At 35.6% G+C, this 65,442-nt stretch overlaps 3 protein-coding genes, 1 non-coding gene and 1 pseudogene across 4 annotated transcripts; 4 read left to right on the forward strand and 1 right to left on the reverse strand.

Annotated features, from left to right (window-relative positions):
• Positions 1-10,796: 10,796 nt before the first annotated feature.
• Positions 10,797-10,915, forward strand: LOC120636701. The gene has a single exon (XR_005659393.1). It is a non-coding gene; the product is annotated as a 5S ribosomal RNA (ribosomal RNA).
• A 1,041-nt stretch (positions 10,916-11,956) lies between these two features.
• Positions 11,957-12,608, forward strand: LOC120636499. Its single transcript, XM_039908005.1, has one exon. It carries the CDS (start codon positions 12,027-12,029, stop codon positions 12,606-12,608), a length of 582 nt encoding a protein of 193 aa, XP_039763939.1. The 5' UTR covers positions 11,957-12,026.
• Positions 12,609-23,550: 10,942 nt separating this feature from the next.
• On the forward strand, positions 23,551-44,870 carry LOC120636513 (esterase FE4-like). The gene is made up of 10 exons (XM_039908023.1): positions 23,551-23,897; positions 32,445-32,597; positions 34,587-34,734; positions 36,112-36,306; positions 36,448-36,644; positions 38,969-39,125; positions 39,949-40,118; positions 43,185-43,335; positions 43,408-43,534; positions 44,314-44,870. The coding sequence occupies exons 1-10, from the start codon at positions 23,700-23,702 to the stop codon at positions 44,498-44,500; spliced, it is 1,683 nt and encodes a 560-aa protein (XP_039763957.1). The 5' UTR covers positions 23,551-23,699; the 3' UTR covers positions 44,501-44,870.
• An 870-nt stretch (positions 44,871-45,740) lies between these two features.
• On the reverse strand, positions 45,741-58,010 carry LOC120636350 (guanine nucleotide-binding protein subunit beta-2). Its single transcript, XM_039907792.1, has 9 exons — positions 57,872-58,010; positions 54,917-55,062; positions 53,205-53,338; positions 51,893-52,058; positions 51,276-51,361; positions 50,489-50,604; positions 49,204-49,330; positions 48,488-48,574; positions 45,741-47,551 (listed from the first exon to the last, which is right to left on the reverse strand). Exons 1-9 carry the CDS (start codon positions 57,938-57,940, stop codon positions 47,445-47,447), a joined length of 1,038 nt encoding a protein of 345 aa, XP_039763726.1. The 5' UTR covers positions 57,941-58,010; the 3' UTR covers positions 45,741-47,444.
• Positions 58,011-58,191: 181 nt separating this feature from the next.
• Positions 58,192-60,739, forward strand: LOC120636500 (annotated as a pseudogene).
• The last annotated feature ends 4,703 nt before the right edge of the window (positions 60,740-65,442 follow it).

A 65,442-nucleotide genomic window follows, 5' to 3' on the forward strand; every position in this document is an offset into this window, starting at 1 on the left:
GGGTAATTACCTTGGTTCCTTGGTCCCAATTGTAAAATAAAAAACTAAATCTAATTATACCGTGAAAAGTAATAGGCTTCTATTCCTCAAAATACTGAAGCCTATAAACAAAACCAACTCGATAAGTGAAGTATTTCGCTCGTTATCGTGACCACAAGATACGGAATCCGCACATACAGACACTCGGACGTCCAAGACAGACTTTTTAAACTATTTTTTAATTAGTTTAAATAATAAAAAGAGATTTTCAAAAATATCATGTGTGTTAAAAATAAGTAATAAAAGTGTTTTTTCTCAACATTTGTCTGTTTATATTCACTTATAAAAGCAATAAAGTATAAAAAAAGTGACATTTTAATATTGGAGAATCACTCGGTATGCGTAAACTGACAGTAATACCCACCACAACGCTTCGCTTATGAGGCGTGCAAAAAATTTATTATACTATACTGCTTATATATATGTATATATTAAACGTTGAAGGAGCACCTGGGCTAACCTTGTATTGTCGACGTATGTTTTAACTGAACACATCAAGCTATCCCTGACCATTGTTATTTATTTTCGTATAGCCTAATCTGAACATCGTGCCGTATTTACTTATTGATAAAAATGCGACGTAGTCTATTCGAGATTTGAAAGTTTTTTTCGTTCAAGTTTACACGCGCTTTAGATTAGCATGCAACTAAGTAAACAACTTCATCTGAACGGAATACAGTAAGTAGTGACGGTTTGTGTTTTTTCTATTAATATAACTCAATGGTACCTGATGAAATCCTGTCCTTACAAAACAAAAAATATCAACATAAAAAAATAGTAAAGTATGGAATGACAGGCAGTTCCGACTTTTATTTATGTGCTTTACCACACGCAGTAAAGTAATTAGGTGTTTTCATCATCATCATCGACCCATTACCGGCCCACTAGGGGACACGGGTATCCTCTCAGAATGGGGGCTTAAGGCTGCACGTCCACCGGAGCGGAGCGAGGCGGCGCAGCCCAGAAACGGACTAATGCGGAGCGCAGTTGCGTACTGTGTCTGGTTCACTTAAGCCAACCTTAAGACTGGAACACTTCAATACTGCTTGGCGGCAGAAATAAGCATTGCAGGCTCCACTTCTACTTTTAATTCTATTACTTTCGTTAACTATTACTTTAAATTCAGTTGTTCGTTTAGGTACTCAACTTGTCTGTAAGCAAGACGTTACAAGGCAAGTAGCATTGCACAGTCAGCCAAAGGCCTCAATTTTTGAATAAGGAACTTCTCTAGGCGCGTTGTGCACTTTTTGAGTGAACAGAAATCAAAGAACTCGCGTTATCATCACAAAACGCTTTCCATGAGCTGATCAATAAGTATACTACGATGATACCACATATCGCACCGAATTAAATGGAGTGCAGATTGTGTTATGGATATTAAGTTGAATATTTAAAAACAATAATAAACATAAATACTTATAATTTACAGAAAAACACCGAGACACTGAAAAACATAAATGTTCATCACTCAAACATTTTCCAGTTGTGGGATCGAACCCACAGCCTTGGACCCAGAAAGCAGAGTCACTGCCCACGGCGCCAATCGGCCGTCAAAGCTATGACGAGAGTATGAGCTATATCGAATTGTAATATTTCTTTATTAATTCATCATTTAACATTTTGTTGATATATAAAAATTAAATAGCTACTGCATGATTAAAAAGTATTCATTACCACGTTAAAAAATCTGTGAGGAAATATCTAACTATATTCATTGTTAAGCCACATTAGCACTTTTAAGAGTTGGTCAATATAACTCTATGGAACAACAGCGATATATTTAGATAGATATTTTTCATCAGCGTGAACGAAGGTTCACCCTGATGAAAAACAAAACACCACCAAAATGGTAGACCTTATTATCCTGGCAAGCACTGGACTAAGATACTAGAACTACCCAAAAAAAACTTTGCACTGTATATTTTTTTACCATACTCGGTCTCACATAGTAACATATTATATCAATGTACAAAAAGATTTAGCTATCTAGTTAGAGTAGTTCATATCCAAGCTGTTTATCGATGATGCAATATTTTATCACTTCTAATATCATAGATCTGAAAGTGTGTTAGTCGCTTTGCCCTTGTTATGCACAAATTAATAATAAATCTAATCCGAAATCATCTGATGGTAGATTTTTTATTGCTATCCTTTTACGACACTTTATCTATTAAAAGTATATGTAGGTATATACTTTCATGCCATATCTACAAAATTAATAAAAAGTGTAAAATTTTTAAACATAATATACGATGCATGGTTTTACTAATAACAGAACATTTTTATCTTTATTGCTTATTCGACCAGAATTAAACATAAATTTGTTTTCTTACTAATTTTGCTATATTTATAAACTTAGTGAGAAATATATTATATATAGGATATAGGTCACAAAGTCGTACTCGTATGTGCACCTCTTTTTTATGGAGTTTACCATTGAAGGAGTATCTCGTGTATAAAAGTTGCCTATACTCTAATTTTTCGAATTTGTCGTATTATGTGAAAAATATTTTCATATCTTTTTACTGTAAAGAATTTTTTTTTATAGAGGAAAAACAAATGTGTTGTAATAAATAAAAATAATTAAATAAAAAAGGGATATTCTTTATGAAAGTATTTGTTATTTTTTAATATCAACAAAACAATCTAAACAAAAACTAATATGTATTGCAGATTGTTTAGTTAATTAAAACGGGGTGTAGAGAGTTTTATACTCACGCTGGCGATTATTGATTTGACACATGTTGGCAATCGTCTTACCTAAGGAACTGGTTTATAGGTATGTAATTTAACATTGAAAAGCATGTGCAGTTACCCTGATCTACATTGGAACCGCCCGCTGTTTTAATGAATCGCGGACTTTACTAGAAATATCTTACTACTGTTGTCCGCGACTTTTGTTTGAGTTATGTAAACATCCTGCAGGAAACGTTTTTTTTCATTAATATCAGATCTTTATGCCAAACATCGACTAGATCTGATTGCTGCGAAGACGAGCATATAACATCAAGATCGCTACAGAAGGTAAGGTAACAAGTACGCACTTTCGTAATTATTGAAGTAAAACTTCTTTAGGCGCGACTAGGGAGTAACTCAGATTTTTTTATGACGGAATTAACGCTTACGTCAGACGTCTGTGTAGTTTCCGCTGTTTAAAAATTTCAAATTATTAATTTGGATTGGTCGTAAGTACACGTCATATACTCCACGCTTCTTGACTTATACGCCAGCTAGTGCAAATATCATAATCGATTAGAATTATTTATTTCGAATGCTTTCAAACGGATCAATTGTGAATAGCAAATTAAATAAAAATACAACAGTTTAAAAAAAAATTTTTTTGCAAAGTTTTTTGAAAATCTCTGTCTATGTATTACTTTCGTAATAAATAAATTATTAATAAATTTTCTGACGATCGCGACATTCTATTATTTTCAATGACAAGGTTATATTGACATTTGCTGATCTACCCTTCAATTTTCTACTCAAAATAGAATACTATTAATCAAATGAAAATATTTATAAAATGTGAAAGTGATATTAATGAATTTTAAATAGAATATAAAGTGAAATAGTGAATATTATATTTAATGGCGGAGTCCCAGGAGTATTTTACTCTTTCATCAATAAATAATAATAATAGTTTTACTTCAATCGCGCGTAAAGGTTACACGCACACACTTTTTTATATTTCAGTAGCGTTAATAAGTACTCTCCTAATAAGAAGCGATTTATATTAATCTAGAATGACGATTTATATCTAATCGCCGTAAATAAATGGGCTTTGGTAAGTATCTATTATCCGTTGATCATGTATTCTATCATTATTTTCCATTATTATAGTTATCATTTTATCACGAAGGATCATTTTTAATTTTCTTACACCATTTTGAATATGAGTTCAGTGGATACCGGTGCAGTACCCGTTGCTATGGACTTTCTGCCATGTTAGTGTCGCAGTTAGTAGAATACTAGTTAATCTAAGGTTAGAAGTTACAGTAGGTCTATAAGCCTACAGTGGCGGGTTGTGTTAGGGCAGTAAATTCCTCACTTCTTTGAACCTTTGCCAAGCTCTGTGCGATCGGCGATCCCGTATGGAATTTCAATCGGGATGTCTTGGTGTCGGGAAAGTATAAAGGATTATGTTAACGATGAAACAGCTTGGGTGTGAATTAGGATTATTGTAACTTAGTATTAAATGAATATGTGAGATGGTGATAGCAAAAGACTCGGCTTAGTTTGTTGAGGACATCTACTTAGACCTAGGCCGCGTTTAGAACCCCCACAGCTTTGGTTTTAGGTGTTTATACAGTAATCGTCATCATCTCACTACAATATACATATGTTTTATGTAATATACACAGTGAATGTACACATCAAATGTGCCATTTATGTGCTTATCTGAATAAGGAGAACTTTGACTTTGAATCTGGCGAGTTAGTTTGACGCTAAAAGAAGTAAAAAGGGGTTCCTGAATCGGTTATAGCTTACTGTGAGAATTCTCAGACTTCCTCACGATGTTTTCGTTTACCGTTAACGTAAGTGATATGTAATTCATAAAACGCACATAACTTAGAAAGTTAGAGGTACGTGCCGGGATTCAAACTCGGCCCCCGAAAGAGAAGCCGATGTCATAACAACTTATAAACGCTTGTTATGCTGAGGGCCTTGGTAAATTTTTATTCAGTAATTGTATTTACCGATAAGATTTCAGAAAAAAGTCACATGTGTCGAATAAACACGTCGTGTCCGTTTTATATTTGGCTTTGACGCACGAGGCTGGTGAAAAAAATTAAGGACATTCATTTCTTTGGCTTCCCCCTTTGTTTCAATAACTTGGGTAACTTTTGCGTTCTTTTGATAAACGTTCTACTTTATACTTTTTTGTATGGGCGTACGAAGGGTTGGGGGCCTCCCCTGGAAATGTATGAATCACTGTGGAATCACTTATCAAAGTGTAAACATGCAGGGGGACTTTAAAGATTTCGAGGTGACTGACGGATTTAATTAAACAAGCAGAATCTTTTCCAAATTGAAATTCCAATAAAATTTAATTTATTAGTCATACGAAAAGTCTTTTCGTATATTTGAAAATGTAATAAAATCTCTTTGGCTGTAGTTTTTGCATCTCGCTGGTTATGATGACATTAAAAAGTTAACATTTGAAAAAATTTAAAAAATGTTGTTTCCAGCTAGTTTTTATATGAGTTTTTGATTCATTTGGTGAAGAAAACTGATACATTTTGAAATGTTATTACAAACTAGCTGTGCCCTGCGATTCCACTCTACGGATCGTAGCTTAGTGCTACATAGTCTACAATTTCCTCAATATAGCTACCAAGCGCAGGATTGACAGTTTCAGACACACAAACAAACTGATAAGTTTTACTGCAAATAGTAAAGATAGTGATGCAACTTTTTAATCGACTATGGTATGCGCACATGAAATACCCACTTTTCGGATCTTCGATCACATAAACATTGACAATGGTAGTAGAAGCATCAAATATTAGTCAAGCGCCCTAGGCAAGTAAAGTTGTTTTAAGTCATTAAATGGTTGGGTGAGCAACTTTTTTTTAACAGGTTCTTAGCGGGCACGCCTTTTTCACCTGGCATGTTTGCATGCACGTATCTCGGCTTAAGTGAGGGGTTTACTTTCCGATAGCTAAGAGGTTTAGAGGTTTGTGAAGATTTGGTCAATATTGTTTTGGATACAGGCTAAAACAATATTGACCAAATCTTCACAAAATGTGGGCATAGTGAAACTAATAATAAAACCTTCTCAATGAAAGAAATGTTATTAAAATCGGTTACGGAGTTTCAGAGTTATAGAGTGAAATCGACAAAACTTTTGTCGAACCCAGTTGTTTTTCGAGATGAAAAGTATCTTTTATTTTAATCCAGAGTATAAGCTATAAATTTACAATATTGAACTCAAATACATTCTGTAGTTTTTGTGTCAAGCGCTTTCAAACCAACAGACGTACAGACAAACATAAAATCTTAAAATTGCATTTTTGTGATCTATTACTTTATTTCTAACGTCTCCCATTTTTTTTTTCACAGCTAGTCACGATTTTTTTTATTGTATAGAAAAAAAAAGGAAATGCCACACAAGCTGCGAAAACAATTTGTGACCTTTATCGAAGAAGAAGTACACAAAGTACGTTTAATCGGAAATTTTGATGATAAAGATGCACCACTCTCTAGTAGCCATATTAAGGATAAAATGGACGACATTTTTGAAAAAGTGGAGCAAGATCGACATGTCAATAGTTATGATATGGCTGAATAAATAACAATTGACAAAATACTGGATTTAAAGGGTCACTATGAGTTTTTAACGCTGGGTAGAACCATCGATTCGGACCTCTACTGCCAATAACTGATGAGATTAAAGCAATAAGTTGAGAGAAAGCGGTTGAAATTGATCAATATAAAGCCGGTGGTCTTTCTTTGACAACGGTAGACTACATACATACCTATATAGAGTGATTTACACATGTTTCGGTCTGTTCAGATTTCTTTAGTCAGGTTAAAACGAAGAGAGGACTGCCAAAACTATTTGTGTCGATTTTCTGATCAGAAGCCTCAAAATTTCCTCAGGAACGGGATCATGTCACTATCTAACAAATGGCAAGCAGTAATAAAAATAACAAAATGACATAAGAATTTACACAGTCAACATATCAAACCATTACTGATCTACTACAGGGTCTTCTCCCACAATGAGAAGAGGTCAAGGCCGTAGCCCACCACGTTGGTGGACTCCCCAAAGTGAAGTCGAAGTCCTACCGCCTTCATATAAAATGCGGTGAAACTTTTCCCCAACGTATTATTTAACTACCTATAAAGCAGGATCATTTGCGGCTGTTTGCTCTACACAGTACACTACACATACCTACCTAATGTTTCATACAGGCGTCTTTGTGTATGACCAAATAGTCTCGGATGATATGACCTAAAGAAATTTTGAGTTGGAAACCCTAGGCTAAAAGCTGGGTACGTCAATGCTTTTTTAGGTTCTTTTTAGCTTAACAATAGCAAACTGTTTCATTTACTTAGTTCACCCTGTTTGCTTTGTTTTAATTTATAAGAAAATACACAATTTTGGACTTATTTCTATGGTTCCACACCTTTGTTCCAATAACGTGGGTGGCGTTCTTTTGATAAATTTTCTACTTTGAACTTTTTTTTGTTCATTATACCTCAACAATAGCAAACATTGCTGTACGTCATTGAAACTTCGTAAGAAATATTTTTACGGTTTCATTTAGCATGCCCAGTTTGTTTTTGTTTTTGTGTTTATTTTATAAGAAAACTAGCTGTTGCCCGCGATTTCGCCTGCGTTTGATTTTGTTTTTTGATGTGGCATTCAATTTAGTTGTAGTTCTAAAAAAAATTAAAGTATTCAGTATCGCTAAGCCTTAAATGAGGGGTTTGCTGCTGTCCGCTGAGTAGTTCTGTCCTCTATTTCCAACCACATTCATCGGATCTACACAAAGTTTGGGCAAAATTAAACACATATTATAACCTCTATAGTACAAAATTAGTTATTTAAATCGGTTATAACTTGTCGGAGTTATGGTGTAAATCGTCAAACACTTTCATCCCCTTTCTCAAAGGAACCGAGCTTAATGTCGGGATAAAAAGTATCCTATAATACTTCTAACACTTCCAAGAATATGTGTACAAAGTTTCATGTGGATTGGTTAAGTAGTTTTTGCGTGAAAGTGTAAAAAACAAACTTACATTGACATTTATAATATTAGTAGGGATAGGGATAGGGATACACAATATATGAGTAAATTAAAAGGTGGGATGGGTCCCTAACCTAACCGGTGCAATTATTGTACTCTCTAAAAATTGTCATATTTATTTCTATATACCTAAACGAATTTCCGTCGACTCTCCACACAAAACTGGCAATTTTGAGTCTAGTTTCGGTACGTTATTTATACAGTTACATACTCAATATATTCCATTAAAATTACCATTAAATACCAGATATGTTCATCTCAAAAACTGCCTCGAAAAGTTATTAAATTGAACACGTAGTATATAATACAAAATAAAATATTAACTGGATTTTTTTTTACATAATTTGCTTCAAGACTTAATTCTTAATGAAGTTCAATAAGGGTTATTTTATTACATACTTACTTCTGGGGATACACGACGACTTAAAAGATGGGTTGCTCTGGAGTTTCTTGCGCAACTTCTTCTCTAAAGACCCCTAACTGGCAACTTCATCCGTCGTTTGTATTAGTTTAGAAAAAAATCAGAATGCGTAGGGCAGTTATTATGACACTAGCTTTTTGCCAGTAAAAGACCTGTACCTTTTCAGATTAGCCGGAACAAACAGACGGACAGACACATTTTAAAATAGCTTTTGTTTTTATAAGTATTGGTTATTATACTTTCATAAGCATATAGACATTACGAACAGTCTCTTTTATTTATATAGATTAAACCAAATATTCGAATTTCCCCCAGGTAATTCCAAAAGACAACTCATAAAATAGATATTTATACAGCTTCGAGTTCCAGCACAAATTATCCGCAATGCTATTGTGATATATGACTCAAATGAAGAAGAAGAAGAAGAAACACTTTATTGCACGTATAACATACAGGAAAAGAAACAGTAAGGAGTATACAGTACACAATGTAGACATGCAAAGGCGGCCTTATTGCTGCAAGCAATCTCTTACAGGCAACCTTTGTAGATAGGACTTACAGCAAGAGAACGGGATAGTGCCAAGAGTGTTGATAGATATACATAAATACCAAAATGTAAAGATACAAATACATATATAATTTAAATAAATATACGTAATATATAAATTATACCTACATGATATATAAATAGAAAATATACATAATATATATAAATATATAACAAACACAATGAAAATGTTTTAAATTATTTAAATTTCTATACAGAGACCCGACATCCATTTCTTACTACGTCAGTGGTTTTGGTAGTAATAAATTCATTCCTAAATGAAAATAGATACTTTATCGCTTCTGGTAATTTTATAATGAAGGGTATTTATATAGCGGCAAAACCTCTTTAATTCATTATAATCAGACAGTTAAGTAAGAATAGAAGAAAAAAAAAACACCCGGCTAAGTTTGTTGTAGGCTTCTTCTTACACCGGGACGCGTTTGGAACCCTCGTAGCTTTAGTTTTAAGTTTACGAATATGGTTATAGCCATCATCTCACAACCGTGTAATATTCATGTAATGTACGCATCAAAAGTGCCACTTATGGGCCTACTTGAATAAAGATATTTTTGACTTTTTTTGACTTTGACTATATCGTGAGTTTAAAAAAATGCTGTCTCTATAATGGTTACCATTCGTTGTAGGTGATAAAAGCTGAAACCGAAATAGGTAAATTAATTTCTCATTCAAGTTCTAATCTTCAAAGTGGGTCATACCTAGTATTTACCGACCCCAGTTATCATAGTTTACCCAGAACAATCTACATTTTTTGTACACAGATGCCAGACATCTTTCAAATGAACTGTTCTTACGGCATGCTTTAAAAACAAAAACAAACGCGGATGAAGTCGCGGGCAACAGCTAGTAGTATATGTATAGTGGCATAATTGACAGCCCGTTTCTGTGTGGCCAACACCCTCTAGTCTCAAGACCTTGAACTAGGAATGTAGCGGTTCGTAGAATAGGTATAGCGCTCATGATAACACCGTGCCACAACGCACTTTACGCTTACATAGTACAGAGTTGTTAAACTAGATGGCAGTAATTTAAAACTTATACCACTCATTTTTTTGGCAAATATATAATAATAATAACATGTTATTTATATAATATATCTTAGTAATCCCTATCCCTACTTCCCTACTAATATTATAAATGTCAGTGTAAGTTTGTTACGCTTTCACGCACAAACTACTTAACCGATCCTCATGAAACTTTGTACACATATTCTTGGAATTGTTAGAAGTAATAAATATTATTCTTTTCATCCCGACATTAAGCTCGGTTTCTTTGGGAAAGGGGATGAGTGTTAAGCGATTTTACGCCATAACTCTGACAAATTATAACCGGTTAAGAGTATAGAGGTTATAATGTGTTTAATTTTGCCTAAACTGTGGTTGGAGATAGAGGACAGAACTCCTCAGCGGACAGCAGCAAACCCCTCATTTAAGGCTTAGCGATAATGAATACTTTAATTGTTTTTAGATCTACAACTAAATTTAATGCCACATCAAAAAACAAAATCAAACGCCGACGAAGTCGCGGGCAACAGCTTGTATATAATAATAACATGTTGTTTATATAATATAACTTAGTAATATTTATAAAACAGAGTGAGTGCCCTGTCGTAATGGGAAATAAGAATATAGTTTTCACCACCCCTACTCTTCCCGCGGTGGTCGTGTACTAAAGGAATATAACAGAAATCAGGCACCAGCGTTCCTAGTGCTACTATTAGCTCACTAGGAGCTTAAAAATATAGTAAAATATTAAATAAATGACTACTACCACCGGTGTATGCGGTGGTTATGGTCAAACTTTTTCTGTTACGCGAAGCCTTTAGGCCAACAATTGACCGCTATAGGTTTTAAATGATGATGATTATATCTGAGTAATATATAGTAATGATTTTGAAGTGAAATATGCGACTTCCAACAAGGTTGCGTTAAACGTTTAACGCTACCAATAGTATTTATATTATCTTAGAGATTGTCATATTTTGATTGAGTAATTCAATACGTCGGTTGCCAACGTCCATACCATGTTGAATACACCGGTTCTCGTCCGATCACCGAAGTTAAGCAACATCGGGCGCGGTCAGTACTTGGATGGGTGACCGCCTGGGAACACCGCGTGATGTTGGCTTTTTTGGTTTGTTTTGAACAGAATCCAAAATAAATAAGGAAGTCAATTTTATGGCATTTTTACCTTTTTTTTTTAAATAAAATTAATAACGATAAAGAAAGTCAAATTGCCTGCAAATTCTTGGTAAAAGCTTTAGAGCAGACAGAGTGTGATAGTCTACTTATCACGTGAAAGTTAACTAGCTTACTCCCACAAGATACTAAAAGTAAGAAAAGTAAAATGTAACACTATAATATATAAGCACTCTGGTGGATTTTGCATTATTACTTTTTGTATCCACCGTACCTATGTTGATTTTGGTCTTCTATTTTAATGTAATCTTGATTCTGATTGCCACTTATATTTCACCAAATTCCCATGAGGGATATGAAATAATTTATAGCAAAATCTTTATTGCCACTATCCACTGCGGGTTCACAAACTCTGGCAGACGTTACTGGTGAAGATTTGGTTATTGTCAGCGGCCTGTGATCCTTGTAGGATTTTAAAGTTTATTTCTCGTCACCTGAAGCTGAAACATTATAAACCTTCCTTGAAGACAATTTGGATTGTAAATGATAAATGAAAGGAATGATCCAACAAACAAACGGGGAACTACCATTGATGCAGTTTTTGCAAAAAATACTGATTATTACAAGTCCAAGGCATGTTTGCAAGGTGCAACAATGTGTGGTCAAACGAATGGTCAGTTATGACGTATACTTCACTATTCCATAAAAATATGCTTTAAATCTTCTCATGAGCATACAAAGAGAATGCAAACTCCAATTTACAAAAATGTAAACAAATTTAGTGTTTGTTTACGAAAAGCATAGAGAATAAAACAATGTTGACAGTTTGCCAACTCATTACCTATAACTACATATTGTGATCTTTCATCATAGTTTTTCTTTATCTTTTTTATTTATAACAGTTTCATCAGTATTATTAATTATACAGTTCATGATGATTATGTTAAATTGATTGAAATGCTACTTTTTATGCTATCTGTATTTAATAAAATCCAAGTTTTTCTAAAGTGAAAAATTCATAGCGCATAGCGCATAGCATAGTCTTAGATATCATAGTTTATAAACAGCTTTTAAAATTAAAAGGGCTTGTTCCAGTCATAATGATATGTCAGCGCTGCCAGAAATCACTTCGTAGCTGCGAGGGTATCAAATGCGGGAAGTGCGACTCGGGTTTCCATCTACAATGCGTCAGCGCCCGTACTAATATGGAACTGGATTCTGGTGATAAGGCATTTCACTGGGTTTGTGCCACATGCCGGAACCCTGTGAGCGGTACCAAACTCGAACTCGATGACCCACGCGCTCTTTTGAAAGCCATTAACGCCATCACGGAGAAATTCGAACTGGTCAATAAAATACAGCTACCAAAACTAAACAACGATTTGTTACAGATAAAAACTGTAACGGAACGAATTGTTAAACAAAATGAAGACATACTGTTGAAAATTGAGGAGTTGAAAGGTAAAAAACGTGGGGATCAGTCGCAGTGTAGTCCACGAAGTAACTATCGGCGGAGGAATGTGAATTTTTCTCCTAGAGTAACCTGTGAGGAACAGGCACCTATATTGGGCACTGAGAAATTTGTAAGGTATAGGACGCGCAGACGAGCATACCCTCTGCTGAAGATGCTGCTTCAATTAAACAGAAAGTTACGTAGAGGAAGAACACCGAGAAGACAGTAAAATTATAATTCGATTTTTAATTAACAGGAATTTTATTTTAAATCCGTTGGGACTGTCACAAATTTTACTGACTTGGGTGAAGGTGATTTTTTCCGTTTTTTTTCCTTTCTCTTTCCCGTCTTACCGACACGACACTACCAACAAGACCCTACCGACAAAGACATGCCAAGCGACGAAGAGTTTTGATACGATGTGGCGTAGGTACAAACCGATTAGGGGTAGAGGAAAGTGACCGAATATGGAGTACTTAGAAAATCCTTGAAAAAACAGTACAAATGTTTTGTCAGATTCATGCCGCATCAGTCTTGGGTTACAATTATATGCAGTTATATACACTCTTAAAAAACTATAAAATAATGAACAGTTTCTGTGTTCTAACTAAAATTAAACTACCATAAATATGACTTTCTAAATGTTAGGTCCTAAAACTGTTTTTAGTCTTTGGTTCGTTGGTAAAAAAAAAGAGTTTTACATTAAAGACCTTAGCAGCTTTCTTTAAACAAATTTTTAGGGTTATTACCACGTAAATTTTTCATGATTTCGTTTTTATACTGGTGGGGCCATGTTAATCACAAATATATCTGTAAAAGAAAAAATACTTATTAGTCGCCACGTTTAAACTAGTTTACTAATATGGAACACTATTCCATATTAGGACCTCAACGATATTCCATTTTACGAAAAATAGGATGGTTGAAGGAAAGTTAATGTAACTTTTTATTGTAATTAAATTTTCGTATCAATATCAACTAAAAACTACATACCATGATTTATACTTATTATTTTGAGATTTACATTCAAGAATAACAAGTAAAATATATTCGTAAAACTTACGCAAATATCCGTTTGATGTTGCATAAACAGTGTCTTGCACCCTCACTTGCTTTTGGTATCGCTGACCGCTGAATTTGAGTGGCGCTTAATTTTAGAAATATTGGGGTTTTTTTTATTAAAGACGTATTCTACAATCCTTTCCTGGGCTTAATATATCTAAATGCTATTACTCCTAAAAGCTTAGCCCTATACCAGAGACTGCTGCATCAATCACCACCAGTTCAGATTGCAGTCAATGGCTACCATGTATTGGAATAAGAAAATAATTTTAGCTCGGTGCAAACAGAGAATCTATAGCATTTCATTCCAGAACTATTAATCCTGTTACTCGGTACAGGTCTCCTCTTTTATGTGCTTATTTTCACAACGCTATTCTAATAAAGGTTGGCGGGCTAGAATTGTTGAGAATAAATTGAATGGTTTGGAATAGACAATACTGACATTTACGTGACGGGTATTATTATTCCAATCACTTCTCATTTATATAAGACCAGCTGTTGCCCGCGGCTTCGTATGCGGTTTTTAGGGTTTTCATGAATTCTGCGGAAAATAAGTAGCCTATGTTTTATGCAGGGTACAATCTATCTCCATTCCAAAATTCAGTCTTATTGGTTCAGTAGTTTTTGCGTGAAAGAGTAACAGACATCCATCCATCCTTACACATTTTCGCATTTGTATATACTTATTAGTAGGATAGGAATTGATATATAATAGAATGCTAGTCTAATCTAATAATAAATGGATAAATGGAAAAATTGCTTTCATTTGGCACTTTTAGTTATTTGTAGCACGTGTATTTAAGATTTTTTAAGGATCTGCATCAATAAGCGAGAACCTTATATGACTTTATTGTCTGTTTGCCCCGTCCTTAACGTCCATCGGCTTGTGTTAAGACCTTTTTTCACTTGTATCCTTGAACTTATCATGTTGACTATAAAATAAAAAGAAATTAATCCAACTATCGCAATAGAAAAATACTTACATATACGGTTCCAAACAAAAGTTATAAAATCTTAGACTTATTATTTATTAATTCTTATCGAAAGGTTTTAATTCTTATCGACAGGTTCTCTAAACATCTAAACAAATAAAATGACACCGCTTCATTGGTGCCCCAAGTTAAAAGGGCACCATGCAGCCTTGTACTGCCAACTTGAGAGCAGGATTTAAGTGAATTTAACGAGATTTTTGTTCGCAGTATTTTCGAAAAAAGCCGTTAAAATCGTGGTCCGAGCTTTTTCATTAGTACCTATAGGATAACAGATGGTGCTGATTTATTTGTGATGTAAACTGTTAAAATATGATTGTTGCAAAGACCATAATATCCATTTATTTGCATCGATGTATATAAAATAGAACATAGAACAACCAAATAACTATATTCCTTCCGTATTACGGAACCCTCAATGCGTGAGTTTGACTCGCACGTGGCCGGTAGTTACAATAACTACATTCTACATATATTTATTTTCGATAGAATAAAGATTTCTTAACGGAACACCATGGAGCAGTATCTAAGAGATAATAATGTCTCGGTGAAAGGAAAATAAAATGATTTCTCTTTTGATGATTATTTCCGCAGAGCACTGCTAGTTTATGGATTTCAATTACACAAGTTCACGTTACTTTTCCTCGTAGTTTCTATTTAAACTAGTTGTTGCCCGCGTTCTTCGTCCGCGTTTACTACGTTTTTTTTAACTAATACCGTGGGAATAGTTTTTTTTTTCTTGTATAAAAAGTGGCCTATGTTACTATCCGTCCTTTCAACTAACCTTTTTGGTGTTGAAAGATCCAAGTCAAGGTTGCTTACTTTTTTTTAGTTTTGCCGCAGTATTTTTAATAGCTTAAAATGTTTAGGGCGTAAAGCTCCTACCTTCGTACCTTCACAAATTCACAATACCAAATTCACAGGTTGTAGGTCCATATAATCTGCCATTAAATTTAAACACGAAAAATCCCTATTGATTCTTTTACATTGTGTTTACCGAGTACCTTGAAATTTCGACAAAAATAGCAATACAAAGAAGAACTACTCGTTGGTACTTAATACCTACTTAGAAAAAGGTACGCCCGAACAGTCAACAGAGTGATAAACAGAGTTCTATTTTTTATGGCTTAAAAGCTTGTTTAAGTAAAAATTTAAATGAGACCCTAATCCTCCAATCCCAATGTCCCTTAAATATTATTTTTAATTACCCAATTTTATTATAATTATTGTTTAAATATACAAATATTACGTAATTATTTGTAAATTTCGGGGTAAATGCTATTTCACACAAATTAAGGAAACTACACTTGGTAACAAAAAAATTCAATCCTTCTTGCCTATGATCGGCGCTGTGGCTTGCACGTGATGATTCAAAATACAAACACGATGATTATAGAATAAAATATGCTATGGACATTTGTCACAGAATAAATAAGTTTTTTTTAGTACTTAGCAGTCAAGGTCGACGACAAAGTGGGCTTGAGGCGTTTAAGGTTTTCCTACGTTAGCTTTTGTCACTGCCTACTATAGATTTCGTAAATAAATTTTATTTTAAAAGATCAAGTCTTCAAGTTTCAAAACGCCTTAAATACTCAACTGCGGTAGAAAATAGAATCTACAAAAGAAAATCATTAAGTAATTGAAACGAAATGGGTATCACTATTTTGACTCTTTCATACCTACCGTGGTAATGTTTTTTGATTTATTATAACGTCAGTACGATGTCTGATGAGAACTAAAATGTTGTTAGTAACCATTTGAGGGGTTATTTTTATTATCATAAGCAACACTATAGATCTGCCACTATGTGTGATATACACATTGGTTATGTGTATATCACACATATGTGTAATACTTAGATACATATATTCTTAAACAACTATAGTTTATAAAACAAAATTAATTTACTTTATCTAGTTAAACAATAACATAATTTTCCACGCGTGGGTGCGCACGGCAGGTAGGTGTAAATGGACACCTACTTCGTATTTTTTAGACAATCACTAAAAGTGAAACATAATATATTACTACATTGGTTTGATTATTGTCTCGTGTATCAATCTTCATCGGCTCATTGCAGACATCGTATCCTCTACATTCATAAATTTCTTTATTTTTATTCTGGCTATCCACATTAGATTTACCTGTCGTATCGCGACGCTCTAATCCTAGCGCCAATCGGTACAAAAACATTTAGCTCACATATTAGGTAACTTATCTGAAAGGCTGCCAGTCGTTCTCTTACAAAACGTAATACATATTTGTCTGTTGTATGCTCGACGCAAATGTAGTAATATCTCCGCACCTTGAGTAACCGTAGTAAATATATTAGTATTAGTGTTCAAGTAATAAACATTCCACGGCTTCGGCGTTTTCTGTTTTATCATCATCAACTCAACTGTTGGACGTCTATGGTAGATTGTCTACTGCCAGACTATTTTTTTAAATTCCTTGGTCTTTTGCCGCTTCGTCCATGCGGTTACTGCGAGTCGATCGATGTTGTATTTCCATCTAGGGTATACAATCACCGCGATTTGTGCCTGGTTGCCATTCCAGCATACTGGGAACCCAAAGTACATCGGTTATTATTGAGCAATCTCATGCAATCTGGCAATTTTTTTTTTCTTAGATCCTTTGCTCAGATATCAGTGGAAGTTCAGCTTTAGTACTTATGGTAAGTGTTCAAAAGAGATTTATCTTGGGATGTCATTTTGTTTAGTAAGTTCATTTAATATCAACCAGTGAGATACTAGCACACCTAATCTAAACGCCGTAACCAAGTCGGTTCTTGGCATAACACTACTACTACCAACTGAAACTGTTATACAAGGCTTTTACCGCCTTGCAATTCGGAGAGACAGAGTTTGATCACGTATTTCTAACTTTTCAGAGTAATGTACATTTTTAATGCAACTATCGCTGGCCGTTAAAGGTAAAAGATTATGAAAATGAAGCTTAATTTGCTATTAGCGAACAGCTCTGTTCGCGGAGTATAGCAAATTTAGCTTTATTTTTATAAAAGGTATATTTTGAATTTTCGCAAAGTAACGCCTGCTTCTATCCAATATCCAAAGGAAAAAGAAACCATCGTGAGAAATATGACTGAGAATTCTGCATAATTTCGTGCCGTGTAGTCGGCAAAGCTGGAAAGGGGGTTTTATGCTGTTGAGGTATCCCAGTATACATACTAATATTCGAAAATATAGCATTTGTGCACGACATGACCGCATGTCTGGGTGAAATTTTGGATCAATATTGTTTGCACCCCGAAGATGGCCTCAGGTTACATGTATTGTGGGAAAGCAAAGTGTGCCAGACCGAGCCGCGTAGCTTATCTGGCTATAAAATTGGGTCTCTAGATGTTATAACGTGAAACACCTCAGTAAACCTTTTTAAAGTAAACTTGTTTAAGCACTTAAAGGTCAAAATAATCAATTATCATAATAATATGTTGTGAAATAACTATTTTATTTGAATAAACTATACATTAATGTCATCTATACATATCGATAACAAATACGTTTTGCGGACTGTTGTACTGGTATTCCAACTATTTCACAGTGGAGCTATAAAAGTAACGAGACTTGTAGGTACTCCATTGGGCTTAATAACTGGTATAAGAATCTTACCGGTTTCGTTTATAAAAAAAAAACTTAAATTTCCTAATACATGAGAACGGTTTTTTTTACCAGTAATTAATGACGGACGAAACAGATGGTCCACCTGATTGTAAGTGGAAAACCACCGCCTATCATGTCATGCTAGGAACACGTCCCACAGCGTACCACCCTGTGTTTATCAACATAAGGCGTGTTACGCCAAAATAACACCGGCAACCACGCCTGTAAGACTTCTTCGGAAGAGCTTCGTTGCATTGAGTTGTTTGAGCATTGACTGAGTTGATTGACCGCTCGTGCAGTCATGCAAACAGTGCGGCAGGGAACGAGCAGAGCGTACCTTGCCATCAACTTGTTTTTTCTTACGTTTAGGTTTGCACCTTGACACTATGTAGTGCCTTTGTTCGTGTACTGTTTGTAGTATTTTTTCCTGTGATTTTTAGTAATACATAGTTATTCTAATTTCGATTATTACGATCATAACATTGCTGCTTTTACGCTTGGTTTGATTTATTCCACCGTTGCTTAAAATGCGCAGTTTAAAATATTCAAATTAAGCCACTAACAATGGCAATATAGCTACGTGATTACATTCTTATACAATTTTTTCAATCGATCCACTGTATTGATTGAAGCGAGTAACGGAATATCTTCGCGGGTAACAATTGAGTTCTCTAGTAAACTCGGCAGCAAAACTGTTTGCTGAAGTTATAACAACAGTTACATACAGTTATTGTAGGCAAGTGTACCTAAACATAATTGGATACCCACGGATAGATAATTATTGATATCTCGTAATAAAAATACTTAGTAATCTAAAATTAAACAATACCCCTTACATTTAAACTGCCCAAATATATTTTCAGTAAAGTATTCCCTTAGAATTAATAACATAAAGGAAACCCCCCTCCCCCCCATTCAGCCATCATTGCATGAAGTGCATTATGTCCAAAAACAGTGAAAACGTCTCTCGCAAGTCTGACTTCACACCCGCGGATGTGACATGTTGCTAACTCACAAACTTCTTTCGTTTAGAACATTAGAGGTAAAATAATATTGTCAACTGCTAAATGGAATGAAGTGACCAACCGCCTGTTCGAGAAACGGGGTTCTAAAGTGGAGTGGTTTTTGATGCTTCAATATTAGTCGTATACATGGTTTCTGTATTTCTTAATTCTGTGGTAAGAACCTAAAAGGTTATAAATTTACCATTCGACAAAAACGTTGCGATATACACCTCTTTTCCTAAGTACCTATCTACGGTAAGACCGCTTCACACGAGGATCGAAGTGGAATTAAAGGTATCTTTGTGTGAATAACAATTTATTGTCTTTTACTAACATGTTTTTCTCATCATAATACGCTTCCGGTTAAAGCAACAAAAAACGATTTTTATTTAGTTACTTAAAACGTTTTATGTGGGAAAATAATTTTTGTTTTTGCTACATCCTCAGAATTTTATTTGCATACCTTAAGGTAGAATATTTGAATATTCCTTTCGAACATATAGATTCCATTTATCACCTTTATCATACTAAAAAAGTTTTTATAAGTGACTGTCTCCGCGTGGATATGTTTTCCCGTCATATGAAAATAATAACAGGATCCAAGCTAGGCTTGTGGAAAATCTCACCTAAATTTGTTTAGCGCGTAACGAATATTCAATTGAAAATTATTATCTTTTCATAGTGTATATCTTTTAAGCTACGCAACGGATTTTAATGCAGTTTTCAGCTATAGGTTATATAGAGTTATTCCAGGGGAAGGTTTATGTGTAGTATACATGCATATTATAATAGCGAAGAGCCAAAATTTCGTGATGTCGTAACAAACTTATTATTTATTGTGCGCTTACATTGCTAACACTGGCTAAACCTTACGGTTTATGAAGGTTTATGAAATTGATGTACTACGGAATCGTAAATCTACTAATCATTATTACAATATCATTAATCATTCCAAACAACCCTATATTAGCGTCAACATTGCACCCGTGCAAAGCCGGGGAGGTTCACTTGTCTTAAAATAAATGGGCCAACTTCGGTCGGAGGGTTTGTTGTGTTGACTCCACAAGAGAGTTCTTAGGAAAGACGCTCTGCGCTATATAATATCGGTGCATTATAAATAGTACTCGGCTTTCTCAAGATATATCATCATCAGTGATTGCCTGATTATATGGGTCATTAAGAACGTGTTCAATACAGTTCATTACCCTTGAAATAAGAGTTGCATGTTCGCAACGGAGCAGTCATTTCCTAGTATCGACACAATGCAATGTCGGTCTAAATTGAACCTAATTCCCCGGTGTTATAGCTTAAGTCTAAGCGGTCCGAGCAGAATCTGAGTTTGTTTAATAAAATCAGTCATTGATAGGTACCTAAATACAGATTGTACCTACGATATTGTAACTAAGATATCTTCATTGTTTTGAAGGATGTCGATATATATTAAATTGATAAGTAATACGTTTAAAATGTCGGTCAATTCGAAGTTTGCATTGCAGACGGAACATTTAAAGCGAGGAAAACGGTAAAGGAAAAAATCGTGGGTAACAAATTGCAGTCTGACTCGTCCGACCGACCACGCTATGCGCAATTTGTCTTATATACTTACGTACCATTTTTCTTAGGTGAATTGGATCTGAAAGTAAACTGATACGTTCTTACATTTTTCCTTTCTGTCACGACAGAAGTGAAATATTTTCAGGGTTCATATATCGTATGTATGTGTGTATGCATGTGAGTGCCTTCGTTCCATCATAACGTCTGTAGGTATGTCTGAACAGATTTGGATTGGCGTTTGTTGAAGGTATAGTTGAAATAATAACATCTTCCCGAGAGCCACCGTCAATTTTTTTTTTTTAAATAAATGAATATGGCGGCTAAGTATATGGTAACTATTCGAGTTGGAAGGTTCTGTTTTTTATTATACCAGTCCCTGCTTAGTATTAAAATGCCACGAGCCGTTATTTGTTTCTTCAGTGTTATATATTTATAAGTATTAGAGTTAAATATTACAACATCAGTCATTAGGCTAAGCACTGTAGTCATCATCATTAGCCTATAAATGTCCCACTCCTGGCCTCTCCTATGAAAGGAGAGGCCAGGAGTGGGTCATTTATAGGAAATAGTGGGAATTTTCTTTTTATTACATTTAGGAAAGGTCATGAGTATATTTGGGTTTAGAGCATAGACCCACCAAGCTGCTCAAATTATGACGGCGGGCTTTAGCGAACTCCAAGGCGGTGGTGGTGGACACTACCAATTTTCCTAACAAACGCAGGACTGGTACTGATAATTGTTTACAGATAACCCCAGTTCGTACAATATTTTGACCGCAACAGCCACTAGAACAACAAGGCAGTTGCGTGACGCTATGTTTAGCCGTAATATCTAATTTAGAGTCGTACCTCACCAAACGATTTTTGAATATAGCATGTCCTTGCATGTCCTGTGAACGCGATAGTTTTCCAATCAGGTGGGCCATCAGATAGGTCCATAAAATTATTACTATAATAAAAAAAAATCATGAAGTGGGAGCAATAGGGGATTATGCCTGTCTGTCTGTTTTGAAGTAAGGCTCGGCCTCGGCTTGCTTAGCCCCTACTAAAAAAGCATACCGATTTCGCGTTCTGGTACGACGCCGAGTATTAGGGATACATAGAGGTTTTATGTAATTGCCAGGTTGGGTTAGTCTTGTACCATCTTAGACTGCATCATCAGATAGGATCCTAGGATCCTCAGATAGATAGGTCAAGGGTAAACTTGTAGTGGTGTACAAAACCCTGTTAGTTATATAGTTTTAACGTTGGGAGGTGAAAATAAAATTTCAATATACATACCTACTTACGCCCAAAGTTTATTAATAAATCTAATCCAAAATCTTCAGATAACAGATTGAATTTAGTAGTGTTTTTCTTACCTAAAGGGAAAAGGAGGAAAAAATTGCTAGCTCTATCGCTGCCTTTTGAAGATTGGATAGTAGCAGGCGTTACTTTGCGGAAATCCATAATCTATATATATAAAAGAGGATGTTTGTATATATGTCATCGATAAACTCAGAAACTATTTGACCGATCATTATGAAAATTGGTATGCTTATGTATTTTTTCACGGAGAAGGTTTATATGCTATGCCCATTGATGTAACTCCCCACCAGGCGGCGCTGTCAAGTATCGACTTCCGCCCCGTTCAACCGATTGTCATAAAAATTGGTATGACCATGTATTTTTCCACGGAGAAAACGAACATGCTATGTCCATTGATGTAACTCCCCACCAGGCGGCGCTGTCAAGTATCGACTTCCGCCCCGTTCAACCGATTGTCATAAAAATTGGTATGACCATGTATTTTTCCACGGAGAAAACGAACATGCTATGTCCATTGATGTAACTCCCCACCAGGCGGCGCTGTCAAGTATCGACTTCCGCCCCGTTCAACCGATTGTCATAAAAATTGGTATGACCATGTATTTTTCCTCGGAGAAAACGAACATGCTATGTCCATTGATGTAACTCCCCACCAGGCGGCGCTGTCAAGTATCGACTTCCGCCCCGTTCAACCGATTGTCATAAAAATTGGTATGACCATGTATTTTTCCACGGAGAATGTAAATATGATATATATAGATTCTTGGAAGTGTTAGAAGTAATATAGGATACTTTTTATCCCGTCATTAAGCTCGGTTCCTTTGGGAGAGGGGATGAGTGTTTGACGATTTAACATCATAACTGCGACAAATTAGAACCGATTTAAATAATTATTTTTGTACTATACAGGTATATGTGTTTAATTGTGTGCCCAAACTGTGGTTGGAGATAGACGACAGAACTCCTCAGCGGACAGCAGCAATTTAATGCCACATCAAAAAACAAACGCAGACGAAGTCGCGGGCAACAGCTAGTATATTATGAAAATTAAGCTTAATTTGCTATACTCCGCGAACAGCAGGAAAATCTGTATGGTGTAATTTATAATTTCTTCAATCCGTATAATCCACACCAAACAGATCCTCGGCCATGTACCCTCTACGCACGTTTCGCTCCGAAACCGGAGCATCCTCAAGAGATGTTGACTGCAATGAGCAATGAATAATTGTTAAGATTTTAAATTAGATTGTATATTTATTAATTTCGGGCGTTAGTTAATAATTTGCGAGAAACAGACATTGCTACGATACAGACTTTTTTTATTCAGTGCCAGGTTCACGCCTTATTAACATCTTATGGTAGGTAAGTGACGATCTTATCTAAGACTATTTCCTTTAATGATACCTTCTCTGACTTTCGTGCCGTTCTATTTTGATGAATACAAAGAAAAATAGTAGAACGCAAGCGATAACTTTAGGCGTTGCAACATCGGAAGTTTTTATCTGACGATTATCTGTAATTATTTCTTTCCACATAGATAATTTCTGTACGCGTACTAAACGCTGAAGTTGGTAATAACTTAACAAGCAGCGCAACAAATAGCGCTGTTTCCGATGCGTGTTTCCTTGTGTTTAAACTAAGCGTCAATTTTCTTCGACACAGTGTGCCCCGAGGCTTAGTATATTTATTTGTACGTTTGCTATGCTTCATCTATTCTTATTTAACTGCGCGGTGGCAACTTGAGATTTCATTATTTTTTTGGTTTTCGTCACTAACGGTTCGCGATGAACAGTTGGGTGGTGTTGTGGTTGCTGTATGGGATTTTTGTCGTTGTTTGTGCCGGTGCTGAAAATGCGCCACTCCGGAAGACTCCGTTAGGAGATTTAAAAGGATTTAATATGAAAACGCGTGGCGGCAGGAAAATTTCGGCTTTTACAGCTGTACCTTATGCAGTCCCTCCTGTGGGAGAATTAAGGTTTAAGGTAAGTACAACAAAATACTTACTGCAAGTATTTTCAAACATTTAGCAGCGATTTTAAAATATATCGGAAATGAAAACATACAAGACAAGCCTATTGACAAGTTTGCTTTGGAAAACAAGTTTAATAAAATGATGTTTCGCTATAGGGATTCGAATGTTCAAACTGCAGCCGTGAACCCAGGTTTACCAAACAGTTACCTTGCTTGATCGCGTTTAGTGTCAACGATGAAATCGGATCTAGGTTTCCAGGTTTTTATATCCAAAATTTCAGATTTATGATTAGAAATTCGATATATGTATATTTATTTCCATTGATTTAAACGTATTAAATCAATGGAAATAAATATACTTACTACTATACTAGTACTTGTAAGCTCACTGCTTGTTTATATAACTAAAATTAGATTTACATTTTATTTCATTTATTGAAAGTATGTAAAGCAAACACACTATTTTTTTTTAAATTTTTCATCTGTTTTAAAACCTGTCCTGGCTAATCTGATTTCGACGGGATTATCACAAGGGATTTTGCAAGGCTACGTAGCCTTAGTTCCAGATGGGTAAGAATGGTAAGAAGATCTTTGCAGTTTCAAATTCTAGGTTATATGCATCCATTTGCAAAGTTTCTATTCTATAAACAAGTAATACAATTAAAATGTCTATCTGTGTTAGTATAATTATGATTATTAAAACCATAAAAAAACGTTTTTAGAATGTGTTTCTGTGGGTACGTCTGTTTGTTTGCCCAGAATAATCTTTTAAGAATTCCTGGACAGATTTTGACTTTCATAGGCAATTTTTCATTAACATTTTTTGGAAAGTTTATGCATCTGTATCACGTACGCTCCCCAAGTCCCCTATAATCCTCCTTTTGCATGTTTTTTGGTGAATTTTCCGGAAACTTTTCGAAATGAGATATATATGTTAATTAGCCGATTAATTAGAATACAGCGTTTGCATATAAATAATTAATAACCAATTAGCGGTTGATAAGGTAATTGGTACATGGTACGTAGAAAAAAAATGTAACGTCATTGAACGACAGTGAATGGATGATAATAACGTTAGGGGCCCAACTTTAAAGCGGAAAATGTAAACTAAAGCTACTTATATAACACTTATGTGTACCAAGAAGAGATGGCAATACCGGAAATTGTGCGATGTCAACCAATCTTTACATGATCATCGTGGTGGACTACAAAATAAATTAAATAAAATAAATTTACAACGACAATACACACACCGCCATCTAGCCCCAAAGTAAGCGTAGCTTGTGTTATGGGTACTTAGATAGCTGATGAATGTTTTAATGAATATAATACACATAAATACTTATAATATACATATAAACACCCAGACACTAAAAAACATTCATGCTCATCACACAAACATTTTCCAGTAGTGGGAACCCACGGCCTTGGACTCAGAAAGCAGGGTCGCTGCAAACTGCGCCAATCGGCCGTCACTACAGCCAGTGGCGTGCACTTCAAACATGCACAAAAGCACTGCTTACCCTAAAATTTATATAAAACTTTTGTAGGAGGAGGATTTTTGCCGTTTATGCAATTTACCTGCTGTATGCATACCCTGGTAAGAAACCCAGTGCACGCCACTGACTACAGCCTACACCGTCCTCATTCTGAAAGGAGCCCTGTATCCTTTAATGGGCCGGCAATGAGTTGATCGTAATGATGATCATAAAAAACAACATATCTCATCATCATCGACCACCTATTACGGTTCACATATGGACCAAAGACCTCTCTCAATTGGAGGATTTGCCCTTAATCACCTCGCTGGGCAGGCGGGTTGGTGACCGCAGTAGATGGTAGTAGTTGCACAGAGGACGCTGCTGCCCGCTCTCCGTTATATTCCCTTACGCATGACGTCCACGGGAAAGTGGGGTGGTCAAAAACGGCACAACTTTTCCAAATAAGATTAAATTACAGGTAATATTGTCTAATCATTATCTTTTATTGATCACAATAATTCGTACAGAAATATACTTAGAAAAACAAAAGAATAACGTGTCTATACAGGGGAAAGTATTAAAAAATAACCAATCATAATCACCAAGCAAACGTCAACTTACTAGTTACTTCACTTAGGAGGACTCTGAATCGCCATTGAATTTTATGATTTCTTTGAAATAGATAATCTAGGCTCTTATTCTTGACTGTTTTATGCTTGAATTCTCAAGTCGAATAAAATCTGGAACCTTAAGGTGTTGAGTTATTTTTCCGTTTTGGCTATAGCACAGATGTATAAGTGTGCTATATCGCAGGTATAAGGTGACACAGTACCAGTAGTAGTATTAATAGGGTTTCCGGACGTCATTATGGAAGCCGAATCCGCTGAAAAGAAAATTTAAAATTTGATTAATAGAAAAAAAACATTTTATTTCAGTTCGGGCCTACAAAACAATATCAAATTTAAGGGATTAAAATTAAAATAAATATTAAATAAACTCAGATTTAAACTAAAAAATAAATCATCATTATGCGAAGTATCTATATATTCCCTAACTTTTTTTTAATTTGTAAAGAAACATGTTTTTCCTTAAAAAATAAAAACAAAGAGCGATGAAGATTCGATCGAATCGAACATTAACTCTTTGTTTAAATTACAAAAAAAAAAAATACATTTAGCACGTAAACGTTAATCAACGTTTTCATGTTACATAATAAATATATATTTTAGGTAGGCAAGAAGCGTTCGTATATAATCGTATCTACTTATTATATTTAGGTATATATTACACAGAGAAAAATACTCGAACTAAAATCTAAGTAGGTAGATCTACCGGAAAATATATTAAATGACTGGCTCTTCATCGGTAACTACGTAACGTAATTGATCCTTCTAGGAAAACGAGTACTTGGGGTTGTCCCAATGTTATTTTGCATAAATTCTAAAACAAGGAAATTGGTAGTACCTACAGGAGTATGCAATACTAAAAAACTTATCGATTTTGAATCCAAGTATCACTACGTGATGGGAAATCTTTGTACCCCTTTGTTATGCTATATCTTACCTTAACGTCCATCAGTTCTCCGACGTGCTCCGCTCATTGCCACATTAGCTTCTTGAGCTTATGTCAGTAACTCTGGATCTCCTCATTCCTGATTTGACCACGTAGAGAATTTTACCTGCAATTAAACATAGCTCTCTACATTACTCACAAGGGTTAATCTCTTAGTATAAAAAAAAATTGTCACCTGCTTTTTAATATTGAATTGTTTGTCTGCCTGTTGATTGATGGGATGCTCCATCAAGTTTATAATTCATACATAATTTCTAAATAGCTGACACGCTCTTACCTTACCACATTTTGATAAAAATGTATTTATTATTTCAGCGGTTTCAATATTGAAACAAAATGTATTTAATGCGTAGATTAAAAGCGAGGATATAATATCCAATTCCATTATCACTTGACATAACGGACCTCAATTCATGCATTTTTTGAGTCTGGATAGTTTCAATCGAAAACGTTTTCATTGTTTTCTACGTGCTAGTTATGTCAAACTAAGGAATTATTTTGCAGACAACCTTGGTAAATACTTGCATAATTCCTGAACTAAGTACCTGTATTGTATAATCATATACAACCCATGTTTTTATTTATCGTATCTAGTTGTTAACGTAGATAGCCATTGAGGGCAAACCTCTGGATTCTTTATATTCTATCCAAGACATTTATAACTTCATAAACAAGAGGAAGTTTTAAAAACATCGGTCAATTAGCTAATTGATGGAGATTGTATTTTAAAACTTTTTAACTTAACCTGATCTAGTTGAAGCTGTGCAGGCTTCATAGGGCTGTAAGTTCCAATGTCACATCGACGGTTGCCGATTGATAGCGATCGCCAATATCTGTGTTCCTAACAAGTTGGAACGGCAACATATTGTCTGTGATTTAGTTAGCCTCTGGTAGATATACCTACATATATTTTCGTATAAGAGCTACTAATAATACTAGTAGAGCTTTTTGTGATAGAGCTCGTCAGGGGAAATATTAGTACTACCACCATTATCAAAATTAAGCTTAATTAAGAAATAAGACTTAACAATTATTCAAGTCAACATCTCCTTTTTAGAAATTATAAATTACACCACACAGATTCTCCTGCTTTTCGCGGAGTATAGCAAATTAAGCTTAATTTTGATAATATATCATGGATTTCCGCAAAGTAACGCCTGCTTCTATACAATACTACCACCATGCTTATTTCTGCCGCTAAGCAGCATTGTTGCAATGCTGTGTTCCGGTCTGATGAACGTTGTTGCCGGTGTTATAACAGGCACACGAAGATTAACACGACGCCTCGGGTTTATTGACATTGGGTGGACCTGCATCGCAAGTCGTGTTCCTTGCATGCCCTGCGAGGTTTTGCTCTGTTTTCATGCGATGTTTTTACAAATACCATCAGTGGGGCCATCTGCTTTGTCCATCAAGTATTACTATGAAAAAATAACAATGTGTTGTTAACTTTTTCCCCTAGGCATTAAGTGTAGGTGTAACAAATTATATACAGTTATGTTTCAAGTACAAACGCTCTTGGCAGTTTGTTTAAAGTACCCTGAACCTTTGGGCACGTAGTGATTATATTCTCGTACCCTTTGGGGAACATGCGAGCAAACCATTACTGCTAAGCAATTTCGCACCTAACATTAGCTGGCACCTGAAGCCAAGTACACATTAGTAAAACTTGTAGCGCAATTTGTCTATATACCTTCTATCGACACATTCTTTAGACACCGTACTTTATACTTTGTTTCGTCGCTTGTGATGTTCGCACTACGATTTCAATTATTTAGGCTCATCTTCGCAGTCCATCTGTGCTAGATGGGCTTTTTTGTGTGGACAATGACTTTATGCTAAGTGATTATTACAACTTAAAGTCCCAGTATATCCCCGCTACCGAGTAGTGGAGGCAGATTGGGACGTATCTCGCTTATGGGTCTGGTGGGAGGCTTCGGTTGTACCACCCTACTAAAGACGTACCAATAGTGTAGACCTACTGGTTTTAAGGCAACATCAATTGCATCAAGTCCTAGATCGGAGTCTTGCTTATTAACTTACCATTGCTGTCAAGAGAAAAATGATTCCAATGTTGGTAATCAAAATTGCTCTTTTTACGCGACCCAGAGTTGTAAGTGAATGTCTGAGAGAGGTGAAAATTATTGACGGTTCGTTAATAGTCAATGCAATGTTTATATAATTGACAACCTACAAGTGGTTTACATAATAGATTTTACTTGTAGGTTTTGCCTTGCCTATGTTTCCGGATAGATTCTAAACGATGTTACCAAACGTATCGGCAAAAAAATTGAATTGCCTCAATTCAAAGTTTGGTTTTTCTTGACTATTCACTTGTACTTTGTACAGTTTGATTATTTTTTCGCGGTAGGAGCTTGATAAGTACCACAAAAAGCAGGTATCTACTTAAGCGTTTTTGTGTTAAATTACTTTAATAAAAAATATATCAAAACTGAAAAGGCTTATAACTACCTATCTTATAGGTAATACAAGCTAGCTAGCATTATCATCCCATTACCAGCCCACTAAAAAATTCAAAAGCTCCAAATTCATAATTCATTTATTTGAAGTAGGCTTACACTATAAGCACTTTTGAAACGTCAAGTCTGTCTGTTTTTATCGACAGTACCACAGGCAGATTCTACCGAGATGAAGCCGGCAAGAAACTCAGCATTTACTTTTTCAACATCAACAATTTACATTTTAACATTCATATTTCTATCTGAGTGATGAAAGCGGAGCCTGCACCGGTCTCCTCCGAAAACGAGAAAAGTTAAGGGCGTAAGTCCACCACGCTGGCCAATTGCTGATCTTCACACGCCTTTAAGATAATTATGGAGAACTCTCAGGCATGTAGGTTTCCTCACGATGTTTTCCTTCACCGTTAAAACAAGTGATATTTAAAAAGCTTAACTTTGAGTGGTTGCAGATGCGTGCTGCGGATTGAACTTGGTTCCCTTAAAGTATGGCATTCCTAACCATTAGCCTATCACCGCCGATAAACCCTGCAGAATCGGTAGAGCAGTTATGCAGGGAAAGAGATACAGTACTTAAAGAGAATCATGACTTCCGCGCTCGTTATGCTCTATAGGCGTGAAATATCACGTAATAATACTTAGTACATAGTGAACGTGAACTTTTCTTCTCGAAAAATGTCCAACCTTGTCCAACCTTTTCCGTCGACCTCCCCGGCGTACTGATGAGCGTTGCGTTCTTGAAGTCGAAGAAGTGCGTTGAAGTCCCGGGTTCGATCCCTTGCAGAAGCAATTTCGTTCGTTTAACTTCTGAAGCGCTGATAGCGTAGTGGGTAGGAGCTCGGCTGCGTGTCTGAGAGTTCTACATAGTGTTCTCAGGTATGTGGAGTCCACCAATCCGCACTGGGCTAGCTTGGTGGACTACGGCCTTAACCCCTTCTCATTGTGGAAGGAGACCCGTGCCCTGTAGTTGGCAGGTAATGGTTCGATATGATGATGATGGACTTCTGAATTCGGTTTCAACTGTAGGGCTAGCATGGGCACCACGAGATAATTATCTCTAACTGTAACCCGTATTTTCTCTATGATAATGGTTAGAGATAACTCTCCCGTGGCTAGCCCATCAGGCCAGTAGGTCTGCGCTTTTGGCCGCGGCTAGTGGCGTTATTCGTTACCATCTAAGACTGCTTCATTACTGCCATCAGGGGCGATTTCAGCCAAAGGCTAACTATATATAAAGTTTGTTTCGTATAAGACTGTGTCTGCTAAATGTAATGTGTGTAAGAAATCAGTGATTTCTTATTGAACATTTGAAGAAGTATTAATGTATAATAAATTACCTAACGACATTAAAATAGAATAAAATTTAAATATTTTTAAGAAAAAACTAAAAACCTTTGTAAATGACAAATTCTGAGTGCGGTCCTGGCTTTGTATGACAGTATGAAGTATTTATAAATTTACCGTCAAGTTTTTTATATAATTTCTGATTGTTTTGTACGTGCCGTTGTTTGAAGTTTTAATATTACCTACATCAAATAAGTTGTAAATATTCTCATTGAGTGAAATTGTAATTTCTTTTGAGAAAATAAACGTCTTTAACCACAACATTGTGTTCCGTTTTAACTAATAACATCTTAAGTATGCCTGAAATAGAACAAAATATATTTCAGTACTTCAGGTGGCGTTTCCAAAAAAATACAAGTAATCATAAAAAAATCTGTAATAATTACTTAATAAAAACCTTAAATCGTTACTTAAAAAAACGCGAAATAAAGACGGACAGGACAGGTACACAAAAATGTGGGACAACAGTTTCCCCATTTAATGAGGTGCTAATCAATTAATATACCTAACGTTGAGGCGTAAATTTTTGTTTAATATTAGCCCCTTGTGCCCATGTAATGTTATGAAAGAACTTTAACAGCCCCGCCACGTGGGAAACTGCTAATAAACAAAACATTTTAATTGCTCATTGTTATGCCGTAGCTAGCACGCTAATAATAATTTATACAAACCAATTATTTTCTAATGATTAGGTACATTTTTAATAAACTGTCCTGTGTTTGAATAACAATAATATAACCGAAACTAATTTATTTTTAAACTAGACATGCCCAGCGGCTTCGTCCGCGTTTATTACAGGATGCAGCGTAATACTTAATAGTCTACTTCTACCTCAATAAATCAGATACCAAACGTAAAGTTTAGTACGTGAAGTGCCAAATATACAAACCTTTGATATTAAGTACAGATAGTATTTTAACATGTGCGTGAACCATACATCTGTTTGAAACCCTTAATCACGTAAAATTTCCAGTCTCAGCTCCTAAGAACGTAGTCGTTGAAGAAAGAATCGAAATCGCATTTTTTATTTTATTTACATAATTATTTAAGGAAAAGAACGAATGAAATAATAAAGTCTGTAATAAAAATTTCTCGTTAAATGCAATAATAAATAATGTAATTAAATAGCACTTTAAAACTTATAATATAGGTATACACATATTGTGCGTTAGGGTGATGTAAAATTATAGTTTTTGTCCCACTAATGCGCATTAGAGCAGCGCGGTATAAATTGAAAACGCACATTACTCCTAAAAGTTAGAGGTTCGAACGGGGATCGAACTTGGTTGCCTGAAACAGAATCTGAAGTCTTGACCACAAGGCTATCATCACAATCATATCAACCCATTAGCGGAAGGGGAATGGATGGGATGAGAAGGGGTTAAGGCCGTAGTTCACTACGCTGGCCTATTGCGAATTGGCGCACTCCACAGACCTTTGGGAACACTATGGAGAACTCTCAGCCACGCAGGTTGCCTTGTGATGTTTTTCTTCATCGTCGAAGCAAGTAATATTCTAATTGCTTAAAACGCACATAACTTAAAAAAGAGGCGCGTGCTGAGATTCGAACTCGGCCCCCCGAAATTTCTAACCACTGGGCTATCACCAATTCTTAATCGATTACTGGACCGATTACCTCTGAATGGAAACTTAATAGAGACAGTGTTTTGTTTATTTCCCGCAGGCCCCGGTACCTGTGTCCTCGTGGGAAGGCACAAGGGACGCCACAAATGTCAGCCCCGTATGCGTGCAGCGCAACCCTTACACGCGGCAAAATGAAATAGTCGGTCAGGAAGACTGCCTCTATCTTAACGTGTACTCGCCTTACACTGACGATGTGAGTAATAGGCATGATGCCAATAATAAAAAATCGCTGAAATATTGTATTTATGCCATGAAATATTATTAATGTATTTTGAAAAACGCGTTTTAATTTAAATTCGAAGTGAGATTGGTATTTTTTTCAATAAATGAAACTGCAAATTTAACCCGATAAACGCTAAATTAAAATTTATGACATCACGTCTATATAAACATAGTTTGTATTTGTACCGATTATGGGTCGAAAATCTCTGCGTATATTATCAACTAGGTGGGCACAGCTTTACCCGCGTAACTTAAGGGACGCAGTTTACGAACCTATCATATTAAGTACAGATAGTATTTCAACATAATTAAACAAATTGCCCTTGGAGTCACTCATTATTTAAAACCTTCAATCACGTAAACATTGCCAATCTTGAATGTCCGTCCCGAGGATCTACTGCGTTTTGCCTTATTTAAAATACTTTTAATTCTCTATAACTATAACAAATGACTGCAATAATAATGTTCGGCTTAACAGCAGCATATTTGTACACAGCAGTGGGTAAGCAACTTTGGGTCAAGGCAGAAAATGTATGGGTGCCCATCTTTGGAAATTTGTAAGATAATTCCATCGGTCTCAGCTCCTATCACTTACAAAGAATAGTAATTGTTAAAGGAAGAATCGTATGTAAGGTTAACCAACAAGATTTCTAACATTTTTTATTTAGTCCGAGTACTGAAATCCTCATAAAAGTAGCAACACTTTATGTTGTCAGTATCGTTAAACCTTAAGTGAGCGGTTTCCGCTGAGGAGTTCTGTCCTCTATCTCCAATCGTGTTAATCAGATCTACACGAAATTTGGGCAAAACTAAACTGATAGTATAATCTGTGATTTCAAACTGTGTTGCTAAGTTTTTTCTTGCTAACTTGCTAGCTATGGAAGAAAGCCTAGTAAAGCTCCAATTTGCCTAAGACGCCACAAGTGTGGCCATGACACCTGGCAAGCGTTTTCGTGGGAAATATTTAATCTAAACGTGTTATTTGTCAAAAAATAACATTTTCTTCGATATACCTAGTAGATACTTCCGAACATCGGAAGACAGTTTTTCAAAATTAGTCATCATGCCTGTTGACTGTTGTTAGTAGGAGTCCTTCCCGTTGTCCCAGTTGGTCTAATAATAAGAAATAAATAAAGACAATACACACACCGCCATCTAGCCCCAAAGTAAGCGTAGCTTGTGTTATGGGTACTAAGATGACTGATGAATATTTATTCAATGAATAATATACATAAATACTGATAAAATACATATAAACACCCAGACACTGAAAAATATTCCTGTTCATCACACAAACATCTTCCAGTTGTGGGAATCGAACCCACGGCCTTTGACTCAGAAAGCAGGGTCGCTGCCCACTGCGCCAATCGAAATGATAATTTTACTTTTATTCCAAAGTCAATTTTAAAGCCTAAAGCGGGGTCCAGATATGTATTTGCGGTTTGCCCAATACAATCCCAGCACCTATCTGGATCATTAATTGTCGTATCATATTTCAATAGTCCAGTTTTGTGTTTGCTCGCGTTTTAATATATAACAAAAACCTACTCGACAAGAAGATTCATTCTCTGTAGCATTTTTAACGGTCCAGTTTTGTGTTGTCCCGTTTTAATATACACAAAAACCAACCAACATCAATATGACTAAATCGCGTATTGTATTAGTGTGGTATCTATACACCTCTCTAACACGAAACGCGTGACTGCGTATCATCCTGTGCAATTATGATATAATGCTACGCGTCAGCGATACAGACATGATATTTTGATCGGCTCGACAAATAAATGATAGATATATGGACCCGGCTTTACATCAATTTCATTTATGGTGACTAAATAGATGCAGACCAAATATTATTTTGATTTTGTGTTCTAATTTTAATAGAAAATATTTATTGATTGTAGCATAATCTTAGTACATTAACACAAGCATATTTCCTCTGCAAACAATTTTCTTGCAGAAACCTGTTGAAGAAAAAGACCTACTTCCGGTTATGGTATTTATCCATGGTGGCGGCTGGATGTGCGGAGATGCAACTACAGAAATGTATGGCCCTGAACATCTTCTTGACAGAGATGTTATATTTGTGGCTATGAATTATAGATTGGGTATGGAAGCGACTTTAATAAACAGAACTTTATTTGACATACAACACCGGAAATTCTACTGAACATACCTAAATCTTGTAACTAGACTAACAAGTAATTAACAGTAACAGTGAATTCTAAAATTTATGTATACCTTTTTTTACTTTTCCATGAGGAAGGAATTCAATAAAGGGATGCCACTTATTTAGACCTGCCAATTTAGTTTAGCTATCTTTACGCTTAGTAAAAGATTTAACGGCTAGCAATCGTGGAGTCATTTTCGAGTTCCGAAACACTGAAAGAGCAAAAGGCACTTCATGTTATTAATTTTAGAGACATTTCACTATTCATATTACAAGAGTTCTTGTTAAAGTAGTGTGGACGGATTTGAGCTGTCAAAAAGGCCAATAAATTCGATATTAACCTGATGGTAAGGAGAAATTATAAACTTAGGGTACTGTGTTTAACAGCACCGGCACTATCATTAATTAGAAATATAAATGAGCTATTACTATCCTTACTAATCTTAGTACCTACTGTTATAAATGCTAAAACTTGGATGCAAGGATAAATTATATTTTGTTGTTGAACCACGCCAGAGCGACTGGACTGAATTTGGTACAGAGTTAGATGTAGACTAAAATCCATCCATCTCGGTACCAAATTCCAATATTTAAAGGATTATACTTTATATTTGAGTACTGGGATTTTGATTCGAGCAATTTAAATATGACTTTCTTTAAACGCTGAAAGAAAATATCGCAATCCGCACTTGGCCAGCGCAGTAGGCTACGGCTTAAGCCCTTCTCATTCTGAGAAAGGACCCGTGCCCTGTAGTGGACCGGTAATGGGTTATGATGATAATGATGGTATTATATATTGGAAAATGTACGGTTTCTGTGGGAAAGTTTTTCATTTGAAATTTATTTGGAAACGAATTTATGATTATGATCCAATATTTGTTTGTGTAGTAGTCTTGCAATACAAATAGGATAGAGTAAATCTATCAACTACTGCAGAAGTCAGAGCGAAAGATGTACTATACAAATTCAAGCAATTAACGGAATTTAAAAAAAAATGTATATACTAATAGCATAACTTTGGAATAGCCTGCTTACTCATAACTGCCATTTTAAACAAACGTGGCCGTTTACTTGTTTATCTTAATACTTCCTATTTTTTTTATGCGTAAATAACTTCTTAATTCCCGAAATTTGTATGTTGAATATATATATATATATATATATATAATAGGTCAATCTGTATATTTTATTTGGTCTGATAATTAGTTTGGGCATCTTAGGCACTATTGCCTCGGTGGTTACAAAGACTTTTAGATTTTATTTAGTTTTAATTTATTCTAATCGTAAATGAATAAATAATGTTAAATCATTTTAGGTCCATTAGGTTTCCTGTCAACCCAGGATGAGCACTGTCCTGGCAACAACGGTTTGAAAGATCAACAGGAAGCACTTCGTTTTATACAGAAAAATATATATGCCTTTGGTGGAGACAACAGATCTGTTACGATATTCGGTGAAAGTGCTGGTGGAGCCAGTGTTAATTTCCACATGTTATCGGACTCAAGTAATGGTGAGTTTTCATAGATTATGGAATGCTGTTATTTCTTTATTATCCTTTAATTCAGCCATTGACTGCAACATAATCTGGTGGGCAACCTGTTTAAGAAATAAACATTGAAATTATATTGATGGTTTTTTGTCTTACTCTCAGGACTATTTCACAAAGCGATCTCAGAGTCTGGCACAGCATTGGTACCATGGGCAGAAGCTCCACCAGGCGAGGCAAAGAGGAACGCCTTCCGTCTGGCAAAGTTTTTGGATTGTCCGCCATCACCTTCTGAACGTTTCATTGAGTGCCTCCGCAAATTGGACAGTCATACTATTATAGCAACAGAATTTTTATTTTATGTAAGCACGTTTTGGTTTCTAATCTAAGTTATCAACTAAGAAAAATTTCCAGAGACTTCTATTATGTTATGGTTTAAGTACCTACTCTTGTTATTAGTATCACTCCGTTTTGATAAATATGTTAAAACAAATCCAAGCGGTTCACTGAGCGTTACCAGAATAACAAGAAAGGTCCTAAACCATATCAAATTGCAACCTTTGATAACATTAATATTATTTTAGTATCCATCTCAACATTACCACGGAACTTGAATTTCATTGAACTTAAGAAGTATTTATAATATAATTTGGATAGATGCGTAGTTTTTTTATCCCCTCTATATACGCACAGGTCTAAATTGAATAGGTTTATAGTCAAGGTTGCAAGTCATTCGTAAACCGGTCCTCTGCTGACGTGCCATCAATACAAACCTTTAAAATTGTATTGACAAAAGACCTTGATATACCCATCAAGTATATTTTTATCTATATCTCTTTGGTCAATAATGTACTAGATATGAAATCCCTTAAAAGAATTAGCTAATCTAACTAGGCGGTAGTCTACGACGCTGGCGAATCGTGTATTGATGGACTTCACACAGACAATCCCTTGAGAACATTATGGAACAATAAGGGAAGTTAAATTCAGTGATAGTAAACTGCTAAATCGGCACATAGCTCCGAAAACCTAGTTGGTGCTGGGATTCGATCTAGGTCCCCGAACCGCAACCATCACCGTTTATGATACTGAAAAAAGATGTACCGTCACCTTTATTTTAGAAGCTTTCTAATTAAAATAGGTTCCCAATTAGTGAGAGAGATAACAAACTCACGGACTTATTTTGCAGACTGACAGCGCATCTAGTATATAAATGATCGAAGCCTATACCATAATAAAAATTATAGCAAGACATGGCCTTCCTTAATACATTTACGTAATCTAATCACATCACACTAAATACAGATTATATATGGCCGTTTGAACATAATGCCGATGACCTCACCACGGTTGGCATCTTATTATATTCTTCGTATTTTTAGCCCACTTCCAAAAACGGCAGAGTCTCATCACATCAAATGCGTAGTATATTTTATTTAATATATTGAGTTATTTGGTTACTTAGCAGATCCGAGTCCCAGGCCGTGGGTTCGATTCCCACAACTGGACAATATTTCTGTGATGAACATGAATTTTTTTCAGTGTCTGGGTGTTTATCTATATATTATAAGTATTTATGTATTTTATTCATAAAAATTATTCATCATTTATCTTAGTACCCATAACACAAGCTACGCTTACTTTGGGACTAGATGTCGATGTGTGTATTGTCGTAGCATATTTATTTATTTATATTTTTACAAATAATATCACGGGTCCAAATATTTTTACAAATAATATCATCGGGTTGGCCTTGCTGGCCAAGTGCAAATTGGTTTACTCCGTACGCCTTTGAGGACATTATGGAAAACTCTCAGGTCATACAGGTTTCCTCATGATGTTTTCCTTTGAAGAAAGTAATATTTTAATAGCTTTAAACGCACATAACTTAGCAAAGTTAGAGGTGTGTGCTGTGATTCGAACTTGGCCCCCCGAAACTGAAGCCGAAGTCAGTTTTACACAGTTCAATAAGGGAAGATGTTGATAAGGATATTTAAAAATAAATAATATCTTATGAAAATCAGCTTAATTTGCTATAGTCCGCGAAAATTAGTAGAATCTGTATGGTGTAATTTTTAATATTCCTCAATCCTTATACTCCACACCAAACAGATCTTCGGCAATGTACCCATTACGCACGTTTCGCTCGGAAGCCGGAGCATCCTCAGGAGATGTTGACTTTACAATGAATAATTGTTAACCAATTATTTGCCATTGACATTTTAACCAATTGCCGAAGATCTGTTTGGTGTGGCGCATAAGAATTGAAGAAATTATAAATCACACCATACAGATTCTGCTGGTTTTCGCGGACTATAGCAAATTAAGCTTAATTGTCATAATATATCATGGATTTCCGCTAAGTAACGCCTGCTTCTATTCAATACCAGCCAATGACAGAAGGTTGGCGCAGTGGGTAGCGACCCTGATTTCTGCGTCCAAGGCGGTGGGTTCGATTCCCACAACTGGAAAAAGGTTTGTGTGATAAACATGAATGTTTTTCAGGGTCTGGGTGTTTATCTGTATATTATAAGTATTTATGTGTATTATATTCATTAAAACATTCATCAGCTATCTAAGTACCCACAACACATGCTACGCTTACTTTGGGGCTAGATGGCGATGTTTTAATGGCCGTAGTATATTTAATAAAAAAAAATATATAAATAGTATCTATCTTTTTTAGTCCTGGGACTATGAGCCGATGACGACTTTCAAAGCTGTGATTGAACCAGACCTACCAGGCGCATTCCTAACGAGGAACCCTCGCAGGCCCCCTTCTACATCCTTTGTGCCCTGGCTCACCGGAGTTACTAAAGACGAGGGATGCCTAAAATCTGTTTGTAAGTTATATACATACACACACTGTTAAATCACGTACACACAGAAAAATCGTAAAACACGATTCACATTAAGGCTTTTAATCATGCCAATGGCATTTAGCGCATCAAACTAACCTCTTCACGCAATTTGAATCGAGCGCATAATTAGAGGAGAATCCTTATTTGAAATCTCGGCATGAGACGTAAAAGATGAAAAAAATATATATATTTATGCAACATAAGTGGTCAACTTCTAAATTTTTAGCCTTGTTATTTTCTTCGGGCTAACTATGAAAAAGCCATTAATTATATAATTGCCAATTAATAAATGATACAGGTTTTTAAGACCTACTGGGTACTGCCCAATGCGCTACACTTTTTAGATTCATCTTACAGTTTTTATGTAAAACGTGGAGCCGTTCTTTCGGTTATTTTCATTATACAGTTATCGTTTGAGATCATCATTATCATCACATCAACCTATTACCGGCCAACTACAGAGCAAGGGTATCCTCCCACAATGAGTAGGGGTTAAGGCCGTAGTCCACCACTGGGCCAGCAGTGCGGATTGGTGGACTCCACACCTTTGAGAACATTATGTTTGACTCTCAGGCATGCATATTTCCTCACGATGTTTTCCTTCACCGTTGAAGCAAGTGATATTTTACTTAAAACGCACATAACTTAGAAAAGTTAAAGTTGCGTGCGGCCCCTCGAAAGTGAAGTTGAGCTCCTACCCAATGCGCTATCACCTCTTCGTTTGAGTTTTGAGGTTTGAGATCAGGTTTTTCTATTTTATTTAGGATGATTGATGTATTTTTAATCAGTGAATTTAATTCTACAGGGCTTACGAATTTCCCAGAACGATATGAAGAGTTCATTTCTGGATTCGACACCATCGCACCTATCACTTACTATTATGAAAATTCTCCGTATCCAGAAGTCATAACTGAGAGATTGAAAAAAGTATACTTCGGCAACGATGAACAAAGTGTTAAAGATGGAATCCTGAAAGTAAGTACATTCTAAATAGTTTAACTGCATTGTTGATCTATCGGTTAGCATATTTCACTGCAGGGGACGAGATTCTGGGTTCGATTTTCGTGTTGGACCTGGACATTATTAATTATGGAGTTTCGTCTAAAAAATTTCTGTACGAGCCGGAGTTAAGAAATTGATGTTATCTACCAATGTGTTTGTATAAATATACATGTATGTATATGGTACAGTGGCGTTCATGCAGGGTTAAAAAATAATTGACGGCCGATTGGCGCAGTTTGCAGCGACCCTGCTTTCTGAATCCAAGGCCGTGGGTTCGATTCCCACAACTGGAAAATGTTTGTGTGATGAGCATGAATGTTTTTCAGTGTCTGGGTGTTTATATATATATTTTAAAGTATTTATGTATATTATTCATAAAAATATTCATCAGTCATCTTAGTACCCATAACACAAGCTACGCTTACTTTGGGGCTAGGTGGCGATATGTGTATTGTCGTAGTATATTTATTTTATTTATTTTATCTCCAGTAGGTTTTATAAAAAGCCTTCTCTTAAAAATATCCATTTTATCTGCACGTATGTTACATACTCTGTATGCACGCCACTGATATCATAGTAATCGTATAAATCCTATTACGCACATTAGAACAGCGAGTATACGCTTTTAATCCCTCACTCCTATGAGAGGAAGCCTGTACACAGCAGGTTGTATATTAATAGACTGACGTAGATTATGATTATAAAACTAATTAGGTCAACACTAACGGCTTCGTCTTATCTAGGCAGTTTTCCGCACATAATCGTTTCCCTTGTTGTTCGTCGGACTTCCAAAGTCCAAGTCAAGCCATCTTAAGTCGTTTCAGACGCCTAGCAGGCCAACCCCGATAATGCGGCTGCGATCAACTTAAAAATAAAAAATAAATACTATAAATCATCCAAATGACCGGCAGGGTGATTTCGTAAATCACGACAGACTTTCGACAGGCGTAAATCTTGCTATATTTGCTGTCAAACGTAATTTTTGTATTTCTTTTGTTGCAATGCAAATTTGACGTGTTACAGCAATGATCGCGAGATGTAAGCCAGTCTCTATACAGTTTTGAGATACGTATTCACCCTCCCGTTTTGAGACGACAGAATAGGTACTCCAAATAACCAAATAAAAGCTACAAGTCTATACCATACGCACGCATTGATAGTTAGTTAAAGGGCTCCCTCGGGTATAGAACGCTAAAAAAATATCTGACACGTGCTGTTAACAAATAGATATGACAAGTGTTTTTATCGCGTAATTGGATATAATACATTTACATGGTACTTATTCAACTGATTTGGAAAATTACTAACATTTACCTCCAGAACAACATATTCAATTACCTAGCATTACACTGTATATTTTGATGTGACACGTTCATTGTATGTTTTCCTCAAAGAGACTCAATAACTTATTTTGTACAAAACTCTGCACGTGTAAAAATAAATAAGACATGATAATTTCAATACATGATCACAATAATAAACACAGTTTATAGTATAAATATTCCAATATCAAGGTAATCGAATGAATAAAAGAAAAGCAGGTGCCAATTTAATTGTATAAACATCCTAGTTTATATCAAAGCGTAGGTAAGGCTAGACATAACTTACCTGAAGCGAAGTTCTGTTATAGGTATAAAAACGCTGTTGATTTAAGAACATCACTATGTTAAATACGTCAGTTCACAAATTGTTTGAAGGTAAGTAAAAGGGCGTGTGCCATTCCGAGGGTAAAGTAAAATGTTTTTAGAACTTGGTGATCGTGAAATTAGCTAACAGGTCTATAATTACAATACCATCCGATCGTCATCTCTCAATTTTTACTGTTGAAGAAACAAGCAGGCAGTTAATTTAGTTTTGGATTTGCAACCGCATTAGTACCTATTACTTGGACGGCCGACTGGCGCAGTGGGCAGCGACGCTACATCTAGAAAATGTTTGTATGATGAACATAAATGTTTTTCAGTTTCCGTGTACCTGTATATTATATCTAATTATTTATGTGTACCTATTATATTCATAAAAATATTCATCAGCTATCTTAGTACCTATAACAAAAGCTACGCTTACTTTAGGGCTAGATGGCGATGTGTGTGTTGACGTAGTATATTTATTTAGGTAATATTTATTATTATCTACATTTCAAGATCTAGGTATCTTTCCTAGGTACTCTCTTACTTTGTTAAAGATGCCTAATATCCGTCTAGCAAATATGTTACGAAATGCATTATTTACACTAAACGAGAAATGCACTTATTATTGAACACGTCTGACGAAAAGTCTTTTATGGTATATTAACCTTGCGATGAACTTAAACCTATATAGAATCTTAGTTTAAACACAGGTAGATGGACTGCAAGCCAGTTGCGAAATGTCTGTGTGGTGATCAGTCACCGAGACGTCATTGAGGAATTTATTGTCACCATCCCCAGCCTATTAGTGCCGTCTATATCATGAACTTCGAAATAGATAAACGTAATCTCATCGAAGTTCTTGAATAAGTATAAAGTCTTCTTCCTTATCTATAAGTGATAAGATTGAAGGTCGTTTTTTTCTTACCGTAAAAAGATATCAAGAAAGTGTAATAGGATTTTAACTATGTAACTGAATGTTTGGTATAAAAAATGCAAAATAACTTTTAGAGATCAGTTACGTTTGCTTGAAATTGCAGGTAGGTATTATTTGCATTAATCAATAGGCTTGAATACCAATTAATTCCATCACTCAGGTTTCAATACATTTGCATGTAGTCATTGTCATCATCATCATCATATCAACTCTCAGGCATACAGGTTTCCTTGAAGCAGGTATTATTTTAGTTAATTAAATAAACATAACTTCTAAGTATAGGTGCGTGCTGGGATTCAAACTCGGCCCCCCGAAAGTGAAGCCAACGTCCTACCCACTTCGTATAGTACTAAAATCAATTTATTTCTTCAACAGTATTTGAATGATTTAATATGCCGTAAGATAAGAAAATAATAATAACCAATGATTTGTTCCATCATCAAATATAATATGACTGTTTTTTAATTTTTTTAGATTTACACAGATTCTTACTTCGCTTATCCTATGCTGGAATCCGTGGAACAAGCGCTGAACTTTAGCAAGCAGTCAGTATATCTCTACAAACTGGAGTACCGTGGAGCTAACAGTTTCTCCCAAATCTTTGGTGATCCTGTTGGGGATTATGGTAAGTGCAAATATTATACAAATAAAACCCATAGGTGTATGCTAAAATAATTTACATTATTTGGCGTTACAGGTGTTTGCCACGCTGATGAACTCATGTATTTGTTTCCCATACACTTCCTAAACAATCCCTTCACAGAAGAAGATAACAAGATGATGGATATGATGGTTACCATGTGGACTAATTTTGCTACAAGCGGGTAAGTAACTTTATGTGCTGTGTTAAACAGACTGTTTAATAACCAAGTCAGAGAGCAGGGTTCGAAGGATAAGAATTCTAACCCTGATCCCTATCCTCCAATATGAAAGAGAGATGGCAAGCATTAATAGGATAACAATAATGATAGATGGGGTCTTAAATCTACAAACCCTAAATTTGCAAAATTAATTCCTACTATTCATTACGGCCTCGGACGTTTATTTTTAAGTTCTTCCCTCGGAGTTTCGCAAACATTCGCCGTTACCCTATAATTTCGCGACCCACTCTTAAATACTTCTATAAATAAATTTTATGTATCTCAAAATTGGCTCTAACAATTTGATTGAAGTTTTTTATAGTGGTTTTACTTTTTCTGTGTTTTTCCAGAAATAACGGCAAAATAAAAACAAACAATACATTGCAGACTGTACAAATAAAGTGTCTCTGAATAGATGCCAATGTCTAACGATTGTGATGAAAATTGTATTCAAATAACGTTTTTCTTTTGAAGTTTATCTAAAGAAGTATGTTCAACGAAAAACACACTTTTCAAAAAAATACGCCGTTATGTTTCGATATTGTGCGGAAACGCCATAAAATACCGTTTAACTAAAACGTGCTGCCGAAACTGAACAAACATTTAATTTCTCATTCATTTACTTTTTAACAAAATAAATAATTGCTCTAAAATACTCATGTAAATATTCTACTACCAACTGGCTACCAATGCAAAATGAAACACAATAAAGTATGTTTATTTCATTTCTTTTTTTATTTCAGGAATCCCAACAAACCTGTTCAATTGCCTTTCGAGTGGAAGCCGGCCACAAGTGCAAAAAATATGGAATATTTAGCAATTGGAAAGAAGCAAGTAATGAAAAGTGATTTGGCATCGAGATCGAGAATATGGGCGGAGCTGCCACTGTGGCACAATGTAAGAAAACGAAGATTCACTGATGAGTTATAAGGGTTCGGTGGATGGAAGAATTAGTTATTTAAAACAATTTTTTTATAGCTTGTAGCAACTAGCTAGATAGATTAGTTATATGTTTTTATATTTGATCTTTTAGTAGGCATTAAGCTGTATTCTAAATCTATACTTAATATACGACACAAGCTTCCGAAATCTGTGTCGAAATACTTCAACCTATTAAAATAGTACCAATTGTACTCGTGATAAACAACAAAAATGTAAGTTGCTGAATTTATAAAGAAAAGGATTTTCTTTACTTTTATATGTTTTTTTTAAAGAAATTAAGGTTAGGTTAGGTTAGTTGTTTTTGTAAATGTATACGTATACGTTTGATTGCATTTAATAAAGATTTTTAGGTACAACAAGGAATCACCCTTTAAAAAAATTAAATCAAAAGCAGTGTATTTATTATTCCATACCAACTAATTCAAAACCTTCTAAGTGTTTACTTATGATGACCCCACTGAAGATAAAAGACCGACACGTGCATAATACCTACGCTACGTTACCTAATAAATTGACAGGAGCCACTTGACTACTGTTGCATGTGATTTTACGGCTGTTTCTGATTTCTTTCAGTAAAAACTATAGTAGGGGTTTACTCAAAAACAATTAGCGTTTTGGTTTTCATTCACATGTTGTATAACTGGAAGATGAGATTTTATTCATCACCTTAAAATGTGTTTTAATGTTATATTATCGGTGAGCGAATTTTTTAGGTGAGTGATTGCCAGGAAAATATACGAATAGGACATTTTGTTACTTCATAAATAAAACAAAAGTAACGGTAATATTAGACTTTTATGAGCTTATTTAATTATAAATTGCATAATACAAGATCAATAATATGTAATTATTAATGACAATCAATGTACTTATGGCTAGTGGAAGGAATAAATAGTTATGTAATCAGTTACTTTAGCATCTGCACGGATAGCATGGGAAGGAGACAATTATCGCCCCGGGGAAAGGATATAAATTTATCTTCTCCCACAGCTGTATCAACTCTCAGAGCACTGGCGCACAAGTGGAAATAATATCCAAATAATATATATGTGTAATAATAAACGTCTCCCTTCCCTCCCGTGCTTTAGCAGGTGGACACGTTAACTATATACCTTTTATATAGAGTTAACCCCTATCAGGGGATATAAAAATTATATCCCCTGATAGGGGATATAATTTTTATCTCCAGCCTGTGCTGAACCAGAAATATTAAAATTTATCTAAAAAATATATGAACTTCACTAACAATATAAACTATGAATATAATATTTCGTTAGGATACGTATTAATTCAAAAGTCAAAATTATTTATAAAAACTCATACGATGTATTTATTTTAGAATAGCGTATCTTTAATCAGTAATCACTAAAATAATCAATATCAAACAACTTAAAACTATAACATTTAATAATAACGTAAAACATAAATTTCGGCAAATTGTTTAATTATTTTTATAAAGGTCTTAAATCTAACTCAACTATTCTGACATAGGAACGCTTAAAAGAGTGGCCAGTGAAACACTTATGTCGATATTATGAGATCTTTTCCAGTGACTAGGCGGTGGGAAGGTTTGAAAAGAAACAAAAATAAGTAAACCGACATTAAAAGTACCTAGATAGAATATATAAAATTATACGTAATATGAAATGAATATAATAACTATTGATATATACTTAAAATATATGAACATAGTAATATTATGACAGGGGAAAAATATAGTGTAAAGGAATCGACAGAGGGGTGGTTTATATCTATATTTTTATTTGTATTAGTATTAAGCTGATCTCAGTGGACATTTTAGACACCACAAATCCGTTTCACTGTGGGAGGAGACTCGTACCACGTAGTGTCAAAATGGAAATAACCTACAAAAGTTAAAACTGAATATCTTTTAATCTCGGCATCATAAAAACAAAACTCTTTCCAAAACGAACTCGTGATCGGTCGCTGAAATACCTTAATTAATATATTTTAACCTATAGACTTAGCAATTTTATAAAAAATAATGTAATGCATGCGCCATTTTTCTTTAAAATTTTTATTTTTTGAAGTAAATAATTAAGTCAGCTTTACGCATCTAGTTTCGGAAAAAGGGTAGTTACGATAATATTCATGTATTCAGCGATGTCCCATTTCGTCCAACCTCAACTTAAGTCAAAGCATCGAATTACATAAAACATAAAATAAGGTCAAGCGATAGGTACTTCAGACTGGACGGTTCCAGCGTGGAGTACATACAGCTCGATCTTAACATATTTTTTTAACAACCTCTTTGGCAAAATAAAGCGCTTATAAGTGGTAGGTCCCGGGATAGATCTTCGGCAGAGGCAATTAGAAAATTTAAATTTTCCCTGGTCCGGTGTGAAGCTCCAGTGGTGCTAGATACCAGTTACTGACAAAGACGTGTCGACAAACGATGTATCTTTTCAGAGCGATGCTGCTTAGAAACCGATAAGTGTTTACAGGTTTAATATAATCCTTATGGGGTTAGCAATTATACTCTATTATATACTTAAGGTGTAAAATGGTACAGTTACCATTTTACACCTTAAGTATATAATAGAGTTAGTGAAGCCATCCTTCGACAATAAAACAAGGGCAAATGAAAGTAGGACAAAAAGACTACTATTAAATGTAATCTTTGATCTGAAGATTTTGGATTGGATTCATTATTTAATTTCGGGCAATCTTAAGACTGCATCATCGCTTACCACCGCGTGAGATTGTAAGTACTTAAGGGTTAACTTGCAGTAAAATAAAAAATAAATAAATATACATGAATGAATGAATGCGTATTGCAGTTATTTATAGGATGGCACGTACCAGCTTTATGCTTTGGATTATGTGGGTTGTCACAGAAATAAATTAATTGGCCACGAGGTGACACTTATAATTTCAATTGATACGTGTACCGCTAATTCCAAGAACGTTCCTAGCCCCAAACCCTGACGCTCTGATCCCAGGAGCAGCTGGCCAGGGCAATTCCATTCGGTGCCATAGAGATGGATGTTACCCTGTTCTCATGCCCGTTCAGTTGACCTAGGTAGATTAATCAAATTTTAATATAAGTAATACAGAACAACTGATACTGACCCCAGGGTAATCGACTCGCTCGTTTACTCGCACACTCACTATTGACTACTGACAAATACAATAAAATCCTCTAAGAATCCTTCAATTTTGGCAATTTCAGAAAAATAAATATCCATGTCAGTCTCCAAATTTCAACCTACCGGCCTATTTTTAAGATCGGTTCTTAGGTGGGTTGACTTATGAACACACTAACTTACTTTCGCATTTATAATGTTAGCATGGATTTCATTCTTTACATGAATAGATACTGCCATTCGATTTGTTAATATCTAAATGACACTTGGGTGGTTCGAAGTCAGCCTTTCTTCCCTCAGACACTCTGGAAGATCATAATATGATGCTCAATAAACTGAGCAGGGTTTCTCAATAGGTAGGCATACGAATGAACATGAGCGAGGCGAAGATTATGCCTAATGCTTATGTTCCGATCCAAACAGTCATCGTTGAGAGGACTGCACACGAAATTGTCGACGAATACCTAGGACACATAATCTAATAAGTAGGTCAAATTTTGAGAGGTCAATCGGTCACCTTTAGGGAAACTCATCTTCTCGTCCAAAATACCTCAGTGCCTGCAGACCAAAGTCTTTGAACAGTATTGTATTGCCAGTGATGACTTATGGCTCTGAAACGTGGGCGCTAACTATGGGTTTCCAACAGTGGACGTCTATTGGTTGACATGGTGATGAAGATGTGTTTTACACACTTCAAATTACTGCACCTTTGAAATCTTAGGGCGTGTTAACGAGCGTGTCAGCGTGTCAGTTCTACCTGAGGGATCGTTATGTCCCTCAGGTAGAACTTAACAATAAACACAGGATTCAAACCAGGACCTTCAGTAATGAAGAATACTGCAATGGACGCAGATTACTCAATGTTTACCTGTGTGAGCGACTTTCATAGTGTCCCAAGAATGCACAGTGTTGTCGTCGGAACCGGCCAGCAAATAACGCCCGCTAAGAGATAAACCTGCAGTAAATAAGCTCATTTTAATGAAAGAAATCGCATTTTTGATACAAAACTACAAGTTTTGATTTTTTGTAGTTTTTCGGCCTTCCCTTGTTTTTAATCCTCATTTTCTTTATTCCTATACCAACAGTAATCGGGCCATTTTCAGTTGGAATTTCAGCACGGCATTTATATTGAGATAATTGGATATATATAATTGGTGGAGGGCATACTGTCGGTCTTAAGCATGTAACATGTGAAATGGATATAGGCACTAAGCGGTGGATTCAGAGACATGATTGTTTTGGCTGTATTTCTTTAGAATTTAGTCGCAGGACTATTACCCTTAATTTTATTTGAAATAAGAATAAAGACGTATAATATCAACTATCTATTTATAAAGAAAATTAAACAATCATGTCATAATCATCTTCGGTGTCCCAGTAAAAATGATTAGGAAAACCACTTTTAACAGTAAGCACACACTTTTCTTGTCCGCCATTTTAACTGTTGGGTCAAAAGTGTATGAAGTGTACGATGTACTTTGATACGTATTTCTAAAATTTAAAAATTCACCTTTACTTTAAGTTATCTATTACATATATAAGATATATTTATAAATAAATAAACATATCCTGTAATAAACTTACCGCAACTAGTAAAACCGCTGTTTCCTGGAGGTTTGTAGTGACCGATTTGCTGGTCGCTGCGAAGGTCGAACAGGCGAGCAGTCTTATCTTCAGATGCTGTCGCGAAAGCCTGGCCGCTAGGATGGTACTGGGAAACACGGTTAGGACTTGAAACTAATAAAAATTACAGAGTGCCACCTCTCCGAAATATGGATACATGGATTTTCTCTAACTTAGACAAAAAAAAACTTTCAGATCGGTTAAATGAAAACATTCCGAAGCAACAAACATAAAAAATTCAACCGAATTTAGTCCTATTTTGCAAACGGATAATAAGATCAAACTTTATGTATTTGATAAAAAAAATTGTGTTTACAATTTTCAGTGTTATGTCTATTAACTGACAATAAGTGGTATCGATTTCCATGTTTAATGGAAAATAAATCACATTAATTTATCTTACATTTTCTTCCAGATGTCTCTAAAATATATTACAAAAAAAAATAACAAGCGTTTGAAACCCTACCAAGAGCTATACAGGTAATTAATGACCAAAATAAATCTTATCAAAATAAATCTTATCATAATGAGGAAGAGAAGTACGGCTTCTAGACCAAGTAAAAAAGAGGAATATTTCTAGTATTTCAAAAATAGGAAAACAAGGTTTAACCGAAACTTAAGAAATAGAACCGGTCGAGGTCATTATGTGGAGTAACGGCATCGACCGACATCGAGATTTGCTTTCGATTTTAACACAGCTAAAAACAAAAAAACGACATGCAAGCATGGCAGGTATATATGATATGAATAAATAATATATAGAATCTATATAGATTTCTTTAGATGATATATAAATATCACTTTGAAGGCCAGATGCCACTTCATTAAATATTATTTCATTTTATTCTGTAATAAGATACTTTTTAGTAGTACCGGACAATGACGAGTGCCACCAAAGTCTGAAAGCTTAAGAATTTTGTGGCAATAATTTTATTCATGTTTTGATATTGCCTTGCGATGTATGCATCGTACACAAAGCAATCTATAGATTTAACCTTAAATGCGCCACCAAAAACGGCATACAGCAGAGCACACGATATTGTACGGTTTTATAAGAAAGTATTTTTTTTCAAGTAGAGATAACTATAAATTTCTTCAAATGTATTGGATCATACTCAAAGACAAGAGCACCTTAGTGATTTTTTTTCATCAGAAAATACACTTATAAATAAAGCGAGACTGATTATATTTAAAGTAATTAAGATTTTTACTGGTGTATTTCCGAAAAGAGCTTTTGTGTACTCACACAAACGCTATTAACATCGGCTTCGTGTCCAAAGAAGGTCTGCTTTGCTTTTTCAGCACGCACGTCCCAAAGTTTACATGTTCTGTCCACAGAACCCGTGACATAAGTCTTCATGTCTGCAAATTATTATTAATCAAAAAAAAAATTTTTTTTAAAAGCCAACGTCTATTAATTTGAATATCTGTAATTATTCAGGACGGAGAAATGTTACGTTTCGTTTGAGTATTACTAAAAAAGATGCCATATTGACAGCGAGATGTAAAAATATCGCTGAGGATACATGTCGATATACTCGTTTTTTGTATAAAACAATCGTAATAAGTAATGGAATGCAAGGTAAATAATAATCAATGCTCCATATTTTTTTGTCTAATCTTGATAAATTATCAGTATATATATGATTATAGTCCCATTATTTCGATGGAAGATAAAATGTATGTCAATTACGTAATTACCATGTTTGTGGTAACCGTGGTTTTTACAACCATGATGATAACCTATCTTAGGTATTGCAAAACATCAGCGGGTGACAGGTAAGTACAGGTCGCTACAGATTATTACCGATTGGTACGGGCAAAATAGCCCTATGCAATCTTTATGCGGTCGTTTATAAAGAAACAGGTTTAAACATGTATTTTTTACAGAAGATCCTTTATTTTAAATTTCTTTTCTTATTGGGTAACTAAGCAATTGTGTCATCAAGTTATAGGAATAATATGGGTTTGTGGATCAACTATCTATATCAATCAAATTACGAGTCAAATTTGATAACTCATATTCAACTTACCGGGTGCTAATGAAATGGTGACGACATCGCCCGCATGAGCGTCAAACTCCACTTCTCTTCTACCAGCCTCCAAATCCCAGACGCAACTAAATCAAATGAAATACACAGTTTACTGTTATCTGTTAAAAAATAAAACTAATCGTAAGTCGAGTTGAGCAGCCTTTGAGTACAAAGGCTGCTCGATAGCGCCGATGAAAATTGACGTAGTCGAGCATAAGTTATATATTAATTAGTTTAGGTTATAATTTTATTTTACTTTGGGATTTAGAATAGCTCAAAACTAGACGTAGCTACTTCACCCTAACACAGCAGTAAAAGGTAATTTCCTTACGGTCTAGGAACCCAAGTTCCTACAGTTCAACGATAACAAACAATGGCTGCTCTGCTTGAGATGACTTCTACATAGGTGTTTAATCATATTATGCAAAGTACATTTTCCTGCTTTCTATTAACTTGAGCCAACGGATAAGAGACATACGAAGAGCATGCTACTATATAAGCAAGAAAGGGCATGAACGATCAATGAGTAGCTCAAGCAACTAAAGCTCAGCTATAAAGACAATAAGTATTAGCGATAGGAGCCAGCTAATGTGTTATTAATTATGGGTAACCCGTACATCTTCATATCACCGGAGCCAGTGAGGATATGCGTGTCATCAAGGAAGCGACAACTGCTGAGGAACCCCTCATAGCCGGCCAACTCTCGAACCATCTTGGCTGATCCCGTCGCATCCCTATTGTTTACGTCGTAAACTGTGCACATATTGTCCATACCCCCGCATGCTGGAAACAAATCTTACAATGAAATAATAGTAATTTTTTTTTGGAATGGAGATATTGTCTTTGCAATGCAATGCAAACAAGCAATCGTGTGAAGTAAATATTATATAGAGTATAAATGAATGGAACTTTGCCCCGCTTATGAAAAGTGGTCTACAATAATCTATTATGCATAATTTTATTGGTATTTGTTTACTAACGGATAAGTTTTTAAATCTTTAGATTGCGTTGTCTGAAAAAATCTAAGTTGAATAATATGAGTTTAAATAATCACGTGCATTCTTTAATTAAGAAACTGTTTTAAAGTATCCTGAGTTCTTGTTGATAATCTTGCTTTTCCCCAGGTACTATATATACTGTATTCATATAAGAAAAAATAACTCTTCTTGGCTGAACTGTTTTCTATTTCTGTGAATTTTTTTTCTATTTCTCGCTAGTCTTTGATCTCATCTGGTGTCAGTGATGATGCATTCTAAGATGGTAACGGGCCAACCCGGTAGGGAAGTGTTAGTTCTTTATTTTTTTCATTATAACACCACTCTATAATAATTTTCGGCAGCTGCATCCGCTTTTTGAGACGTACTCAGTAAGTGAGAAACTGCCAACGTATCAACGCAGATCGAATCCCAAACCAGCGCACGCCCCATCGACCACGTTGCTATAATCATACCGTCTCGTCTCTCGCTAGTTGTGTTTAAACCATAAAATATTTCTTCTGGAAATGCTGGAAAATTAAACCACTTGGCGGCACGTTTTTGTCAGTAGATACGATCGAAACCTCCCTCTACACCAGACCAAAGAAAAAAAAAAACAGAAATTGTAATTCCTGAATTACAATTGCTCGTTCCTGAAACCCCAGACCACAGCGCTCACCAGTCACCACTGCGCCTGGGAGGCCTTAAGGTTACAATATACATTACTAAGGTTACACATTTGCACTAATAGTGGGATTTCTAGTTGTGTTTACTTTTTTATTAGATTACCGCCGTGGTTGGTTGTATCATTGCGTAAAAGCAGCTGAATAACTGTTAAAATGAACACAAGAAGATTCTAGCATCCCATCTAAGATATGAAGTATCAGTCTGAGTATACATTGTTTCTTGATAACAATCAAGTGTTAGTTTAGTTAAGTACACAACAAAGCTTTACCGACAAAGTTTCCTGATGGAGCGAACGCCACGCTCATTACCCAAGCAGAACGCAGCGGTATGACCTGCACCTTGTTACCGCTCCATGTATCCCAAATTATTAGTTTACCGTCCAATGAGCCGGTCACACAATGCCTGGAAAATAAGATGCTACTACTAAAGAGTCCCAAAAAAAACATTCTTATATGTTATATTCATAAAAAAAACTACTCTGTGTAAACCAGCTACAGAAACGAGACATTCACACGCAAGACCAAATTGAGTACAAAAATAATGTAGAAGCAGAATCAACCCGTTTAGGAAGGAGTTTATGGGAAGAAACCATTAGGGATATATACGGGATATATTATGCCTCATTGCAGTTTTATGAAATATAAGACGCGTAAATAAAATAATGCCTTATGTTAGGAACATCCCCCTCCCTTACATCAGTCTACCACAGAAAATGGCGCATGAATTGTTGTGTGTTGTGTTTTGCGTAGGAAAGCTGGAGACAGTGACGGATCAACATATAATTTTACTACGTGGAAACTTTTTGACGTGACAACGTCTTATAATTCGATGGAGCCGGCTGCACGCATGACAAAACATGACGTATGCGGCGTTATCTCGCTCTGAGGCGTTCCATTCAAGGCTTGAAGTGCAAGCTAGAGCGCGGAACGAGCGACAAAGAGGCACAGTCGGCCTCCGCGTTCGACATCTCTCTCTCCTACTTGAGTGAGCGATGCATCCGCGTGGACAGCTTCTATACAATAATACATTTACATGTTTTCGGCAAGAATGAAGTGCAGTGAAAAGTGAATGTGGTGTCAATTGTTTATAGCAACGATAATATCTATCAAACAAATAAAATTAAAATTTTCTTTTGAAAAATGCAACCATTCCATCAGTATTTTCTTACGATGTTGTCACGTTCAACTATCGTCAGTAGGCCGACTTTACAGACAACCAATTTTTTTTTTAATTCTTACTTTTTAATACAGGGCAGGATATGTTATATTTTTAGTATAAAATTAACGTATTTAACTTTCTTTTTCTTTCCAATGATGAATGTTAATATAATAAGTTAAGGAGAATTTTATAGCAAAAATACACGGAATATCATCTAGAACTTTTCGTAAGTGTTTTATATACTTAAAAAAGATGTGGATTATTACATATTCAAAACGTTTGTATTATCTCAATGGGCTTCTATATTTTCAAAAATATATGTCCGAGGCACATATACCACATGCGAGGCATCTACCCCGTTATAGCAAGAAGTGATTAAATAATGAGCCAAAGTTTATGCACCTAAGACAATCATGTGCATATTAATTGTATGTTAGGAGATATGAGTATATTAAAAAAGGTTAGGTATATATCCCGGATTTACCCTAAACACGATTTAAATAATACACAGGTTGAATTCTCATTCATCCTGAGATCAAACAGATCGGTAAGAAAATTTAAAGCTTTTTACTATTCAAGATATATCACATGGGCAAGATTGGGAAATGCCGTTTACTATATTATCTTAATATTCTGGATGATTTCAATAAAATATACGAGTGAAGCTACCTACCTACACCTACTCTTCATTTGGGCAAACTAATTATAGGAGATTTCTACAACTATTCAAAATAAAGTCAATAAAATAGTGGGTTGAAAATGAATTATAATATTTCAGAGAGAAAAGTGAGAGCATGCCGAGCAAAATCTTTTAGTTATTACCGAGAATCACCGCTGTAGTGTACAGAGTTAACTTTATTAATATGTCCTTTTAGAGTTTTCTTTGTCACGAAACGTATTTTCTGCACGTCGCCCATATCGCCACATTTCTCGTCGAGCTTCGCGTCTGCCACCTTCTCTTGTTCGGCCTGCAGTAATAAGAACAAATTAAAGTACATATAATAATTTTCTTCCATTTCCATAGGATTTTACTAATGTTTACAGGACTACAGAACTACTATACAGGATGTAAAATTGCGATGGGTTTCGCATGGCGGCGTTAACCGTTAAGGTTGGAAGATTTAATCTTTCAAATCCCGCACATATTTAACTAATATAAATTTAAAAACTATATAAAATTATTTAAAACTTCGCTATCACGTCAATTTTACGATTATTAAAAGGTTACGTTAAAATACAAATATACGTTTTCAACGAAAATATACCAGATAGCAGCATCGGTGATGAATCATGTCAAGCTGAATGTACATATTGCAGCGGAAAGTTTTCAGAAGACAAGAGAGGATGAGTTTCCAGTGGAGACATAAGGATTGTAGAGAAGAAACGACAGATCGATTTTTGTGTTTAAATATATAAGATTTAGAATAAATTTTAGACTTTTGTTGATTGTGCGATTTGAAAATCTCTGTTATTAAGATGATTCTAATATAACTTATACCCATGTACGTTACATAAATATGAGGCATGCCTTTTAAGTTTTGTCGTTTGACGAAAATAAAACACAAATATAACCTTATAGTTTTATTGTTTTTCAAAATATTCACCGCGTAGCTTAATACACTTTTCCTTTCACTCAAACCAGTTATTATGACATTTATTTCTTCTAAAGTGGGGGTGTTTAAAATGGCTGACTTGAAGCGACGACTGCTTCTTTAACGGACTGGAACCTTTGACCGAGAAGAAATTTCTTGATTTTAGGAAATGTAAAGAAATCGCTAGGGCTTAGGGCAGAATTGTATGGAGGATGGTCAAGAAAATCTCCTTTTTCCTGCTTCCAAAAGTCAATCGTTTGACGAGCGCTGTGTGAGGTTGCGTTGTCGTGTAACAAGATGATACGTCTGTTTGAGTCGCGTCGCTTAAACACTGTGGTATAACACTCTGCGTTAACCGTTCTACGATCTAAAAGTGCAATAGCCGCAACATGGCCGGTTTTTCCAACCAACGTGGCCACCATCTTCTTTGAAGTCCTATGAGAACGAATAACTTTAGTCGGCTTTGGTTCGTCTTGAAAGACCCAGATTGTAGAGTAGTTTGGAATCAGGATCGTATGGACAGATCCAAGATTCATTACCACTGATGATGACGTAGACGTGATTTGACACTCCTCGATTGAACCTTTGCAGAGTTTTGTTACACCTTTTTGACGATCACAAAGATACAAGGCGGCCCGCGTCAGATACGCGGGCCGCCTTGTATCTTTATTCAAGTAGGCCCATAGGTGGCACTTATGATGCGTACATTACATGAATTACACGGTAGTGAGATGATGGCGATATTATTTATTCGTAAATTTAAAACTAAAGCTACGAGGGTTCCAAGCGCGTCCTGGTCTAAGAAGAAGCCCACAACAAAGTTAGCCGGGTGATTTTTTTTTATCACCTCTCACATTGTCATTTAAAATTATTAGAAAGCAACCTGGTTAGAGCAATCATTCACACCCAGGCTTTTTTATCGGTTATGTATTCATCACTGAACAGAAGATGCTCTTCAAAACACCAAAGCCGTGTCTGGCCTCTTCAAAAAGTTCCAAATTCAAAATTGCCGGGAAATGGGGAAGCGACAGAACTTAAAAGGCATATTAATTGGTACCTCTTAAACTACTTTAATTTATTTTTTTAGGAGTATGATGTTGTTAATTAGAGTCATCATCATCATCATATCAATCCATTATCCATCCACTACGGGGCATGGGTCTCCTCCCACAATGAGAAGAGGTTAAGGCTGTGTAGTCCAGCACGCTGGCCCAGTGCGGATTAGTGCACTACTATAGAATTTAACACTAACAATTTCTCTCTTTTTTCGCTCAATCTATACTCAAACCACAAAGAACCTCATATGAGATTCAATCGCTTATAAGCAATCTTCAGTATCTCATAACAGCAGACCATTGGCCTGAGACGTAATTTCAGATTTTTTAAATATAATAAAAAATGTATTATACTTTGAACTAAAAGGTCTCTAATATATAAAGTTCTAAATACCTTTTCAAATATTGCAATTATAATATGAATTTGCAAAATTTTGTAATATAGTTAATACTTGGGTATAAATTACTCAACCAGCCCAATGACTACTTTTTGAGAGCTTACTGATGATATCAGAGTGTGCTTGGATATGAGATGACTCCTAACGCATCACGCTCAGATATCATCGTTTTAAACTTATGTCCCACTAGTACATTGGTTATTTTGGGTTCAATTCCCGGTCGAGCCAAGAATTGTTAATCCTTATGACCTAGTCCACCGATCCGCACTGGGCCAGCGTGGTGGACTACGGCCTTAACCCATTCTCAGTGTAGTGCTGGGCCGATAATGGGTTGATATGATGAATCCTTGTGATCCGAAGTTAACATATTAACAACTAGATCGACGACTATATCTCTTAGATAGTCATTTAAAATTATGGCACAGCATTATTATAAGAAATACATAGATCAATATTGTTTTCGCAATGATGCCACTCATATTTATAAAGTTAAAATTGCTTTATTTATATATGCAAGCCCATTACAGGCATTATACATACATTTATTTCTATTATTATGAGGTACAAAATAATGCAACACCTAGAATCGATAAATGAAGAGTAGGGTATACGCGTCTTTACACATGCATAGCAATTATTGAATTACCAATTAAAAATGTAGGAGAAAGTTAAGACAGAGCTCTTGTTACGTGAAGTCAATTGAATAGCACGTAGAAATATAATTAAATGTACCTTGCATTTAGCGATGAGGTCCGTTAGCTCTTTTTTAAGAGCTGCTGTTTCGGGGTCGTCCTTGGGCATTTTTACTTTTTTTTTCTTAAAGGTTTCAAAACAAAACAAGTTCCTGCCGAGAGAGCGAGCGACTAGCTGTTTGTAATGAAACACCAGGTAACCAATGCTAATGCAATTAACCTAATTGGATTTATGTTAAGTCTTGAAGCATTATATGTGCTCTACTTTGCTTGACACAGTTCCTTATTTTTAGTTAAAAAGTAACAAAATAAAAAAAGGTTTAGTCAAGTTCATTTATGAACTATACTCTTAGTAAAGAAATGGCACGCGCCATCGATGAGTCGTTTTTCGAATATCAAACCGTTGTCAAAGTAAAATGAATACAATGACATTGAAATTATTTACTATAAAGTACATGCACATACGGATATATCTGAATATTTTGCGAGGCGTGAGCAAATGTGATTTATGCAAAACTAAATTATTGTCATTTATTACTTACGTGTAAGGGATGAAGTTTAAATGTTAAATTACATAGCTGACCTGCGACTGCGTCTTCGTCTGCACGAAATCGTTCATTACCGATTAACCTAACTACCCAGAAACCCACTAAAACACATATTTATACCTCGTTCGTTTGCGAAAATTCTTCATAAATACACTTAGAACTCAATTTGAGTAGCAACTATTTAATGGAGTCTATTGAGATAAAAACTATTGTTTACAGGATAATTTTTTTTTCCGTGCGGATATTTTAATAAGTCATACGCAAACCAAATTTATGAACTATGATCAAAACGATACAGAAATTAACGTTTACAAAAGATTAGGCCCCGGAAAAGATAATTATGGGCACCCTACAATAGCTCTCAGCTGCCTGCGATCAACGTTGTCGCACTCGGTCTTACCGTCGCAGCGGTAATTCCATAAAATAAAGCATAATAATAACTTAAACAATTAAAATTGAAAAAACCTATTACTTTCCTATGCATGCAACGATGTATTTTTTTTTTATTCCACTACAAGTTAGCCCATGACTGCAATCTCACCCGGTGATAGGTGATGATGCAGCCTAAGATAGTAATGGGCTATTATTTATTTAGGTAGATACCTATTACGAGTAGCCATGATTTGCTTATTTCATGCTCGGATATGGTAAAAAAATATTATGTAAATTTGTTGTATTACCGATACCGAACCGAAAAAAAAATCCGCACTGGTTTTAAAAATTATCCTGTATATCTCAAGTCAATATCTTTTCTAAATTTTCAATTTAACAAATCTTCGAATGAAGGTTAGCCTAAATTAACAACAACAAAGTAGACGAAGTTATTAAACTTATATGTGTTACTTTATAACTACATATAATCCGACCTATCTTCAAAATAACGAAATTAAATTATGTACAGAGAAAACCAAAACCGTTTACGTTAATTCTCTAATGACATATACTACTATACTATTTATTTATTTATTTATAGCCTTTTCAAAAATCTTATCTAACTGATTATTTACTTATCGAGACACCGGTTACGCTTGATTGTCTTGCTTTAGCATATTCCTCCCCCAGGTTCTTCGATGCTTCGCGATCGTGGGTTTTCCTTGTCCACAGAGGTCCTGCTGTCGCTCTTAAGTCGTCTTCCCACCTTCGGAATGGTCTTCCCCTGCTTCTCTTATCGTCTCTAGGATACTACTCTGTTATATCTTAAGCCCAATTTTCTTTTTTCCTTCTCATTAAATGACCAACCCACTTCCATTTAAGTTTTTTAATGATGTACGTTACGTCTGTTGTATTTGTTTTCCCTCTTATATGCTAAAGTTTTATTTTATCCTGTCTTTTTACTCCTATCATGCTTCTTTCGATATTATGTTGGCTTGTTTCTAATTTTTTAAGCTTTTCTTTGGTTAAAGCCGATGTTTGGCAACCATAAGTCATACATGGAAGAATACAGGAGTTAAATTAAATGTCTGACTCTTTAGTTACAGTGGTATCCTTGGATTTTTTGTGATTTCTTTCAACGACCAGTATTTCTTCCATGTAGAATTAATCCTGTTCTGTATTTCTTTTGAGGTAATGTTTGTCATGTATTGAGTTTTTATATAAGTTTATTACTTTTTATATTGTGACGTTTGATATCTGTCTCCGATTAAATGGTAAAACGAGCAGCCGTATTTCTATTACTAAGATATTTTTCAGTGGCAACAAGATTTTAAAGAACTACAAAACGCGTAAGGATAAAGCAGTAGGTACATAGTCAAGATGTCGATTGGTAAGATTGCAGAGTTTAAGCTCGGGAGCGATAATGACGTTTATACATTGAGAGATTGGTACACAACAGTACTTTGTAAATAGTAAGTAATCACAAATGAGTTGTATGTACCAACGCTAATAACAGTTATGGGTGCAAGTACCTATGAATTGTTGGTCTGTTTGTGCACTCCTGACAAACCAGTTTCAAAAACGTTCTCAGAGCTGTCAGACATATTGGGAAATCATTTGGATCCAAAGCCATGCGTATTAGCAAAAAAGTTCAAGTTTAGACAGCGCGTGAAAAAAAAAAAGAAAAAATATCACAATATGTAGCAGATTTGAAGAAATTATCAAAAACGTGTGAGTTTGGGACATGGTTAGAAGAAAGCCTTCGTGACCAATTGGTTTGTGGCTTGTCGAATGAAATTATACGACAACGGTTGTTCACAGAATTTGATTTGAATTTTTCTAAGGCATATCAGCCAGCGTGCAGTATGGAAGTAGCTGAAAAAGATGCCGCGCTAGTGGAGACAAAATTAAGTAGGTTTTCGCGGACGGCTTGGGGCGATTCACTGGCGGTACGGTTGGTATTCATCTGCGACCGGAAGGGGTGCTAGTGTTCATGCGTGCAAGGCCGTTGGCATTCGCGCTGCGCGAGCCAGTTGAGCGCGCGCTGGAGTAGTTGGAGCGTGATGGTATCCTCACACCAGTCGAACGCTCCGACTGGGCTACGCCGATAGTACCCTCGGTCAAAAAGGACGGAAATATCCGGATATGCGCTGATTATAAATTGACGCTAAATAAAAACATTGTAGTGGATCGGTATCCCTTACCAAGAGTAGAAGATCTGCTGGTTCGATTGCACGGGGGAAAACGTTTCACTAAGATTGATTTGTCGCAGTATTGTCAATTCGAATTAGACGAGTGTTCGAAGCAATACACGGTAATTAACACTCATAAGGTATTATTTAGATATAATAGGTTGGTATTTGGTCTGTCATCGAGTCCAGGTATACTTATTTCAAAAGAGGCTAGAGGCTTTGTTTGCAGATCTGCCTAAAGTAGGTGTCTTCTTAGATGATATAATAATAACAGGTCAGAATAGTGCGGAGCATTTAGGTAATTTACATAAAGTTTTTGATCGATTGCAGTCGAGTGGGTTGAGGGTAAAAAAGGAGAAATGCAATTTTTTTGCAGAGTCGGTATCTTATTTAGGACACGATATCAGCAAGACTGGCGTTCATACGTGTCCGGACAAGATCAAGGCTATCGTAAAGACACCCGCGCCTACGCGGTCTATAGTTAAGAGCATTCATCGGATTGGTTATGTATTATAGCAAGTTCATAAACAATGAGAATACCATTATGGCACCGTTATACAGTCTCCTAAAGGCGGGGGTTGCATTTGTGTGGAGTAGGGAATGTGAGAACGTCTTTGCGATGGTTAAAAAACAATAAGTTTCAAGTGATGTATTAGTACACTATTCGATCGACCTACCTTTGATCCTTACAACTCACGCAAGTAGTGTAGGAATCGGGGCGGTAATTTCGCAGCTCGCGGCAGAAGGCGAGCGTCCAGTAGCGTTTAGTTCGCGCTCTTTTATCTTCCAGCGAGCGCGCATACTCGCAGATCGGCCGCGAAGCGCTCAGCATTGTGTTTGGGGTTAGGAAATTTCACCAATATTTGTATTGAAGGAAGTTTACTTTGAGGACGGATCATAAGCCGCTAACATTTATTTTTGGAAATAAGGTAGACATCAATACACGGTAATTTAACAAAATAAAAAAAATATCTCCCAACGTGTCGACCGATATTCAAACTCAACAAACACGGTTACAAGCGAAAGTAGGAAGTAAAATAAAGTAGTTGAAGAAAATTTTAATAAAATTAAATTGCCCTCTCAAACAACATTTTCTCACACCGAAAATCAATTGTTCCTTAATGAGCAACTAGTTCAGGAGATACAAGACCGTAGAAACAGAGAAAAAAATATTATACTTGTTGGTCTGCCGGAGTCAAATGCTACCAATACTGGAGAAAGAAGGTTAAAGGATGAGATGAAAGTCCAGAGAATTACTTCTTTGGTGGATGAAAACATTTAGAAACCTACCAAAATTTATAGGATTGGCAAATATACCACCAACAAAGCCCGAAGCATCAAAGTATGCTTTGATTCCCTAGAACCCGTCAGAAATAAGTTGCCAGAAAGTATTAAGATTTTTTCAGACCAGACTCCTGCACAGCAAAAATTTCTTAAAACCTTACAAGAACAATTAGCCGTTCGCAAGAACGAAGGCGAGAGTGACATTACTATAAAATACGTAAATGGGGCTCCGAAAATCGTCAAATTGTCAAAAAACTCCACACAGTAAGCCCTGACTCAACACCAACCAGAAAAGCAGACACGAACACCTACCAAGTACTTGATAACTATCAAAGTATACAGAGTCATAAATCACGTTTTACATTTTTGTACCTAAACGCTCGAAGCATTTGCAAGGAAGGTAAATTTGACGAGCTGCAATGTATATTACGAACGGTCCCAAATATCATACATGTGATTTTGTTGACGGAAACTTGGATAAGTACTGATGGTCAAGCCTTGCAACTAAAAATTCCAAACTACACACATTACTACAACTATAGAACTAATTCAAGGGGAGGTGGAGTTTCAGCTTACATACACAACAATATACATTCAAGTCTATTAGAATCAAGTTATTCTGGTGGGAATAATTATTTATGGGTGCGACTCGAAAAGTACGCGATTGACATAGGAGTTATCTACAATCCGGGACACACAAACTTTCAGCATTTTCTTAATTTGTATGAGTCCCAACTTCAAGGAAAAACTAGAGCCATCGTCTTTGGGGATTTTAATATAGACTTGTTAACAAAGGATACCAGGACCAAACAATATAAAGAGCTAATTAAAGGTGCAGGACACATACTACTTAATAAAATAAGCGGCAAATACTGTACAAGGGAATGCTTAACAAAGAAATCAATTATAGATCATGTTAGTACCAATTTGAAACATGATTTTTTCCACCTTGCTCTTATTGATTCGCCAATGTCAGACCATAAACAATTATATTTGGAAATAAAAAAAACTAAACCTCCGCCAAAATTACGACTCCAATATAAAGCAGTTGACTATAATAAACTGACAACCTTACTGAACGAAACTGAATTGGATAATTTAGGCAACGATTACTTACAATTAGAAAAGCGAATAAAAGATGTCACAGATTCAAGTAAAATATTAAAAACCAAAATTCTAAATCCTCCACAAAAAGACTGGATAAATCGCGAGGTAATTAAAGAGATATATGAAAAGAATGATTTATGGGTAAAACTAAAGCAGAATAAAAAAGATGATAACTTAAAAATGCAATTTAATACAAAGAGTGCCTCTGTATCTAAATATATACAAACTACTAAAAATACTTACTATTATAAAGAATTTATGAAATGTCTTAACAAACCGAAACAAATGTGGAACTTAATGAATTATCTAGCAAAAAATAAAATAAAACAAACTCGTTGTGAATCGTTTAATCAATATTTCTCGTCTATTGGACCTATCCTAGCAAATAACATATCTCAGTTCTACCATAATGATATCTCTCATACCCTGCCTGCAATTTCCCTACAGCCTGGCACGGAGCTATCTACTTTTAAATCTTGTACAACCGATGAAATAAATAAAATAATAAATAAAAATAAAATAAAATAAAATAGCCTTTTATTTCAGAGAAGAGTTACATTAACTTTTTACATTTCATTTTATCATTAAATAAAGTCCCTTAGCTCTGTGTGCCTCACGGCAAAGGCCTCCTCCAGCTCTCGCCAGTGCTTACGATCCTGTGCCACCCTTCTCCATAGTGGACCAGCTGTAAGTTTCAGCTCGTCTTCCCAACGTCTTTGTTGCCGACCCTTTTTTCTTTGTCCATCTCGTGGATACCAATGAGTTACTAGGGTACTCCACTTTCCTTGGTTGTCTCGTAGCATGTGACCCGTCCACCTCCACTTGAGCTGATCCATCCTGGTTAAAATATCTGTTACCCCGGTTTTGTCTCTAATATCGGAGCTCCGGATTTTATCTCTTCTCTTTACACCCACCATGCTACGTTCCATTGCTCTCTGACATCTCTCAAAACTTTCTCTGTGGGATTTGTTTAGCGCCCAGGTTTCACAGCCATATGTGATGCATGGAAGGATGCATGTATTAAAGACTTTTTTCTTCATGTTTAGATTCATCTCCTTGCTTTTTAAAATTTCCTTAAGCGACCAGTACTTTCTCCAGCCTAGGGCTATTCTTTTGTTTGTTTCCTTAGTTGTTTGATCCTCTGGTGAGATTAATTGCCCCAGGTAGGTGTATTCTTTAACATATTCAATGACTTCTCCTCCTAAAGTGATTGGTGTTGAGACGCTACTTACGTTAGTCAAAACTTTTGTTTTGTTTTTGTTTATTTCTAGGCCAAAATAGCTACTTTCAATCGCCAGCTCTTGTATCATCTTTCCCAGTTTTGATGGTGATTCTTCAAACAGCACTATGTCATCTGCAAATCTAAGATGATGAAGTCTTTGCCCATTTACGTTTAACCCGTTTTCGTTCCAGTTTAGGTTTCGGAAAATACTTTCTAGGACAGCTGAGAATAATTTAGGGGACATCGGGTCACCCTGTCTGACACCTCTGTTTATGGGGAACTCATTTCCCAATACTTCCAGCTGTATTCGTGCCTTGCTATTTGTATAGATACCTTTGATAATATTAATATATGATCTACTTATACCTTGTTGTTCTAGGCTAGTCCATATGCGACAATGGAAGAGACTGTCGAAAGCTTTCGTATAATCGATAAAACCCATATAAAGGCATTTATTATACTCATTATACTTTTCCAGTAGTTGTCTAACCGTATGGATATGGTCGATTGTCGAAAAATTTTTGCGGAAACCTGCCTGTTCATTTGGTTGCTGTTCGTCAAGCTTTGCCTCTATTCTACCAAGAATGACCTTAGAAAAAATCTTGTATACATTTGACATTAAACTTATGGGTCTGTAGTTGCTTATATCCTCTTTTACCCCTTTCTTATGGATCAAGATGATGTGCGATATTCCCCATTGTGTGGGTATTATTCCAGTTGCTAGGATTTCGTTAAATACTGAGGTGAGCACTGGTGCCACCTCATCCATCGTACCCCTTAAGAGATCATTACTTATTTTATCCGGTCCTGGAGCTTTGTCCGTTTTCTGGCTTTTTATTGCTTTCACTATTTCGCTCAATAAGAATTTTGGTTCAGAGTTTGTTTG

The sequence above is a fragment of the Pararge aegeria genome, chromosome Z (assembly GCF_905163445.1).
Source record: "Pararge aegeria chromosome Z, ilParAegt1.1, whole genome shotgun sequence".
Taxonomy (NCBI): Eukaryota; Metazoa; Arthropoda; class Insecta; order Lepidoptera; family Nymphalidae; genus Pararge; species Pararge aegeria.

What these genes read in the sequence shown, in the direction of transcription:
- LOC120636499 (XM_039908005.1), top strand. Translation starts at nt 12,027, where the DNA reads ATGATATGTCAGCGCTGCCAGAAATCACTTCGTAGCTGCGAGGGTATC.
- LOC120636513 (XM_039908023.1), top strand. Translation starts at nt 23,700, where the DNA reads ATGAACAGTTGGGTGGTGTTGTGGTTGCTGTATGGGATTTTTGTCGTT. An exon ending in ACTCGCCTTACACTGACGAT is followed by an intron (nt 32,598 to 34,586) that starts GTGAGTAATAGG and finishes ATTTTCTTGCAG; the next exon opens with AAACCTGTTGAAGAAAAAGA. An exon ending in GGCTATGAATTATAGATTGG is followed by an intron (nt 34,735 to 36,111) that starts GTATGGAAGCGA and finishes AAATCATTTTAG; the next exon opens with GTCCATTAGGTTTCCTGTCA.
- LOC120636350 (XM_039907792.1), bottom strand. Translation starts at nt 57,940, where the DNA reads ATGCCCAAGGACGACCCCGAAACAGCAGCTCTTAAAAAAGAGCTAACG. An exon ending in ACCTCATCGCTAAATGCAAG is followed by an intron (nt 55,063 to 57,871) that starts GTACATTTAATT and finishes TTATTACTGCAG; the next exon opens with GCCGAACAAGAGAAGGTGGC. An exon ending in GGCTCCGGTGATATGAAGAT is followed by an intron (nt 51,362 to 51,892) that starts GTACGGGTTACC and finishes CATTTGATTTAG; the next exon opens with TTGCGTCTGGGATTTGGAGG.